This window comes from Stegodyphus dumicola, chromosome 7 (assembly GCF_044657685.1).
Source record: "Stegodyphus dumicola isolate Sdum_Otavi_A_Nest chromosome 7, ASM4465768v1".
Lineage (NCBI taxonomy): Eukaryota > Metazoa > Arthropoda > Arachnida > Araneae > Eresidae > Stegodyphus > Stegodyphus dumicola.
Window position 1 is genome coordinate 152,307,754 of NC_140774.1, and position 72,089 is coordinate 152,379,842.

General features: G+C 34.1%; 1 protein-coding gene across 2 annotated transcripts; it reads left to right on the plus strand.

Moving 5' to 3' along the window:
• The first annotated feature begins 30,487 nt into the window (after positions 1 to 30,487).
• LOC118201987 (uncharacterized) lies at positions 30,488 to 59,137 on the plus strand. Of its 2 annotated transcripts, none has more exons than XM_035374139.2 (4): positions 30,488 to 30,552; positions 38,025 to 38,289; positions 47,371 to 47,697; positions 57,366 to 59,137. In XM_035374139.2, exons 2-4 carry the CDS (start codon positions 38,058 to 38,060, stop codon positions 59,036 to 59,038), a joined length of 2,232 nt encoding a protein of 743 aa, XP_035230030.1. In that variant the 5' UTR covers positions 30,488 to 30,552; positions 38,025 to 38,057; the 3' UTR covers positions 59,039 to 59,137. The 2 variants fall into 2 exon arrangements, with proteins under 2 accessions (XP_035230030.1, XP_035230029.1); XM_035374138.2 differs by having other exon boundaries at positions 30,498 to 30,652.
• The last annotated feature ends 12,952 nt before the right edge of the window (positions 59,138 to 72,089 follow it).

Consider the following 72,089-nt stretch of genomic DNA (forward strand, 5'->3'; position numbering starts at 1 on the left):
AGAGTTCATCTCTTCCCAACACACTTTTCCTCGATGAATGGGGCATCTGCTGTGCAATTGTTTTCTGTAAAAACAGCTGCTGCTATTGAAAAAGCAGGTATTTTACACCAAGTTGCAAAAGAAGCATTAACTTCTGCATGGTGGCTGAGACTTGTAGCAGAATGGTTTACAATTATGACTACAAGGCATCCAAAAAAAGGCATCACTATCAAAAATCAAGATGAGAAATTTAATATTTTATTGAAATTCATTCATGTGACTGAAACTGTTCAGTTTGGGAAAGCATGGAAGCCATTTCAAACTGGCATTATTATGAGCACATTGAGTGTTGTGAAACTCTCAAAAGAATTATTTTCCGAGGGGTTTACATTTTTCTTACCAGGCAGGTTGACACAAGATGCGCTGGAAAATGCCTTTTCACAGATTAGACGAAAGTTGGGTGCAACGCCTACTGCTTTGCAAGCCAAGAGAGCACTGAAATTAGTGTGCCTGTCACAGTTCATTTCAGATATCAATAATCCAAATTATTGTTCTGAAAGTGACCACAGCCTCTTTGATGCTTCTGAATTAGAGGTTGCTATCAGAAAGGAGGTCTTGCATCCTATCTCCAATTCTGTAGTGCCATCTACCTCTTCTGCAGTGGCAGTGAAACGTCGCTTGCCCCCAGCTGTGGAAGAAAATGATATACATTACATCGCAGGAGCCATATATAATAAGTTGTTGAAAAAAAAAGCATATGTGAAAATTGTAAAACAGCTATGACCATTTCAGAGGACATGCTGGAACCTGACATACCCGAGCATCGCACAATTCTTACAAAACATAGCAATAAAGGTGGACTGAAGGTCATCTCTTCAGGAATGTATCAAATATGTAGGGAAGCTGAATGAGAATTTCAAAAATGTAAAGATGTACTCCTTCGTTTACAATCAGCCATCACAAAAGAATTAGTTGAAAGAATAATTGATAAATGTACGCATGTGGCCATGCCAGAATGCTGTAATCTTAAGAAAGTAATTATTGATAATTTTTTTATTACTAGATGCAAAGGCCTTACACAGCATCTTATCAACAAAAGAGCCCATAACGTTTCATATTCATCAGCATCGGCCAATAAGAAACAAAAAGTAAAATAATTTTAGAAGGTATGTATGTTTTATATTAAATAATTTATGTGTTTTATGTAATATGTATTACTTTTTCCTAGGCTACGAGTATATAAATTTCTGTGTTTGATGTTATATATGTTACTTTCTGCTAGGCTATGAGTATATTATTATGGTATTATTTTCTTGTTTCTAATATATAGAAATATAGCATATTTTCCAGTATAAAATTTCAGTTCAGTTTTACTTAAAAGTATGGGAAAGTAGATTTGTTTCATGCATGATCTTTATAATACTGGTATGAAATGAATGAATTTTAATCTGTAAACAATTTTTTGTTAATATTGAAATGTGTTTCCTTGGGTACATTTTTAGGCACTTGTGGATCATGTCAGACAACATGCAATAGAAAAAAGATGTCCGTGTGCATAAATTTTTCATTGTGTTACTTCATTTTATCTAAATTTCAAGGATAATTCTTTTCATTTTTATATGGCATGTTATTAGTATAAAGGCTAGTGAAAATAAATTGGTATGTGTATCTGTTTTTGAAGTGTAATGCTTAAATAAAAAGATGGTGTGTGTTTCGTCATTTAAATAAAATTTCAAAGATAGTATTTTTCAGCGTTGTACTGTTTGTTATTTCTCAATGTAAAGGGTAACAAGGGGAAAAAAACTGGTATGGTACATCTGTTTTTTAAGCATGATAATTTTATTTATTTCTTTAGTGATGCATATATATAGAGAGAGAGAAGGTATTTGGTCCAACTGAAGTTATAATAAATCTAATTTTACTAGATCTCTCCCTCCCCTCAGGTGTAGAAAATTTTCAAATGCAGAAAGTTTATTTGCAGAATTAATTCATTTCTGATAAACTTATTATCATTAATTTTTTATATACCATGTTATTAAGTTACACGTATGACTACTGTGTAATAAACTTGTATTTAGGGCAAAAAATTAACTGTTTTGCAGCTGGTGACTAATATCATATGCTTCTAAGAATATTACTTTAACTTTTTTCATAACTTTTGTATTTCAGGAACATGAAACTGTTATTTTGATATACTTAAATAATAAAAGTGTGTATCTGAATCAATTAATGGATACAAATATTTTACAGTTATTTTTAGAAGATATTTGCCATATCGCTTCTAATAATTCATAAAGTATATTAAAATATAGGTAAATAATTTGGTGCAGAATTCAAATTTAGGGTTTGAAATATAGTGAATCATGAGACTAAATGATTTTTATTGTCATGATTTGCCTGGGCTTAAGAATGTACTTTTCGCCCGGTGGAAATTGTCATCAAACTGTCCTGAACAGGCTTTTTGTTGATAATAACTTCCAGGCTTATCAGTACCTCCTTTTGAGTGGAGGGTATATAAATATAGTACCCAATTTAAATTACATTGTGATTGTAATAATATTGTGGTATTAAATAAGTGATTATAATTACAATTTAGATAATTGCTTTGTAATTATATTACATTGTATCTGTGAACTCTTAATTTCATTACTTTATGCAATTATGTTGTAAGTGCATAATCTAATTGCAATAATATAATCTATTCACAATTACAAAATAATTATAAATGCAGTTACATCTTAAATAGAGGCCATTTTAATACTTTTAAATTTTTGCAAGATAACTTCCCATTAAGGTTCATTTGGAGGAAACTATGCAAATACTAAAAAAGAAGTTATGTTAAATTTACATATTTTGTACAGTAGTTTCTTGTTATAATGCTGTTCAATATATCTTCAATACTTTTGTAAATTTAACGACATTCTTTGCAATTACTGTGGGGCTTTAAAAAGAAGTTTCTTAGTTATGCTTTCTAATAAGAATGTGTTAAAAATTAAGTATTATGTATAATAACTAACAATTAAAAAAACTTGACTGCATGAAAATGCTGTTGCTGTGTAAAATAAAAAATAAGCTTTCTTTTATGCTTTGAAATGAATTACATGTGGTTAAGTCGTCCTTTTACAATTTAAGAATGTGGTTAACACACATTCTTAAATTGGACAGGTTTTATCTAAATTATTAGTATAAAATATATAAACTATGAATTATTTTGTAACATAACTCAAATTACAAAATTCATTCTATATACGTTCAAATTTATTATCTTTTATGGAATAACTGTTTTTTAATTTAGGTAAAAATTGGATTTTTAGAAGTATTACAAATACAATGCAACACAAAGGTGATCTGATTGGAGAGGAAGGACTTTTTATTACGGTTTCTAGTTCGTATTTATATTACATTTGGTGAAAGTCATCCAAAACACAGAATGCTGTACTTTCTTCTTCCATATATGTTATGAAATATTTCACACATTTAAAAGAAAGTGTTTCTTCAGAGTCTTGCACAATTATTTCCATATACCTCAGACTAAAATGACAACATATTCTTAAGTTATTTTTTTAGTATGAATTTACAGTGTTTTTATGGAAATTTTTGTTAAAATGTCATTAAGATAAATTTATTTGCACACTCTACGCTTTAACTATTTCCCCATTTGACACTATTGAAAGTTTTTATTCATATCTTATTTATTTTAGTCTGCTAACGAAACTGAAACATCTAAAGAATAAGTTATTTTGAATATGTTTACAAAATATACGCGAAATTTTTATTTAAGTGAAAACGTCTATATACTATTCGAGAATTAATTAATTATCCGAAAAGTTTATGTGCGCTGAATGCCGCGCGTCTATAAAATAAATCTTTAAAAAAAAAACAGCAGACATTCAGCCAGCGTGTGCGATAAACGCGCCAAAATTGGTAGCGCGTTCCCTCCCTCGCCAAGAGAGAAAAGTTGGTGATTCAGCCTGGTTTAGAGGAGCCTTACAGTGCATGGATGTGTTCTTGTAATGTTTGTACAACTGCGGCCATAGACGCGTTTTGGTGGAGGATGGCAGTATCATCTGCGTAAAGTGCTAGTGTAGTGAGGAAGTTGTGTGGGATGTCGTTCGTATAAATTGAAAATAAAGTGGGTGAGAGTAAGCTTCCCTGTGGCAAGCCAGCAAGGGTTGCTTTACGTGTAGAGTGGGTATTGTTATAACGAACGACAAAGTGTTTATCGTAAAGATAGGAATTGATGATGTTTATTATGTAATCTGGGAAACCCAGAGTGATTAGTTTGTAAGTGAGGCCGTGTAACCATACACAATCAAAAGCTTTCGATATATCGAGGAAGAGAGCTCCGGTGATTAGTTTTTTTCGAAATTCATCAGCGATCAATTCCGTAACTATGTATAGCTGATGTGGGGTGAAGTGTTTCCGTCTAAATCCATACTGCTCTTGAATTAAGATGCTATTTTTCTGCAGAAAATCATGAATTCTTGCCAGGATAACAGCCTCTGCAATCTTGCTTAAAGTTGATAAGAGACGTATCGGTCTGTAGGAGGCAGCGCATGTTGGATCTTTACCCAGCTTCAGAATCGGGGCGATAATATCTGTGTTCCAATTGATCGGGAAGTGCTGTATTTTGATCATAATATTGATGATTTTCGTGAACTTGCAGAGCATCTTGAGTCCCATTTCTTTTATCATTTTATTGCTTATTTTATCCAATCCTGGACTTTAACGATTTTTTCTCTTCTCGATATAACTGCTAACTTCTGACGGCATAATTAAGGGTGTGTTGTTTGTGTGTGTTCTTGATTGGAATTGTGTGTTGAGGGAAGAAACTAAGTGTTCTGTTTGTGGGTGAGAGATGTTGCGAAGTTGAGAAAGCATAGTTCATTGCTATCAAGGGCGTAACTAGAGGGGGGCAAGGGGGGCATCTGTCCCCGGGTGCGGAATCTAAGGGGCACCAAACTGATGTTACGACATTTTAGAATTAAATGTTTTCCATCCTTGGCAACCAGTAGGGGGCGCGAAATCTTCAGTTGTCCCTGGGCGCTGAAAACCCTAGCTACGACTCTGATTGCTATTGAACTGAATTCTATGGTTTAAGTGCAAACATGATATTTAATAAATAAAGCTAACATACAAAAAATTAAAAAACGCCCTTTTGGACTTAGTGTATTTGGTATAATTAGACTATTGTTTCGTTTTGCGATTTTGCGTTGAATCACTATAAATATCCGTTTCACTTTTCAAACTGTTGCCACCAAATGTTAGAGTCTTACATTATATTTGAAGAAATTAAATAATGAAAAATCTGCATAAATGTATGTATATTTCTCGCATTGGGATAAGACAACGGTACATAGAGCCATCGAATTTTGAATGACGTAATCCTCCTACGAATATGGGCATGTGGAAGACCAAATTTGAAATTTGGAATTTGTTTTATTGTCGATTTAATATTCTGTAAACTTTAACGAATTTTCGATTAACAAATTCAAGGATTTCAAAGCGAGTAATGGCAACGTTGTACAGAAAAAACATTTTTATCTTCAGTGCGTGAGACTGCGTATTGGAAATTCTAAAGATATGCTCAATTTAAAACTATGTTTGGCTAAATTTGAATCAATACGTCTCAAGTGGTGAACAAATACATACAATACACACAAGATATAAATATACCTAAATAAAACAAAAGAATACCGAATATCATGTCAAAGTAAATATAAAAATCAGACTTTTCTGATTACATTTGGATACGAACCCGAATAAAAAATCTATTTGCACCTTTCCTTCGCACCTAAGCTTGATTTTTCGCTCTGCAATCAGAAACACTTAACGGATGCAAAACAAGACATCTGTTTGTCTGTAGTCCGTCACAATTATGTACAGACATACGCCAAAGGTGTACGGAAAAGTTTACTGTGACGTCACTGGCTTCTGGATGGGTTACAATATTTGGCTTTTTATCATGTTTCGCGATGAATTATGGCAAAGATTAACAATTTATCGTGCGATGTAAACAAACATCGAAGATTTCTTGTTAGGGTGCAAACGTTGTTGTAGTCAAAGAATATCTTAGATATTTGTTGTTGTAGTGTTCGCTTATTAATAAATTTCTTCTGGTGATAATTCAGTTAAAATCACTGACAAAAGTTTGATAGGACATGTGAGAACTTCCATTGCAGTGTTCTTTGAATTAACATTTATTTCCTGCTAAACGTATTATAAATAAAAGAACAAAACAATTTCAATTTTTAATATCTCTGTTAGCACTTCATATAATTTTTTTAGTGGTATGAATAAATTTTGTGCATATTGATTTAAAACTATTACCATCAGGGATACAAAACTGAGTTTTTTTTCCTCTTACGAAAGCACTGAAACTGTTTAATTATAAAAATACTATTTTAATACTGAATTTTGAACGCATTTTTTCTGTTGATAATTTAGTTAATCGTAAAATGACTGTGCTTTCGCATAATTTAACATCATTTGTGAAGTGAATGACACTAAATTTCAGATGTGATGATTTTTTAAATTGTTTCTGCCTCTGAAATAAAAATTTATTCTAATGTTTTGCGAGTTTTTAAGTGTATCAAAATGTCAATGTTCCATCGGCACTTGTGCAGAAACATGGGAAATTGACTCATCGTTTGTTGTAATTATTATGTCATTTAATGTGAGCAAATGTATTTGATTTTTTTCTTGATGAATTTGAAATTATGAAAAAATAACGTATGGTGTAGATGATGACAGAAATTTTTAATGAATGAATTTAGAAACTGTAAGATGAAAAGAATTTTACCTTTGATCTGATTCACAACTGCATGTCACAAAACATACTTCATAAAGTATGCCGAAGTTTTATTCCTTGCAGAAAACATGATATCTGTTATTCCAGTTTGCGATTAAGGAATTTTTATAGAGCGATGAAAGAATATGATCTTCGTGAGGTGAGCTGTATTCTTCATAATGTGGAAAATTTGGATGAAAGTGCAAATGAATTAATAAGGACTAACCTCCTTGGTGTATTTTCTGCATCTTCTAAATACATATTTTGAAACCATGTTTCAGAAAACACAATAATAAACTGTTTTAAGCAGGATAACTTTTACTGATGGCAAAATCAGTCACTTTCCCAAACAGATCCAAGTACAAAATATGAAAAAAAATGTCTTTGAATATGATGATGAGAAAACTTTCTTACTTATTATTTCTCAAAACTGTCTCACCCAGTGCTCATAAACTGTGTATGAATGAAATTTTTCATGACAACTGCATGCTCTCCACTATTATTGAATTTTTAGCTCTTATTTCTTAATAAAAGTCCTGTGGAAACATGCAATTTTATATTTTTATTATACAACCATTTATTTAGTTAAACTGTATTGCAATTTCCTTGGGCATATTTCTCATCATTTAATATTATGATTCAGTTTTTGCTATCAACACAGATATGGACGAATGTAATGATATGCAAAACAGTGTGTGCTTTTTTTGTAGAAAATGCAATCGAACTTTCCAAAGAGAATAACCTCTTACTTAAATAGATTTGTATTATGGGAGTGGTTATCTAAGGAAATGTGCTATTAGTGATGTTCTATTATCAGCCATTATTTTATTTTATATCAAGTATGCTAATCATTCGCAAAGGACCTCTTCACATAAATTTTCTCTCCATTATACATGTATAAATCAACTAGTTGAATGCTTTGGCATAATCAATAAGGTATTACTACTTGCACAGTGATGTTTTGGTAAAAGTATATTTACGAGTACCCATTGGTGATTTTTGGCGGCACATGTATACCTCGTTTGTGCACATTGACCTACATAAATGCGACACGAAAAATTACAAATTATGATCAGAACAAGAGAGTTATAATAAAACATTGGTATAACAAATACATTTGTTAATGGAAAAAAACATCACAGAATTGCACAAACTAGGCATTGTGCACTGCCTTGACTTTCTTTATCCATGAACACGTTGACCTATTTTCACTTAAAAAATCACCAGAGAATTGCAGAAACTTGGCATTGTTCACTCCCTTGACTTTATTTACTGACTGAGTATATTTACGGATGTACAGAACATTCAACTACTCAGCAATCAACATAAATGAAACAACATCTTCGCAATAATACAAGGGGTACCCTTCAGTCTACTCTAACCGATGCTTTATATAATTGCCTGTACTTCTGATGAAATGATATTGTAGCTTTTGCTTACAATATTTTATCAATAATTATTTTCTTTTCTATTAAGAGCATGTATAGTCCTCACTGTACCTTTATTTACCTCATCTTTATGATATGCATTGCTATGCTTAATTTGACATCTGCTTTCTATTTTAAATATTTTTCCTCCTCTTTTTTTTTTTTTTTTTTTTTTTTTTTCCCAACTCCTTAAAGGATGGGTCTGTGGGAGGAAAAATTAATGTCTCCTAAAGTGTCATGTGCTGTTCTCAAAGTGGGCCAATCTTTTTTTTTCCTGCTTTTTTATTTTCAGCTTTCTTGAAGATAATCTTTTTAGCTCAAAGGGGCAATTTGCCCAGAAAGGCTATTAATTTTGTTTTGGCATTTTGCGTTGATTCATTATAAATGGTGAATCACTTTTTCAATTGTTGCCACCAAATATTAGAGTATTATATTTAAAGAAGTTAAATAATGAAGAATCTGCATAAATGTATGTATGTTTCTCACGTTGTGATAAAACAACTGTGTTTAGGGCCATCAAATTTTGAATAATGTATGTCTCCATTAGAATATGGAAGCCCTAATTTGGAATTTGTTTTATTATCTATTTCATATCTTGTAACGCATTTATAAGTCTTTGATTAAGAAACTCAATGATTTCAAAGTGAGCAATAGCAACTCTGTATGGGAGGAGGGAACATTTTTATCTCCAATGTGCGAGACTGTGTACTGGGAATTCGAAAGACATGCTCTTTTAAATATTTGTGATATTGCTGTTGAATTGAATTTTATGATTTAAGTGGGAAGAACATGATATTTAATAAATAAAGATAACACAAAATGTTAAAAAAAAAAAAAAAAAAAACCTCAGGGCATAATATAAAATCTGAAAGCTTTCAGTTTATTTATTTATTTATTTTCAAAAAGTAGTCAATGGTTGATCATGTTCAGATAAATGACTTGGTGGTTTCACAAAATGAAATTTGCTGTCTGGTTCCAAAACGAAAAGTAAAACAGATCTGATGAATTGGAAACGAATGAGTAATTACACGAGATGTCAAATTCACTCAAAAAGTTGCACTAAATGTATTTAATATGATACATAATTTGCTATTTTTATTTTCTTTTATATGAATTGTTGATAAATTATGATTAGTCATGTATACTTCAGATTGAAACTACTTTGTGAAATCAGGTAAAGTATGAGGATTGAATATTAAAATTATCGTACACAAACTTAAGAACGTATTTCATTTCTTAAATGAGTTGAATGAAAAATTTAAATGGGTGAATTATCTGTTTTCTTGGTACATTCACTCTGCTAAAACAGATTACAATATTTGGATTTTATTTTTGCCTTGTGATTTGGTGCAGTTTTTTTAATCAAATCAATTAAATTACTACAAAAATTCAAGAGGGAGTCATACAGTGAGCTATAGTACAATGAAATTAATAAATATACAGATATTACATGATTTGTAAGTTTTAAAATGTTTTATTCTGTAACATATTACAGATAAAAAATTATTACTACATGAAATGAAATAAAAGTTCATCAAATTTGACATAATACCATAAAGGTCATTGTGTGTTCCTGTTGGTACAGGACACATATCGACCGCGTATCACAATTCTATTCACAAACATAGTAAAATTTCCCTGCTGATGGTCATCAAAGGAGCTATAATGCAGTCTTGGAGTTTTGATATTATTAGCAATAGGAGCATATAAATATAGTCTAAAGCACATTCCAAAAGCAAAAGATTGCGGAGTGTATGGTCAATGATCTCATGGTCATCTGAACAACATTGAGTCATCTTCTGATATTGATCAATCCAAAAAAAAGATAGAAATTTATTATTAGGTAATACAACAGTTTTCAGAGAGGAAATGTGTATTTTTCTGAATCATATTTCATTTAGAGAAATAACAACTATAACGTATTAAAATCTGACATACCTTTTACAGTGTTTCTGTAGAAAAAAAGGACCCATGTACCTTTATCAGTGAAATGGCATATAAAATGTTCAAGTAAATATAATTTCTATTCAGTAACAGCATGACAATTTTCCATGTCCAGTACACAAACGTACCTATCCAACAAATGCTTCACCACTAGATAGTGGAAGAATTGTCTTCCATGCATACGATTGCAAAATTTATATTGCAGCATCTGTAAATAATATGGTTTTAGTTGTAATCAACATTGCAAAATCTTCCCTATGTTTGGTTATAGAACACATATTTGCTACTAATGTAATTTGTAGACCTATCCTGTTTGTGGATTACATGCAGTGATGAGCTATGAAAAACTTGACAAAGAGTTTGCATTTTATTCTATATAAACAACTTATGCAATTCTAATGAACTGTTATATTTTTTACAAAAACAGAAAATACTAATAATTGTATATGAATGAGAAAAACGTAATATCTTTTACCAATAAATCACAAAATATCAATTTTTAAATATTTCAATACGTTTACCTTTACCAGTCTCAGGTTAATCTCATTGATTTTGGAGGGTTAATCTCATTGATTGGTGATAAAATGTATCAAGAAATATTTCAAAATGATTTCTTTAATGGTTTTGCTTACTGAATCTTGTGATACTACTGTAAATAAGAAGCTAAGCAGTATACAGTAATAAATTACAATATTAAGAAAAATATCTAAAAGTTTGATTACAGCTACTTTTTTTCCCTTCTTAATGTCACACCAGCTGTATGTGAACAAACTGCAATTAAATCTTTCTTCAAATAGTTTTAAAAAAATAGGTATGAATGTTAACCATTCATTATACATGCATGTGTAGATTCAGCAGCAGCATTTTCTGAGTCTAAACAAGAAGAATAAGTTGTATCTATTATAGCTTAGATATAAATTTAATAAGGGGCTAATGCAAGTTTCCTATAGCTCAGTTACTAATTTATATGTGAAACTAAATTTTTGCACTGTTTCATTGGAAATGACTGGCCATCTGGGGTTTTTGCCTTTATATAAGTAGCCAGTGTTCTTGAACTGTCAATACCATCATAGGATACTCTGCAGGCTTAGAGTCATAGGATGCTTTGTGTACACTGGTGTGCAAAAATTAAGGATGAAGTTGAAAAATTAGCATATCAGCTGAACGAAGAGGTAGAGCGGACAGAAAGACCAATCAGGAGATTAAGTAAGGTGATGTATGGTAGCACATGCGCAGATATGCAGGTAGACGTAATGGGGGAGTGTCTGAGTATTATACAGCATGTTGTCGGTGTAAGATCAGTATTTCTGGCAAAGAGATTGCACGCCGTATAGCAGTTAAAATCACACCGAGTTGCTGCCTCAGCGAGAAATGGCGAATAATCAATCTGTTAGACGACATCTGGATGCTTTTACCCGAGGTCGAATCATTGGGAAGTTGGAGGAAGGCCACAGTGTGACAAGTGTGGCTGCAGAGTTCGGAATTGCTCACAGCATCGTTTCACGACTTTGGAGACAATTTCAAACTACAGGAACAGCTATCCGGGGGTTTAGTAGTGGTCGTCCACGAGGAGCCACACCCGCAGATGACCAGTATATTGCCTTACAGGCCAGAAGAAACAAGCAGGAGACAGCGGGAGAAATCGCTAGACACACAACACAGGTGACTGGACGACCGATATCGCGTTTTACCATGGCCAGAAGACTGCACGGTGGTGGTCTGTTTGCACGACGCCCTGTACGGTGTGTACCTCTAATGCCTGCCCATCGGAGAAGGTGTTCTCTGTGGTGCCGGGAACACTGGAATTGGAAAGACAATGAATGCGGACGAGTACTATTTACAGATGAGAGCAGATTCAGTCTGAGTAGCGATTCTCATCGCATACTCATCTGGAGATAGCAGGGAAGCCGCAATCATCCCTCGAACATCATTGAAGGGGACAGGTATGGAGGTGGTGGTGTTCTCGTTTGGGGAGGCATCATGCTTGGTAGTCGTACAGACCTTCACATCTTCGATGCAGGTTCAGTCAACGGGACCCATTATTGTAACGAGATTCTTCTTCCATATGTGCGTCTGTTTAGAGGCACTATGGGACCGCAGTTCCTTTTCATGGACAACAATGCACCATGTCATCGCACAGTAGCTGCCAAACAGCTCTTAGAGAGTGAGGATATTGAACGTATGGATTGGCCGGCACGATCACCGGATCTCAATCCCATCGAGCATGTATGGGATTTTCTAGGCAGACGCTTGGCAGCTCGTATCTTACCACCAGTAACGATTCCGGAGCTTTGATTGGCGCTGCAAGACGAATGGGCAGCAATGCCTCAACAACTCATTGACACCCTCATTCTCAGCATGGGCAAACGCTGTGAAACCTGCCTAGCAGTCAGGGGAGATCATATCCCCTATTAAAGACCGGATGTTTCTTGCTGGACACCCATCAAAGGGATGTTTCAGCCTTCAGTTGCATTGCGCTCCATGCTACTTTTTCAATAAAGCTTCTTTTTATCCCTCTGATTTCTCTTTTAGTAAGTGTTGTGTACATTACTCCTGTCCTTACGTATTGGGGATCTTACGGTATTAAATGTGTTGATTTGGAAAGCTTTTGTACAAAGTTATATTGAAAAAACCATCTTGTCCTTAATTTTTGCACATCAGTGTATATCAATCATGCTTGTCTTTGACATATGTGTTGCGTAGTAAAAATTTATAATTATTTTGCTTTTACTAAAACAAAAGCTTTTCTCTACTGTAACTTCACATTTTCAAAATAGAGCATATATTTTTGCTACATATCACAAGCAAGTTTCCATGCACAAATTTTGAAGTTTAAGACTTTTTTTCATTACTTGAATATCAAGAATGTATGAGTCATCGATCACATATTCTTGATTACTTACAGAATCTTACAACCTAATGAACCATTTGTATTTTCTCCCTCCTTCCAGCATGCCTTTGTGGTGTAACAGTTAGCACAGTCGGTGCATTGAAAAGTCCAGATTCGAGTCCCCGGTGAGAGCAGTGCTTATTTCTCACGTCTCCTGCTTGAAAATATCCTAATGACTCTACATTAAGACTGTACGATGATAGATAGAACTGAAAATTTCTAGATCAATAGTTCCCCCCCCCCAAAAAAAGAGCATATGATTGATAACACTTTTCGCAGGCGTTGTAGAGACATTAGGATTTTGTTTGGAAGCAGGCAAGATGAAAAATGAGCAAACGCCTTAGCCGGGAATCGAACCGCGGACCTCTGGAATACCGGGCCAGCGTGCAGAACCACGAAGGCGGGAGAAATACCTTATATACTCCCCCCCTTTTAAAGGGTGACTGGGGTTTTTAGCGGACAATCGTCAAATCCTGGGTATGGAGAGTCATCATCCACAACCCTTTTAGTTTGGGCACCACTGTAAAGACAGACATTGGGATTTTTTTTGGAGGCTGGAGAAATGAAAAAGTAGCAACCGCCTTCGCCGGGAATCGAACCGCGGACCTCTGGAACACCGGCCCAGCGTGAAGAAACACTACACCACGAAGGCACGCTAGGAAGGCGGAAGAAATACCTTATGGTGTAACTTAATTTTGAGATTCTACATATATGACGTGCTAGGAAGCAAGGACGGCGGGAGAAATACCTTATAGTGTAACTTAATTTTGAGATTCTACATATATGACGTGTAGAACTCTCTAAAGGCATTTCTTTGAGAAAAGCAGAGATATGCCTATTTTAGGCAAGAAAATCATCAATGAGTAAACGTTTTTACCTTTTTTATCTTGGAGATAGAAGCTTGAACAATATAAGTCATCCTGTGTTGTGCTCGGAATCATTTGATACAATAAGAAATTCACAGTGAACGAGCTATGAACAGCAGTTGACACCCACCAATGGCTGGATGGATAGGACCACTGAATACCAGTAGTTTGACCTGGTTTGGATGTTTATAATTTTCGTGTTTTCCCATGTCTCACCAGAATCCCTTTTAAAGTCCTCTACAAAGTTAAATCTTTTGGAGAAATAGCCTCTTGTGCTTTGTCTTAATCAATTTGTAGAGACATTAGGTATTTTCTGGAGGCCAGAGAGATGAAAAATTAGCAACCGTCTCCGCCTAGAATCGAACCACGGACCTCTGGAATACCAGCCCAGCGTGCAGAACCACTACACCACGAAGGCACGCTAGGAAAGCGGGAGAAATACCTTATAAATTTAACAATGATAACAGCTGAACAGCACCCTCAGAGCTTGTTGTGAGTCTGGCAATCCCGAAGTATCCTAATCCTTCAGAAGATCACCCTCTTGGTGAAATGGGATTCGCGATCCTGGAGCCCTAGTGATCTTTCTTCCTTTCTTTTTCGTCTCTGCTTTTCTGTTCTATTTTCGTTTCTTGCACCTTAGTGGGTTTCCTTTTCGGTTGTTGGGACTGAATGTGTGATTCTGTTACATTACTTTCTTTCCAGTTTCTCATGAACAGGAAACCGCTTACGCGTTTGCCGTGCCTTGTCACCCATAAAGCTGGAAAGGAGGATCCTGATAGTTGAGGGGTGGGGTACTGTCCCCAACACACTACTTTGCCCTCTGCTTCAGATTAAAACAGGAGGCTCTTAGCTGTCCCCTGTAGTGTCAGTCGGTTGGTTACTAGTCCTTGGTATCAGTGGTTTCGAGTGTTTCCGCTTTTTGGAAAGCTTACTGTGGGGCTTCAGATTGCGTATAAAGTCAGTTCACCCTGTCGCAGGAATTTGCATCCCTATGTTGGACTCTGTGGTGGGCTGGGCTGCTGCCGGGGCTGAATCTTTTATTTCACTAAATATGGCTTCTAATACACAAACAAATGAACAAAATGAAAATTGTCCTATTTCTATAAAAGTTAAGACAAATGCAAATTCTGACAAGAATAAAAAATAAACTGCAGTTTCTGATAATTAGTAATACATCAGGAAATCTTCAGAAAGTGACACCGTTTTTAATGTGTGTGTGTGTGTGTGTGTGTGTAAGAACGCTAAGTTCTGCAGCCAACAACCTGATAGGCAGATCATCGCCTGCGTACCTGAGACAGACAAGGATAGACACTATGCGAAGGTGGAGGCTATCGACTTCCGATTTTGTTCTGATTCCGTGAGGGCAAGAAGTGACTGTATAAAAAAATGAAAAATTTCCTTGTGTTTATCTAGCGCGAGGAACCGCTAAACAACTGTTATATCTCTATTTAGTCTGTTAACTTTTATCCGTAATTAAATAAATGCTCTGTGACGTGGAAAACATTCCAATTTTCACTCAAAATTTTTTTAAGGCTAGAAGTTTTCAAGTTAGAATTGGCTCTGTTTTTTTTTTTTTTTTTTTTTTTTTTTTTTTTTTTTTGTATAACTTTGAACGAGACGAGGTTTGCTCATGGGTGTGTTTTGAGTGTTATCTTAATCACGCTAAAAATAAACCGTATCTTAAAGGAACTTCCTCTTACTGTTTCAGGATAATTGTACATTGACAATCTTCAAGTTACCAAGGGGCAGATATGAGATATGTGGAGAGGCAATTACGGATCACTATTAATAAGATCCAGATATAGTCAAAGAAAAATGGATTTGCGTCTTCAGAACGGAAGGCTGTCACAAGCACTTTTGCAGAAAGGGAAATCTGCATCCTGAGATTTAACTTGAAGGGTCATTAATTCCAACTACGCCCGAAGGGAAATTCCTAGGAGTGATTGTTCAATCGGAAACTTACTTTCCTTCCACGAATGATGTACCTGAGGAAGAAACGTTTCAGAACTTTTACCTTCTCAAAGGTCCTGGCGAACACCTTTTGGGGTGCAGAGGATGGGATCATTGTCCCGCAAATATAGGCCATTCATCCGCTCTAGACTGGACTCCCGATAAAACGTGATTAGGTCTTTGTTTGTACCTTACTTCAACCCATATTATTACTCTCAACACATTTTATTATTCTAGTGTTAGCGCATTTATATACTTTGCATATAATTTTCAATCCTCATCGCTAGAATACAGTGTCTTAATCTAGATACTAATCTAAGTCGCGCAAAAGCGTTTATCCTTCTATTTCTAGCCAAAGGCCTCAGAGCACAACGCCAACTAGAGGTCAAAACTCCTAGTGGTTGATGCCTCAAGAGCCACCAGCGATGTCTAGACTGGCTCAGAAGTTAATGATTCGGTAGAGACTTCTGTATTATTGAAACTTGATTCGATTCCTCATTGAGCTCTGCGGATTTGCCCTAGAGCCTTTAGAATATCTCCTGTATAAAAACAGTACATTTATTGCTTAGAATCATCGTTTAAATTAAAACGTGAACAATTGACCCTTCATCACTAGTTTCGTATAATGTCGCAACCTAAACATCCTTGTCTGAGTATTCTTGATGACTGCTATAGCTTATTATTTGCAGCACGGCCTCTCTGCATTCCTACGTTCCCTGCAAGAGCTGAGCCTTTGATAGAAAAATATTCAGTGCTTGATGTGAATAACCGTGCCCCGAGCAGAATGACGTGATATCCTACCGTGAGATGGTCCAGAAATTCGGCTCATAGAAACTTTTACGATTATGATAACAGAAACACGAACGAGTTAGCTTACAAATAGCTTTTCTATGAACAAGGAACGAACACTGCAATTACATTCCAATATACATTAATGGCTCAAAAACAGCAGGTCATGTGGAAGCATCATTTGCGTTTCGACGTCACGTAGAGAAAAGAAGGCTGCAATGTGCTTGCTGACTATTTAAAGCTGAAGTAACTTGAATGTATCGGTATTACAATACATTCAAGTTACTTCGTATATTTACTTTGATACTTACGTATCGGTATTACGAACTTAAATAATTCGGTGTATGACGCTGTTAAATATTCATCTAAGCCAAAAAAAGTTTATAAAGTTATTTCTCTGGCCTTTCTATCATTCCTTGGTTTGAGTCCCGGCTAGAGCATTGCTCATTTTTCTTGTCTCTTGCTTCGAAATAACCTAATGTCTGTACAACTTACACCGATTTGTTAAGTGCACAAAAAGCTTTTCAAAGTTTCTCTAGACCCAGAAACCGATGGTGACAGAAGTGTTATTGACTACCTTAAAACTTAATAAGCCGTGAGTACGAGATCCTTTACTGCTGGGTTCTTGGACACATACAGATAACGGGTAACGAACTGGCAGATATCACAGCAAAATCTGCCGTGGGACTGTTTAAATCAGCTTGTTACTTTGAGAAATATTAAAGTGATTATCAAGGGTAAAATCCTGAGTCTATGGCAAGGACCTGCAAGTGAATAATAAAATTAGAAGCATAATGCCTAGAATTAAATATTGGGAATCAGAGTAGGAGGAAGTCATTTGAACCTGTCTGACAAACGTCACTTCCAAATTACGCACAATTATCTCTTAAAAGCGGATAGTGAACCAGTATATTCCAGTTGTAATATTAATCTGTCCTATATGACTGGCGGGTGGCGATTGGCCTCCCGAGGACAAATGTCCAAAACCGGCTGGAAACCACTGTAGGCGGTGTGAACCGTGCGCTTGAGATCGTCGTAGGCAGTGGCGGAAGGCAGGAGACCTGGCGTTTGATCAATGGGCGGGGACTGTGGGAATGGCTTTAGGCTTGCCTGCTTGCGTCTCCCACAGCTTAGCGTCAGCCTCCTCGTGGTCCCGCTGGAAACTATGCTGTGCCTTGGTCCAAGCCTTTGCTCGTATAGGCTAATGACGCTAAACAACCAATCCCAGGGGATCGACTGGTGGGAATTTCCGGAACCGACCATTTATGGGAGGAGACCCGGGGTTCTCCCAGACCACTGGCTGGACTTGTGTCCTGCCAGCTTCGATTTGTTGGGTAAATAATCAGACTTCACAGGACTAGAACCACAGGTCGATCCTATGGTAGGCGCGGGCTTGGCAGGGACCGTACTGGTACTGTCGTATCCGTTGCCTTTGCTGTGAGGGCGCTCTCATGTAGATTTTGAGTGCTGTGCCGAGGGGGGGGGGACGGCTCCCCGCGTAGCCCTCAGTGTGATGGATTATGGCGATGAACATGAGAAGTCCCTGCGGGCTGTTCGGTGGGTTGGCGCCCCGCCAGCGCAGTCAACTGAGGAAGGCCTCTGTATCATGTTAAGGCGCTCTAGAAGCAGCCAGGTAATGTTGCCCGAATCGGAGTTAATGTTCTGTATGACAGATTTTGTTAGAAATGCTCACGTTTTGATAGACTTCAGGAAATACTATTTCACTTTTTCAGGTACTTCTCTCGACTTTTAATTGGAAAACCAATCGGGTCTCACGAAAATTTCCTGCCACCGCAAATATCGTTTGAGCAAATAGTTCGCGTTGACGTGTTGAATCATATTTTGTCAAACAATTTTTGGCGTTTGAAAGGAAGAGACTTGCTTTAGAACACTATATTGTGAAATTTGTAAAAAAAAAAATATCATTATTATTATGTACAAGATGTCTGAAATGGAACTATCACGCTACGAGATTTAAACTATCATTTACTTCCAGTTTTATTGCAAAAAGTCAGCTACAGAATGTCACCAAATCGTGTGTATAGCTTTAGGTGTGTGTGTGACTATGGCAAAGCCTCGAGGGCTATCTGCCTAAGGGGAGGAATGCCTTCGTGGAGGACTTTCTAAGGAAAACTGTCTCGTAAACATGTTACACATGGGGAAAACCACGAAAACACCCATGCAGCCAGCCCATTCACGGGATTCGAACCTCGTATAGCTTTATGTACTACTAATGTTTGACATTGTTAAGGTCAGTGCCGGATTTATGTATAAGGTGAACATAGCTTAGGGCCCTCCGAAATATTGTAGCATATCCCATATAAAAAAAATTGACTGATATCCCTCATAAAGGGCCCCATATTTCAAATAGCTTAGGCTCTCGTCAAATCTAAATCTGGTGCTGGTGAAGGTTTGGTATCGAAATTTCAAAAACAAGCATTACGACATTCAAGAGGCAGAGCATTCGAGTCGGCCTACTGATGTTGACGAGGTCCGCCTGCGAGAGTATGTGGAAGAAGTGCAGTATGCAACCAATTGAGAGCTTGTTAATGAGTTAGTGCCATGTCCATTGGTCGCAGTATGCATCTCATACACTTGACGTTAAAGTTGAATCGCTGGGTGATACATGAGATGATTAAAGCAGATAAGGACGGACGTGTTTGGGCCTGCACTAATCTGCTCGAATATCAACGCAAGGATAAAATTCTGTACCGGATCATCACTTGTCATGAAAAGTGGACTTCAACAACACAGGCCAAAAAGAGGGGTTGGTCTGCACCCGACGAGCCCATCGGCAGCATCGCAAAGGCCAATTTGGCTAACAAAAAGATAATGTTTTGTATCTGATGGGATTGCCGGGGTATTATCTGCAATATGTATCTGGAAAAAGATAAAGAGCGAGATGCTAGTCTGTGTTGACGCTGCTATTAAGGGCAAACGTTGAATTGAGTTCCGGAGCAAAGAGGTAATGTTCCATCAAGATAATACAAGACCACATGTGTTTGTTTTCACTGACTGGACTCTGTAAGGACTCGAATGGAATCTTTTGTCACACCCCCCCCCCCCATATAGCCCTGACATTGCTGCTTCGGATTTCTACCTTTTTTCACATCTGCAGTTACATCTTGCTGGTGCTATCTTCCATTCGGCACAGGACGTCTGAAATGAGGGTGATGTTTTTTGGATTCTTGGCCAACAAGTTTCTATGCCGAAAAACTACCAAAACTTTGGCAGAAAATCATAGATTTGGGAAGTGATTACTGCCCGCACTAAAGGTACTGGTTTCATGTTTTCTCCCTAACTTTAATGAAAACATTAACCAGATATTAATCCATTTAAGTTTTTAAGGGAGACTGGGTTTTATTCCTTAATCTGAAGTGGTTGTAAAGCATTTTAACGTACTTTAATAATTAGAGATTTTACTTGGCTTTATATTTTATTTGATCTTGTGAATTTTATGCATCCCTTCACATCACGGTTTTACTACGAGGCGTTTCATTATTTTGTTGCTTTTATGTTGTTTTGCATTTTTCTCATTACATAATGCATTTTCAACATGTGTTAGCTGATTTTTATAATTTCATACCATTTCTAAAGGAGAGAATAGATTATCATGCTTTTGACCCATTATAGTCATGTGCCAAAATATCCACCAACTAACCAACAGTATATAGTCATAAACAGACCTAAAATTGTATAAGCTTGGTTTTTTGAGATGAATCATAATTCTAGACGGAGCGCACCGGAGTCCTAAATAAGAACGCTCCGGCACTTCTATGTAACTGAACAATAATTTCAGTAGAAATATGGTCTCGAAAATTTTATTTTTAGCAATAAAATTATATTAAAAATTGCTTATTAAATTTTAATTTATCTCTGTACATTTCAGTGCTGGTTTAAGCTCATTTCCGGCGCTGTGCGCAGAGGATCTAGGGGGCCCCTTGGCACTGGCAGATCCAAGGAGGAGCGATAACAAATGAAACAAAATTTTAATTTTTATTGTAGAAATATATATAAAAATAAACAGTATTCTTAAAAAAAAAAAAAAAAATAATTATACCAGCATTTGCTATGACTACACATAAAGCACAAGGACAATCATTCAAAAAAGTGTAGGTATACACTTAGCTGAACCTTTTGTCACATTAAGTAGAGTAAGAAATAGATACAATTTAAAAATCGCATTGCCCGTAGATTCAAAAGAACATATTACAAATGTAGTTTACAAGGAGTTATTGTAACCAGATTAAAAGAAGCAATACTTTTATGAAATATATATACTTAAAAAAAACTTTTAAAGATGAATACTATAAAATCCATTCTCAGAACGGGTAGCTCTGCTAGTACTACTACTAATAATTTACCTTATTCACTACTATCTGCTATCTTGCAAACCAGTACAGTAATCTATCGTTTTGTTTTTCTGGCAGTCCACACTCCATTATTTATTTATAATGTTTGTGTCGTGTTACATATTTGGTAAGGTACTGTCTGTAGTCTAATTCATCTGCCTGCTTCCTGATGTAAGACTCATTATAGTTGTCATCCCACTCTTACCACCCGGAGCCGCAAATTTGATATAGACAAATAATATGGACATGGATGTGCAGGTGAGAGGCGTAGATTATTTCCACAAAACTATTTATAGTTTTTCTATCGAAATTTATAACCAAAAATTCTGGTTGGGTCCAGCTTATCCGGGCTATTTTATATTATTATTATAACTACTTAGGTTTTTAAATTATTAAAGTTTCTCATAGCCATTTTATTTATTTATTTACTTTTGTTCCTCTTTCCTGATGGTCTTGCATAGGGCTTCGGCATTTTAGAAACTAAACCCTGGTCATAAAAGACAAAAAACAAAAACATAGCACCAAAATGTATCAGATTTTGCAGATGAATTAAGGCTGTTTTCCCCAATATTTCAATAAATTATCAGCAGCTGTCTAACTATACTACATTACAAATATGAAAATAATTTGGGAAACTTTTCCTCCGGTGCGTATCAGTGCATCCCAATATATAAAGCCTCAGAAGAATGCAGTTTTGTGAAGCCAATAAAAAAATATTCACGATTTTCAACAAATGATGGAAAACTAACAGTTCTTTCAAAAAATAATAGCATAGGAAAATGAGTAGTTAGTTAAGGCATTTTCTGCTCTAAAAACAAGAAAATTAATTAATTTAGGAGGAAAATTATTCAAAGAGAAAGGAAAGAAATAAAAGGAAAAATTATGTAGCATTTGTGAATGAACAAGACAGATTTTAATGCAAATTGATCAAAAGCATGTATTGTGATTTGCTAGATTATACAGAAAGTATGCCAGACATTTTGAGATTTATTAATTCCTACAAATATTTTCCATTAGATGCTATTTCACTACCTTGTTGTAGAACAGCAATTTGCAACTGGAAAGCAGGGAAATGTGATTAGTTGCAGCTTTTCAGCCACATACCAGCAAGCCATCATTGTACCTTTTACACGAATTAGATGACTGGCTATTAATATCATATTGATCACCAATACGACATTCGACAGTTGCAACAGGATTCACTTTTTCTTCATAACTAGACTCTGACATTGCGACTCTTGTTTAGTACAACAAAAATTATTCCTTACTTAATAATGTCCTGAGCCATTCATTTCATTACACCAAGAATCTTAGCACCTTCACATCAATCCAATCTCTCTTGTCAGAACAGCTGTTACCAAAGGGTTTTCAAAGATCTACAGCAAATCACATCCAAGCAATCTTAAAAAAACTGTCTTCACTTAAAATGGAATATCTGCAATTCCTTGTCAGAATGTCAAAAAAAAAAAAAAAAAAAAAAAAAACATTATGTAATTTTCAAAACATATTATAATTATGAAATAAATCTTACCATTTCTTTTATGTCTTGAAATGTAGTGTTTCCCTTGTGCTACTTTAATTGAAAGTAGTGATTACACATTTCCATTTTTTGTTTTCACCCCATGCAAAAACTAACATATTTTTTTGTCTATCATTTGTTAAAATCAATTCCTTCAAAAATTTCAGTACTGTTCTGTTATCAGGATCAGATTCAGAAATGTATGTGTTCATGTACGCATATATATATATATATGTACACATGAATGTATGTACATTTCTGAATCCAGTCCCGGTAACAAAACAGTACCAAAATTTCATTATAAAACACAGTTGTTACTAATAAATGCACATGTGTAACTGATGTTTGACAAATATCATTATATTAAAGAAATATTTTTATTTCATATAATAATCAACAGATGATAAAATAACAATCAAGAAAAACTATAATAAAGCAAAACCGAGCATAGGTGAACTTGCTATCCTAAGGAGGGTCCAGACACCAGACATAGAACTAAGATGTCCTAATTTTCACAAAAGGGAAATCTGAAAATATCCTAAAAGCACTTATTTTTTGAAAGCTATCCAAATGTACTACATAGACAATCATAAAAACAAGTGCCATTGGGATTTCATGAAATATGGTCAAAACTATATTGAAATCTACGTAAATTAATTTACATTTATATCTTTAAACAGACACAAAAACATCATGTAAGCTCTTATTTCAATATTAACAATAAAAAAATGTCAGCAGAGATTTTAATGGCTAACAGAGAAAAAGAAATTGATTATAAAAAAAATCCCTCCTGAAACAAAAATTTAAACTAGTTTTAGGAGACTATTTAAAATTATTAACATTAGAAACAGTCCCAACACTGACAGACATCAAGGCCTAAATATGAAATCGAAACAAGATTCATCACAGCAATTTAATTATTAAATTTCAATATATAAAATTTTGAATGTATCAAATTGTATGGTTTTTCTTAATTTGCATAACATATTTATTTTAAGTTTTCCTGTTCTCAACTTCTCAAATTTCCCTTCACATTCTCTCCAGGACATAAATTTAAAATTAAGTGAAGTGCTATTTAAATGTGTGATTATATCAGTTTATTCAGAGCGTGTTTCGCTAGCCTAGCACACGTTTCGTAATTTCGCGGTCACTCGAGTAAGCCTTTTGGCCTCATCCGTTTAGTATCACACCGATTAGAATTCTGTGATTTATAATAACAAAATTATCGAAAAAAAAGCAGATTTAAAGTTGTTATGTAAAGCTTTATTATTGCTGTAAGTTCATCTCAAAATCTAATTGTATTGAATCTCATTCTAATCGTCTAATGGTAATAAATATTATTATTATTATTTCATTAAATTAGTCATTACCATTATTTTGTTAATGAAAATATGTTATTAAAAATCACATTCCAGCCTGCAGACTTACAAAGCTAGTTTGTATTTATTATGTTTTGTTAAATTTTTCTCTTGTTTTCTTATTTCTAATACGAAAATACGCGAATATAAATGAAGAGTGAAAACAAAGTTAAAAAATTCACAAATTATTTACGAGATTGATCAGAAATAGTGAGTGAAATATAAACATTGCATACATTTTGTTCTAAATAAATAGTGCACTAGATATGCATCCAGTACTGCATATTTATTCAGAACTTCATTTAAATGAAAGCAAAATAAATATTGAAAAAATCACAAATCTAGCAACTCATCTACTATGGGACAGCGTCTGACAAACATGTAAATTTTACTGTATCCATGGGGGGGGGGACTAACGACTTTTCTCATTAGGAAATTTTAAAGAGGAGGCAAAACTGTTTTGGATTACGCCGGTCTGAAGGCTATATTATGAGAATTTCGGCCCAGTTTTAGAAGGTGAATAAAGGGTTATTTTGCACGCCTCTACTGTGCTGGTATTTATTTCACACCTGTGACAATTTGCCAGGTTCATTGTAGGATCTAAGTCAGTGTATGTAGAAAAGTAGATAGATCTTACAAAATTTAATATTTAGAAATAGCATAGCATAAAAATACACAGGTTTCCATGCCACCCAGGAGGTACTGTGTCAGCTCGTTACCATAATGGTTCCCCAAAACTTGCATTTTTACATTCAGTTCTACATAATTACTATAATTTAGGTTTTAAAAGTAAAGTTTGTAGCTAGCCAAAGTAAAAATGTTTGTTAAAGGCCTATAATAAACTAACTTCATGAGAAATGAAAGTTTCAGAAAAAAAAATTAAGCTGTTTAAATTTTTTAAAAAGTGTTTACTTATATGATATAAAATACTAATAAAAAAAATAAGTTTAGGACATATTAATTATTTTGAATATGAAAAACAGGATAAAATACATCACTTACATAAATTTAATACTACAAGAGAATTAAAATTTTTAAAAAACAAATATACTAAATATATCATTCAAAACCAGACTAGTTAAAACTTTAGCTCTCATTATCTCAGACACATCCATTTACTTGAGTTTTCAATCTTTAAATTTTTTTTTTTTATCATTTCCAATGGCTTGGCAAAAAATTACAAAAAATTAAAATTTTATAAACAAAGGTTACAAACAATAGAACTATGGTTAAACAGATTCATGGTTTTTTTATACAGACACAGTATTTTTATACAAATAAAGCAAAAATAAATTTTCTTAAAACAAACTTTATTACATGAATATTAAATTGTACTAAAAAAAATCATTAAACATTTTAAATCATGACCTGCAGAAGATTTTGGCAAGCTTCAGAAAGCCACTGTTATTTCAACATAATGAAGGTATTAAAAAATGAAACAGATTAAAACTGTGTAAGATGAAACCATATAACCTGACTAATGTACTTTGGTGTAGGAATAAAAACTCAAAAATCTTGGTCTTCTGTTTCTTATCATTAAAACATGCAAAATTATTTCCTGAACTTACTTTCCTTCATTTATCTTCCCACCTAAACTAGTATAAATAAACTTTCTGAAATCATATGTATTAAAAGGCTGATATCCAAATGTCGGCTAAGTTGATGCACAAAATAGCATATAAATACACCACAACTCATACCATCATTTTGAACAGTGTGACTTGGAAATGAAACACACCAACTATCACTAATGTTTAAAATACTATTTATGACTTTTTGCCACAGCTGAATTAATGAAGATACTGAATTTTGAACCGAGTTAAAACCAAGCGGATCATAAAATTGAAACATTTTATCTTTAATTCTTGCTACCAGTAAAACCCAATGATTATTTTTTACAAGAACTGGAATAAAAAAGAAATCAACAGAAGCTAAATCCTCTTTTTGCCATACAGTTTGATCTTTACTACCTGATTGAAAGAAAGGTGTATGATAACACTTGGCTGCTACTGAAGAAGAACCACAAAGACTAATAAAAAGGAAAGCATCAATAACATTGTCACTGAGCCAACCAGGCTGAAAATTTAAAGATGCAGATTTTAATGTTTGAATTTCCTCACATGGAATGTATGGATCCAGAGATTTTACATCCAAAAATGTTAGCGGTGTTTCTCCAACATATAAAATGCATTTCGAAATATCCTCATCAATAAGCTTGGCAGTAAAAGTACTTTTATTAATTGTGCACGCTAAATTAATGCCTAATAAATCTTCTTTAACAGTTTTTTTATTCTGAATATTCAGGTAAGTTGAAATTTTAAGCTTTGCACTTTTTGAAGCAGTTGTACGAAACAAAGTCTGACGGGCTAATTTTAAATTTGGGGGAACACTGACAAATGGCATTTTGTCAGGAAATTCTTTCAGATAGTTCGACTCTATTACACCTTTACAATTAGAAACAATTTCTTTCAAATTTTTTGTTATAGTAGGCAACAATATTTTTTTAACTGTTGGATTAGGCAGCATAACCTGTAATTCAGATATTAAAGTCTTACAATTATCAATTTTATGTTCTAAGTTACATGCTACTGCATTCGAAATAACAGACTTTGTACCTGTTTGTATGGCTGATGAACAGCTTTCGCTTTTAGAAGTATCTGTTAAGAAGAAGGATGGATCTCTTTGTCTGACTGAATGTACTTTATGAATGTGTTTACATAATGGACTGAAATCTGGACAATTACAATTATATAAATGACTACACAAATTAAGGCAAGATAAGCTAATACATTTAGAGTAACAGTGATCAGTTTGAGGACATAACTCATATAAGCATTTAACTGTATACTGAATATTAGAAGTCTGTGATTTTACAATCCACAACAAAAAACCAGCCCCTGTTACATCACTATCTAAAATTTTTATTCCCGAATCATGTCGCTTATTATATGTTGGTGGACAAGTACTCTGCTTGTAATTAGTTTTAATTTTATAGCTGTGAGCCATGTATGTATCCTCTTCAATTTTTAAAAGTACTTCAATTAATTTATCTAAACGCCTGTTAAATTTTCGTCTAAAATATGTAGTTTTTAATTTATTATGAAACGATTCACAATACATATTGGTATCTGTGAACGCATGAGGGAAGTTTCTATGGGCCACTGACCAAAGAATAGCACGGCTATAGTAATGTTCTTCAAAATATTGTATAAAAGATGGTGCAATAGTTCGAAACTTCTGAAGGAAATTATGCATCATCGCTATGAATCGAGCAGAATTGCTTTCTTCAAGTAATACTACCATATTAAAATAGATTTCATCTTTAAGTTTTTGATTAGAAACCATTCGGCACAAATTACGTTGCCAAGCACGATGCACATGCCATTTACATAACAAATGTGTAATACCAGGACCAAATACTTTATCAAATGCAGGATGGGTAGTCTTATCATCATCTGTCATAAGACAATTGACATAAAGTTCCAGTATTACACATTTGATACTAAGGAATAAATTATACATTGTATCCTGGTCTAACTGATTTGTAATGAAATGCACTACAGGATAACCACTACCAAACTCATCAGGAACGATTAAATTTAATAAATAAAAATCATATTGATTTGTTTTGTGAGTAGAATGAATACATAAAATCCTGGAGCAACCTTTAATCATCATATCTTTCTGCTGTTTAGTCTGCAATCCTAATGCAAAAGACTCATTTGTAGAAGAAAGTTCATCAAGCCCTTTTGGACCGTACAATGTTGGCTTTCCTTGTGGTTTATAAATAAGTACTGGATCATATGATTCTTGCCTGAGTTTTTCAACTATTGTGGCAACTGAAAGTGAATCATCACCAGGAAAGGAACATACTAACCGCTTTTTGTAAGTGTTTATCACTCTTCGTGTTACAAATACATCTTTATCATATATGCCCTCCCTATTATCCCGCAGTCCACTTCCATCTCTGATAAATTCTTGAATTTGATCCGTGGATACACCTAACTGTGCATAAGCTTTAATTTTGTTACGGAAACTCTGACTAAGTTGGTGGAACCTGCTATTTTCAAAAGACAATTCATGATTATGATTCGAATAAAATATGGCTGTGACAAGGTGCGATTCTTCACAAACTAAAATTTTTGACGGACACTTAAAGTTGGAAGGTAAAGTATCTTTTAGATTTTTTCTACTGGAAACAGGAACTTTCTTTTTATGCATTACATTAAATTGACAACAGTAATAATGAAAAGTTTTATCATTCCTACATCTACTTCCAGCAGACTTTTTATAAGAACTGAATGTCTGCTTACTATGCGATTCTAACCAAAATTGAAATTCTCCTATTGATGAAAATGTAAGTTCTTGCATAGCCATCTCATAATCATGATATTCAGCCAAATGTTTATTACATTCATTATCAGAACAAAATATTTCCTTACAATCAGGAATAACACATGGCTTAGAATTATTAGATGTAGGATTTTTAATACTACAGATCTTTTTATGATGAAAAAGGTTACTGCAGCTTTTACAATCTCTCTCACACCGGTCACAAATATATGCCTTTGGAATACATTCAGCTGATGGTGCTTTGCAACATTTTTTATGATTGGAAAATGATTGTCTAGTGGAGTACGACTTCATGCAAACTTCACACACTCTGGGATATTTCATTTCTACAATACCTTTACAGTTACGTTTATGATTAGATAAGGACTGTTTAGAAGAAAAAGGTTTCTTACATTTAGGGCAAATCTTAGATTTTCCATTAGAAGCACAATTTTCTTTATCATAATTACTCACGAGTTCAATTTTATTGTTATTTTCAGATTTATTTGGACTCTTAGCACCCCCAAACTTAAAGTTTGAACATTCATTATCATCTTCAAAAAGTGAAATCGATGAAATGGTTGAAAAACAGCCGAGAGATCGAAGATCAACAACTGTAAGATCTGATGAGATGAAAGAAGCCGAGTCTGAAACAGGAGAACTAGAATAGGTGAGAACCTGAAAAGCAGAAGATTCAGAATTGAGCACAGAAGCAACAGAAAACTGAGGAACAGATGCAATGGCATCAACATTATTTGGACCAATGTTAACAGCACTTTCAAGAAATGGAAAATCTGATAAAGCAGATGAAATGGAATTAATTGCAAGCTCAGAAGCAACTGTAACAGGATACAAAGAACCAGAAAGCTGAGAAACAGATACACTTGGATCAGCAGAAAAATGAGAAACAGATGGAGTACTGGAATTCTGAGAAACTGGTGCAGTGATGTCGAGAATACTCGAAACAGTGTCGGCTATAGGCTCAAGAACTGGAAAATCCGATAACAAGAAACCACTGGGATGATTATCCAAAGACGTATTGGTAGAACCATATTTTAAAACATCTGAATAAAGAGGTTTAGAAAGAACATCAGGAGAATCCAACAATACTGAAATACTGGGATGGTTATCCAAATCAGTCAAAACACCAGGTAATGCTAAAGCATTAGGGCGACTATCCAATGTAGTACAGACATGCGAAAGTTTCAAAACACTTGAATAAAGTGGTTTCGAAGGAATACTTGAAGGAGCACACAAAACTGAAACACTAGAATCTGATAAGCCTAAAGTATCAGGATGACTATCCAAAGTGCTGCAAACAGAAGAAACCCGTTTCAAAACACTTGAATAAAGAGGTTTAGAGTGAGTACTTGAAGTATCTGAAATGACAGAAGCACGAGGATAATTATCCAAAATCGTGATAGGTACAGAAGGATGTTTTCCTGAAACAGTGGATAAAGCTAGAAACTCAATAGCAGATACAGAGGAAAAAGATGTAGCACTTACCTTTGGAAGGGATTTCACACTCAAAACGCTCTTTATGTCCTTCACAAAAATTCTCCCAAGCTGTGCATTACCCTTACGGTTCAGATGCAATCCGTCTCTTGACAGACAAGTACTCCAATAGTACTCACCAGATCTGCAAAAAGAAAAAGCTTCTCGGCCTTTGAATGCTTCGAAAAGATTAGTGTTTATCCGAGCTAATTTTCTGTTTAGCTTCTTTAAACTGTACGGGTTGAAACCATTCTCGAATAAATTTCGTTCACGCGGGAGGACACCTGAAAAGAGAATGATGTTCGGGTTTAAACGCTCAATAACCTTATACAGACAATCATATTTATGATGAATATCATCCAAAGTGTCACAAGAGTTATTGGTACCAACGTGAACCAAAACTAACTCAAATTGATTGTCTATCAAGGTTATCTTGCGTGTCAACCTTTCAATCGTAGCACCCGGAAAACAATGAAAATGAACTTCATAATCCAGTAAATTCAGCAATAAATATTCTTTTAAATATTTTATCATCGAATCTCCGATTATAAGTATTTTCATTTTTCCTGTTTGCTTAGACAAAGACATAATAAAAATAATACAAATAACAAAATCAAATTAAGAATTAGCACGTGCAGAAAAAACACTCACCGACGAAAATGGCGGAATACGATTTCTATTTTTACTAGATTTACGTATTTGGCGCCAGGTCCAGTTTGGCGTGAAAAAGATAACCCTCCAACCAATCACAGCAAAGTACATTTTTCCGTAAACATTTGGCGTTTGGCTGTACATAATTGTTCAAACTCCGTTTGTCTGTCTGTCCACAAAAGGAGCTCTGAGAATAGCAACGCAGTGAAATGTGTGTTGTTTACTGTCACGTTGTTTCTTGTTATTGAGTGTAATATTTTGTCTTGTCAGTTTGTTTTCTGAAGGTCATGATGTACTCTGACTTATATTAGGTATTCATCTAATTAAGTCTGCACTTTAGTTCTTATCTTTTAATAATTCTATTGAAAACCCAAACGAGTTAAAACGGAGAATTTTTTTAATAACGTTAACGCGCGGGAATTAATGCAAATCATAAATATATCTTGTTTCAATGTAAAGATTTCATATGTTTTAATCATGTTCAGAAGGAGGAAAATAGCTTTGTAAAAACGGCCATTCTTTCTGAGTAATCAAGAACTACAATTTGAAAAATACATGCTTTCCATAAACATTTGTTTTATTTATTTTTTATACAATTTTAAATAACTCAACTGCATTGAAAAGGGGTTGTTGAACTATAGACATTTGATTTAAAATGTTTTCATGGCGTAATTTAAGAATGATTATTTATATAAAGCATAACAAAGGGTTTGCCAACGTACAAGACGCACCCTCTTTTTTTATACACATATTTGAACGATAAAACTTTATTACTGAATTTACAGTATTTTAAGCACAAAGTAATATGTTCTGCAAATACCTAATTTATCTGGGAAAGAACATCTTTCAATCTTCGTCAAAACCCAGACACTCATCTCCAGAGCTAAGTGAAACCTCCTCTAAGCATCTGAGTCCTCATACAACAAATTGTCCTCTGTACCATCCAGAGCGTTACTAATGCCACACTTCTTAAATGATTTAACCATTTTCTTTGTTTTCACAGCATCCCATGAAGCTTTGACCCATTCACAAACATGCAAAATGCTAACTCCGGATAAATTGAGTTATTGATATATAAGACACTCCCCATGTTTTCAGACTAATTTTCAAAGAAAAAAAGTGTGTCTTATACGCCATTAAATATTCTATATCTCGGTTTTATCTGTTTAAATTTTCAGTACCTTTTTAAAAAATAAATTTCATTTAAGTAAATGTATTAAATTTCAATGTATTAAAATTCATATGTATTAAAAAGCTAATTGTTTATGCGTATCTTAATTTACAAATTAATAAGGTGCAATAAATTAAGATTCACTTATTGTAAGATCTAATTTGCTATAGTATTGCAACAGCGATATATGCATTTCTAATTTTGATAATCTTAATTTTCCGAAAGTTCTTATAATTTTCATTATTTAACAATCTTATCCTGGAAACTGTGTCATAACTATATCCCTTAAAGTTACTTTGTTTTTACTTTATTATTGTACTGTGGCGTAATTTGTTTAACTGTACCAATGAAGCAATTTTTCCTCCTCAGAATCATAATATTACGTTAATTAATAAAAGCAATAAGTTTCTCTTTTAAACTTTGATTTTTAAAATTTATATTCTGTATTGGATTAAGAATAGTGAAAGAAAACCACTTTGACAGGAGATGTAAATTAAATGCAAATATATGAAAGATCAGCTGAATTAAATCTTATCAAATTAGACTTTAAAAAAAATTATCCTGTTTCAGAAGACTTTTTTCTTTTCCTTTTCGTTTTTATGTATACATTAGTGTATTTGGTATACTGTACAAATTTTCTGTCTTCATAAAATTTCATATTTTATTTCATATATGTAATTTTGTGCAATTCTTAATCCTAAATGACACTGAAATATATTTTTGAAAATTATTTTAAAATGAAAGTGACATATGTATCCAGATATTGCTATTAAAATGTAAAAACTGGACCTTGCATCTGTTTGAATGTAATTCATAGATGAAAGCAATAAGAATAGCTATCTATACTGGATGGTTTATTTAGTTTATTACTTAATTATTTTATTAATGATGAATTGTTTAACTTTATTATTTAGTTTATAAAATTTGTTTTTAGTTCAAAGGGGCTTTGTCCGTGAAGGACTCTTTTCTTTTTGAGATTTTGCATTGAATCACTCTGAATGTCTGTTTCACTTTTCAAACTGTTGCCACCAAATATTATCACCCTGTATTATATTTAAAGTAATCAAATAATGAAGAATCTGCATAAATGTATGTGTGTTTCTCGCATTGTGATAAAACAATGGCAGCCCAAATTTGAAATCTGGAATTTGTTTTATTATCGATTTCATATTTTATAAAATTTTAACAAATTTTTTAATAACAAACTCAAGGATTTCAAGGCCAATTTCAAAGTGAGCAACCGACAATGTTGTACAGAAAAAACATTTTTATCTTTAGCGCGTGAGACTGTGTATTGGAAATGCTAAAGATATGCTCACTTTAAAATTATTTTACAATATTGCTGTTGACCTGAATTTTATGGTTTAAGTGTGAAGAACATGATATTTAATAAATAAAGGAAACACACCAAATGTTAAAAAAAAAATGTCCTTTGGACGTAATTTAAAATCTGAAACTTTTCAGATTTTCTTTTTTTAGTTAGTTATAAAATTATTTTAGTCATCAGCATTGTCTCTTCAGAGTCTGTCTGGAGGGGAGCCTCTCCCTCCAATCTATTCGCGGGGACTTTGCATGTTGCCATCATCCATCGCCGAGCCTTGACGGGGGGAGGGGGGCAATGCCCCTCCAGACAGCCCTTAATATCTACATGCAACATCCCCGCAACCAAGGTCACAGACAAGACAGTATCAGTACGATTCCTACCGAGCCTGAACCTGCCACCTGCCTAAGGTTCTAATTTATGTGAAGACTGATTATATAACCAAGGAACCGAAGCTGTCTAGACGCAAGTCCAGCCAGTGATCTGGAGGAACCCCGGGTCCCTTCCCAAAAATGGTTGGTTCCGAAAATTACCATCAGTCGATCTCAAGGGATGGGTTGTCCAGCATCGTTAGCCTATGCCAGCCGAAGTGAAGCCTAAGCCGACATAGTTTCCGGTGGGCGCAATGAGGAGGCTTATGCTGAACTGAGGGAGATGAGAGCAAGTCTCCATTTCCTTAACTCCTGCCCTTCAGACGAACACCGGGTCTCCTACCGCAAGCGGTCTGTTCCAGATATTCATCCTCAGGGTCAGGTGCCGGTGTCCGCTCTTAAGATCAAACACCAGGTCTCCTCCCACAAGCGGTCGCTTCTGGATGTTTGTCCTCGGGTATGACCGCCACCCACCAATTTCAGCATTGCCCCTGTTTGCTCAGAGTCTATTTTGTGCGAGAGACCATCAAAGCATATCTGTGATACTTCTCAGTTTTTTAAGATAAATTGTAATTATAGCCAAAATACACCAGAACTCTAAATAAGAGGGGCTGTGGAACTCCTTTTATGAAACAACCACAATTTCAACAGAAAATTCTTTTCAGCTCATAAAGCTTCATTTCAGATTTATTTAAAGATTTCATAAAACTTTATTAATAAATCAATCTTGAAAACTGGTTGTAACTTTTGAATGCATGGCTGTCTTTGTTTCGTTTTAGAATCTTCTCTCTTTGTTTTCATGTAGACAGATTTTCATTAGAAATTTCCTTCCACACTCTTATACTATTTTTAGCATTCTCTGTAATCATATTAATGATGCTTTAACCATTTTACTTTTTTCATTGATGTGCTGCAGAAACAAAAAGAAATCCGAAAAAGGTTGAGATTTTAATTACTTTAAAGGGCTGTTTTATGTAATGAAGTTTAATATGGTTTATTTGTCAATAGAGATAGCCTCAGATGGAATAGCAAAACATAATTATAGGATACTAAGTGAATTTCCATGTAGATGTACTTAGGAGAGTTGTATATCTTACATATATTTAAAAAAAGATAATTCTTTAAGAAAATTTAATGTTGTTAGCTAGATATATCATGAATTAAATGCATTTTTACTTAACTCAATGTGATTAAAAATTTTTAAAAAATAATATTTTTAAAACTTCATTTATTACTTTTAAATAGTTTAGTTTGTTGATTAATAACAGACAGATTAAATGTGAAAGAATAGTAGCTCATGTTTTTCTGAATGGCAGCTGACTTAAAATTCAAATAATGCATTAAAATGAAACAACGCAAAATTGTGTATCGAGATTAATAGCACTTTTGGGCCAAAAACCTTGTATCTATCATTGCTTGAAACAGTAAGTTACAATTTGTATAATTTTTATTCAGAGCTTAAAAGTTTAGCCAGAACCTGATGCCTCTGTTTTTTAGTTCCCGAGTAAAATTATAATTCCAGCTCAAAGAAGTTAGAATTTGAACCTCCTTGTTCCAGCTGGAGACTCAAATAAAACAGCATCTGGTTTTCTGTTTTATAACTTAACTGTTTGTTATTTATTGAACTTAATTTATTAAATTTTTTATTTTTGTACATTTTTATTGAATTTTAATTACAATCATTTTATTATTAATTATAATTATTTAATCATTAGTTATTAATTTATTTCTTATTTATCTATCCTGATGATTTCCACCTTTTTAAATTTAGAAATTATACTCTGGTATTGATTATTAATGGGTGATATATTGCTTTTACAGTAGACAGTATGGGTTTTTGTATACCATTACAGTCTTTTTCTCCTCTTATTCAGTATATTTAAGATATTATTAACAAATTTTTAATATATTTTGAAATACATACTACATCATTATTTATCAAATCTCTTTCATAGTTTTCTGAAGAGAGGACTAAGAAAGTTTTAGTTTTTTTAATTTTCACTTATAAAAGATGCTATAATGTCGAAGGAAATTAAAAGATTCAGTAATCAGCTTAAATTAAATTCTATTTGGAAGGGGGGAAATAAGTATTTTCTGTTATTGTATATGTATGTCTGAAGGATAGTAGATCCTTTTTCAGCAGATTTTATGGAAATTGAACTAATTTGTCAAGAAATAATAGGCTTAAATATGATGACCGACAATATAATTTTGAAGAAGGTGAATTTAAAAAATGAGGAAAAGCAAAAAAAAAAAAAAAAAAAAAAAAAAATGTACATGTTATACCAAAATATATGGAGAATGAAATTAAATTTATTCACACCATTCTTTATGTCTTGTCTTGCTGATTCCAGATCCAGAGCTGGTAATCATAGAGTACAAAGTCTTTAATCCGGACTTGTCGGGACTTCGGCAATTCCGAATTAGGGTTTTTTCCAGATTATAGATCATCAATTTAAATCTGGTAAGATGGCATGCAGAAATAAAAAATATGAAACTGTAATTTATGAAATAAAGAGCAATTATGATCTAAAGGTATCAAAATTTACAAAAAAAAGCTTACTATTTATTGTTTACTTTATTAAACATTTCATTCAATGTAAGTTGTTTAAGTTGCTTCGTTTTATGTGCTAATACCTTCTCTTTAATTCTATAAACAGACATAATTTCTTGTTCAGTTACAAAGTTCTACTGTTCAAGTCCTGTAATTGCTGTGCCGAGAATACCGACTAACTTGTCAATCGAAATTTTTTCATTTTCAGTAACCTATCTGTCACTTTCCTCACTATCAGAAACAGTATTTTCTGGATCTAGGACCATATTACAGATTTCGCCGTAGGTTAATTGATTGATGATTGGGGCATTGTCGTTGCAATAAAAAACTTCTGTTATAAAATCTTCATTTATTATCGCTTCTCCACATTTCTTTGCAAAATCCAGTAACTGGAAAATTTCACCTTTAGTTTGCAATATCCGAAAAACCTTCAAATTTTATGGCTATCATCTTCATCGTGCTCGCCATGAAATATGGTAGCTGGCCATAAATTATGCCAAGCACTTTTTAATGTATCTGGAGACACATCCTCCAATGCGCATTGCACACACGCGTAAAGCATACAAAAAAAAAAAAAAAAAAAAAGAGTTTTCACAAACCTCTCTGTCACTTTCTTCATGCCTTTATCCAATTTTTGCAGCAATTCCACTTTTTGTTTGATGGACATCGAAAAATGCTTTTCGCTTTGTTGATCCTTTGGCAGCTCCACAATCTGAAACTCTTTTTTTGTCATAATCGAAATTTCTAGCTTACTTTTTATAAAATTACTCTAACAGTCTGCAAAAAATAATAAGCTGGATCCAATTAGAAGATTAAGGAACAACACAATGTGCAACATTAACTGAAATAGATAATTAGATAATTTTAGCCTAGCTTATACTGTCCGTGATACATTAAACGCACATGCATAAACATATTATGTGCATGCGTAAACGCTATGCATGCGCAGAAAGTTTGTAGCTTTGAGGTTCAGATTAAAGACTTTGTACTGTATAATCATCTAACAAAGAAAGTGTGATTATCATTTCTATATGTTCATTATAAAATCAAACCAGATATTAGATATTTATCTTTGTAACATTACCTTCAAATATCTCATTATATTTTTAATGAAGATAATTTGGTACTTTCTGATTATCGTCATCCTCATCAAAAAGTTGTGGAAACATATTCGTGAGGCATTAGGTGAAGGGAAGTGTTTGTACCAGTGTTTCTTGCTGTTTCAATTTATGACCAATTCCTTACGTATGGAATTCTTAGTATGCTGCCATTTGGAAAATGGCTGTATCCTTTCGTGTATTAGCTTGGCATAAAACTAGTCGCGAGTCTGTGAATGTTTTCCAAAATGTCGGCATCAAGTGCACTACTTTTTTGGGGGGTATAGATAATTAGAAAGTACTAATAACTTTATTTTTTTCAAATTTAATTTTTCTTTGATTTAACTAGCTTCTACTACACTGCATTGTTAGATATGCAAAATCTCATTAAACTTCAATTTAAGAATTGAAATAATGATAATAAGATAGGCTGAGTAATCGGGGCACACTGGTTAGGAAGAAAATTTTAACTATCAACAAAGATACAAGAGTGAGTGATAAGTATTCAAAGATTGAGGAACCATGTAATAGCTTATATGAATAATTTAAAAATTTAATGTAATAACCTCTAGATATTTTAAAAGGAACCATGTAACAGCCTTTAGGAATATTTTAAAAATTAATTTTACATGGATAAGTTTTTATTTTTTATGCTAATTTGCATCATTTCTTTTTATGTGTAATATTGATATATTTTTGTAATATTTTAAAATATATGATGTATAGTTTGAATTTAATTGTTCGTAAATGATCATTTTTGAATTTCCTTTTTATTTGCCCTGTGCAGAATACCAGTTAGCAGAGGCTTTCTGCTAGTCCAAAACTGAAGATGTGGGTTCAACTCTCGTACAAAGCCTTGTTATGTGGTCTTATCCTATTTCTTTATAGATGTGTAATATAATTTGTCTCAGTGATGGTATTTGGGCATTGCTGTTTGTGATGAGATAATAAAGCAATTGATGGGGTCAACCATTCCCAACAAAAGCATTAAATTGAAAGTGTCCTACCATTTGAGGGATTTTTTTTTTTTTTTTTTTTTTTATGTTGAACTTAATTTCATTATCTATTTAATATATGAATAACAGTTTTTAGTGACTTTTAACATATATTTAAATGCAAATAGTTTTCCCATAATATTGTTATTTATAGTAATATTTATTTTGATTTAGGTGGTGAATAACTTATGATAAAAAAGGAGATTAATGGATGATAAAAAATGCTGCTCATTATGCGGAAAAGAATTTACTTTCATGCAAAATCTGAGGAGGCATATGCATAAATTACATAATGTTGTCCAAAAAAATAATTCTGGAAAGCTGCATTGCCCAAAATGTGATATTGTCGTTCCTACCCATAAACATCTGCGGGAACACTTGGCAGGAGTGCATATAATTGAAATCGAAAAGGAAGAAAAATTCTTTGAAAGTGTGGAAGGTAAATACTATTTACATTAAATAGCTAATGTATCATTAATTTTTCTACATCCATAGAGATATTTAAATATGTCGTACTTTATGGTTAACGGAGCACTCTTTCTTCCAGAAGCTTAACTTGAAATGGTAATGGCAACCACAATAATACATACAGCTTTGTTAAAAGTATAAATATTTAATTAAATCCAAAAATTTACAAATAAAAAATGAGTGGATTGTACCACATTAATTTCAGATTTGATAAGAGGTATGAAGTTGCCAGTTTCATTTTTAACATTGCTAAAAAAACTTGCATTATTTCATGCAGTCCATGCCATATGAATTCATACAATTGAAATCTAATTTGTGGTGGCCACTGCTGCACTAATGTTTGTTTATCTTTCCATTTTGCTTTGTGAATTCATGTAATCCATATTGATTCTTTCCTGTAATAAAAAAAAAAAAAAAAAAAGTAATCGAAAATCTCAGAGTGAAAACCTATCAGACTAATGTTCATTCTTCCCTCTTATTTGCAAAGATGTCATTGTAAATAAGTCTTAGGCCTTATAGAAATAGAAATAGAAATGGGTTTTCTCCCTCATCTGATGCATTCCCGGCTGTCACCTTGATCATATCCGGAGGAGTAGGGACGACTTGCAGAAATTTAACAGTGGTTGTCTATTGCAGCATGTATGATTGTCAAGAAAAAGCTAGTTGTAGCGCCTCATTTCTCAAATTAGAATTTCTCCATATTTTTATTTTTGAAACTGAGATTGATTTTAAAAAATTTAAAACCATGAATGAAAAGTTAATTTAGTTTTCATCTTTGCTCATTAGGGGCTTGGAAAAAAAGACAAAATGAGCAAGAGACGATGCCAGATTTCATGAAGACTTATAGAACTGTATAAAAAGTTTAAGCTATTTGCTACATGCAAAATGGAAGCCATATTTAATTAACCTTTCATGACACTAAGGCAACATCCTGTGAACATCCTCTATGTTAGGCGGGAGGGCTGGTCACTGTCCAGAGAGAAAGGAAAGAGAGAGAGATACTACTCTGATTTACCTGATCCGAAATCAGATAGCAACTTAAAGACACAAATTGTCGCCAGATCAGGAAGACATGTGTACTTTCCTAAGAAACTTGCTTCTTACATTACAATTTTAAAAAAATGTTTGAAATTTAATTTTTTCACATGTTTATATATATTTTACTTTTTATATGTGTGCATTATTACCTGTTCATAAAGTTGAATCACATTTTGATTTTTCTAATTTTATATCCTATTTTTGTGTTTAAAAAAGTACTCAACAATACGGATCCCCTTAAATCTTCATCCGATGTCGTTCCTTTGAATTGCCATCAAATGGAACTTGGGGGGGGGGGATCTGGTGGTGATAAGGAGCATGCCTTGCACCCCTGAGTGTGTGCTAAAAAAATACGGCAACCTGAAGTAGAAGTGCACAGAGAAAGGAAAGAGAGACCTGCTGTTCGAGGAGGAAAAACACGTATATTCAAAGTCTAAAAGTAAAGATTGATTTTGCTGTGTAATATGTCTTCTGAAAGTTCTGGATTTTAATACAGTGACAGCATTTAATGTAATATACACAAGAACTCCTTGGGACCCACAACAATTACTACAAAAGTGACTTCGGGACTTCGTTAAATCAGGCCATGCAAATAGCTCACAGGTACTTTCGCTTTTGACAAATCGCCATCTCATGAACCCCAAACCAGAACTTAAGGATTAAATTGATTTTTATCCTCCGGATAGATGGTTAGTTATTATAGTTCATTTTACTATTTTGTTTTCTACTTATTATTGGTATTTTGTTTTCTGTAATAGAATTTTTACTTTTTTTTAAACTTTTTTTTTGGTTTAAACCTTGCACAATGAATGTCTGAGGTATATGCTGCCCAAATTCCGGTTTATAACCAATCAGACCCAGCTTTATGGTTTATTATGTGTGAAAGTACGTTTGCTCTTGCCATCCCCCCCAAACCTATCACAGAATCAGTTAATATAATTATACAGTTTTCATCTTCCTCCAGATATTGCATCATTAGTTTAGGATTTATTTATGAAACCAGACCCAACCAATCCTTATATAAAGCTTAAAACTGAGTTAATAAACCGATCAGGAGAATTATCTCAGCAAGAAATTCATCAGTTATAATCTGAAGAGGAATTAGGCTCTCGTAAACCTTCGTATTTGCTTAGGAATAAGAAATGACGAGCAGAAACCTTAAATGTTCCCGATAATTTAATGTTAGAATTATTCCTTCAGCGTTTGCCTTCGGTAATCTATTTTGGCAGCTGTTTCCTATTTAACTTTAGACAAAGCTGCAGAAATTGCCGACATAATCTTAGAAGTAAATCCAACCCCAGGGACATCTGCAGTTTCTCATACAGTCTATCAATCTATTGAGGATAAATTGTTTAAAGAAATAGAAAAATTAAAGAGACATATTGATCATATTTTCCTTTCTCGGGGTCGCTTGCCAAATTGCAGAAATCGCAATAAAGAAAGGAGCAGTTCTCAAAGGAGAGATTATTTTGTTTGCTGGTATCATAGACGTTTTAGAAAACAATATGGAGAAGACAAGTGTATCAAACCTTCTTCATGGAAGAGAAACGAAACCAGCAAAGAACAGGGGCAACTTATTCTTTGCCTCAAATTTCACGTCGCCTGTTCATTCATGACCAGAGAACAAACGTTTTATTCTTGGTGATTACTGGCTCTGACGTGTCCTTATTTCCGGAAAACAATTCACAAAAACGAAATTCTCCTCAACAAATAGTTCTCACTGCTAATTCTTCAACTGTCCATGTTTATGGTCAAAAAACACTTTCTTTGGATTTCAGATTAAGAGGACAGTTTACTTGGACTTTTTTTATAGCAAATGTTAGTACACCCATTCTTAGAGCAGATTTCCTCCATTTCTTTGAATTGGTGCCGGATCTTAGAAACAAATCTCTCAAAGATTTAAAAACAAAGTTTCAGACTGTAGGCTGCGTGAAAAATGCAGCTGTCTTCAGTAATACATTTTATCACAAAATTTTAAAAGAATTTCCTTTCATTACTAAATTACCAGATCTTAACCAACCTATTAAACACAACACTGTTCATCATATCATAACTAAAGGTCCACCTGTGGTTACAAAACCTCGTTGATTAGTCCCAGATCGCTTAAAAATAGCAAAGCAAGAATTTCAAACTATGATGCAATTAGGGCATTTAAGAACACCGAGAAGCAATTATGCATCCCCACTTCACATGGTTCCAAAAAAAAAAAAGGGGAACTTTAGAATGGAGACCTGTAGGAAATGATCGTACATTGAATGCACAACTAATAAAAGATAAGTACCCTATTCCATGCTTAGGTGATTTTACTGCCTCATTGCAATGTACTAAAATTTTTAGTCATATTGACTTAATCAAGGCATATCATCAGATACCAATCAACCCCGCTGACATTCACAAAACTGCCATATGTACACCATTTGGTTTATTCGAAAGTACCTCTATGCAATTTGACTTATCTAACGCATCCATGACTTTTCAGCGTTTTATAAACAAAGTCACGCGAGGTTTAGAAGGTGTTTATGCTTTCGTCGATGATTGCTCATAGCCTCTAAAGATTCTGAGGAACGCTGCAGGCATTTGAAAGCATTATTTTGAAAACTTTAGGAATATGGACTTTGTATAAATGTTCCAAAATGCACTTTTGGTCAAACATCAATTGATTTCTTAGATTTTCACCCGTGAAAACGGAATTGAACCTCTTCTTGATAAAGTCAAATATATTTTAGATTTCCCTTGACATACCACCCTCACTCAGCTTCACTGATTTTTAGGCATGCTTAACTTTTACAGATGTTTCACAACTAAAGCAGTACACATTCTTTCTCCTGTAATAAAACTGTTAGAAGGGCATATCAATAAAAAAAAATCTCATTCTCATGTTAAGGATTCATCCTTACCATTAAATTGGAACAAAAATGCTCAACAAGCTTTTATTGCTGCCAAAAATGCCATTGTTCATGCTACCCTTTTGAGACACCTTATTCCTGGAGGCCAGTTAAGCATCTGAGTAGATGCTTCAGACGTCAGAATAGGTGACACTCTTATGCAGTTGTCTCAACAAACATGGGAACCTGTAGCATTTTTCTCTATGAAACTCAGCAAAAGTCAACAGAAATGGTCTGTGTATGATAGGGAATTATTTTCAATTTATTCTGCGATTAAGAAATTCCGACGCATGTTAGAGGGCAGAAATTTTCAAATTTATACGGATCAGAAACCGTTAATATATACTTTTAAGCAGAATCCTCACAAATGTTCACCTCGGTAATTACGCCATTTAGATTTCGTTTCTCAGTATTCTGCTGATATTAGGCATGTGCAAGGTTCTAAAAACATTGTTGCTGATGCGCTTTCGAGAATCGAAATTGATTGTATAACAAAATCTCCATTTTTAGATTTAAAAAATTTTTTCATAGAACAACAGCCTGATTTGGAGGTACAAAAACCTTCTCAAAAGCATCATCTTTGAAGCTGGAATTCAAGCCCTGCCAGTACTCCGATCGTAACATTCTTTATGACATATCTACTTATGTTCCTCGTCCATTTGTGCCAAACTCCTTTTGCATACTCATCTTTAATCATCTGCATAATCTATCATATCTAGAAATTGCAGCTACTATGAAACTCATCTGTTCTCATTATGTATGGCCCTATATGAATCCTCATATAATAAATTGGGTGAAATCCTGTGATTCTTGCCAGCGATCGATAATAACCAGACACACTTAAACCACCATTGGGTACATTCTCTCTTCCTGATGCATGTTTTTCACAAATGCATATGGATATTGTTGGCCCGTTACCGCCATCAGAAGGCAATATATATCTTTTGACTTAAATAGATAGATTTTCCAGATGACCTGAAGCCATACCTATCCCCAATATGAAAACGGAAACTAGTTGCAGAACTATTTTCTACTCCTGGATATCTTGTTTTGGCTGCTCATCGGTTATAACAACTGACCATGGTTCTCAGATGAGATCCACAATGTTTGCTGAGTTTACTCGCATTTTGGGAACAAACAGAAAATCAATGACAGCCCATCATCCAATGTCAAATGACATTGGTGAGCAATTTCACCGGCACCTAAAATTGTCTCTCGAGGCTCAAGAGAACAATAACTGGACAGAAACACTTCTAGTTGTTTTGCTTGGCATCCGGATGGCAATTAAGGAAGATATACCAACATCTTGTGCAGAACTTATGTGTGGCACAACACTCGGGCTGCCTAAAACATTGATAACATCATCTACGATATCTTCATGCAACACTCGATTCATCACCAATCTTTGACATAGAATGCAGCAATTAAACCCTATAGTGGCATCTGCACATTAAGATAGGTATTTTGTAAGTCTGCACCTAAAATCGTGCACACATGTATACTTACGTATTAATCGAGTCCTGCCATTGTGCCAGCCGTATTCAGGTCCGCACAAAGTCATCAAGAGAACTAACAAAACTGTCACAATTGACATAAACAGTGTTAAATCAATGGTGTCCATAAACCATGTGAAACCGGCCTATTTGTTCTCAGATTGATTTACCTGAGCCGAAATCAGATAGCGACTTGAAGACACAAACTGTCGCCAGATCAGGAAGACGTGCACTTTCCTAAGAAACTTGCTTCTTACATTACAATTTAAAAAAATGTTTGAAATTTAATTTTTTCACATATTTATTAATATTTTACTTTTTATATGTGTGCATTATTAACTGTTCATAATGTTGAATCACATTTTGATTTTTCTAATTTGATATCCTATTTTTGAATAAAAAAAATACTCGACAGCACGAATCCTCTTAAATCTTCATCCGATGTCGTTCCTTTGAACTGCCATCAAAGGAACTGGGGGTAACTCTGTGGGGGTGATAAGTAGCGCGTCTTGTGTTCCTGAGTGTGTGCCGAAAAAATACGGCAACCTGAGGTAGAAGCGCACAGAGAAAGGAAAGAAAGAGAGAGCTGCTGTTTGAGTAGGAAAAACACCCATATTCAAAGTCTAGAAGTAAAAATTGATTTTTGCTGTGTAATGTGTCTTTTGAAAGTTCTTAATTAATACAGTGAGAACATTTAATGTAATATGTACAACAAGAACTCCTTGGGATCCACAACAAACACTACAGGACCTTATAAGAGGGATTTAAGAACATTCACTTGCTGCACCACAGGGGCCTCAGTCCTGCAATGCAGACTTTTTATATGGGAATTCTCTCTTTAAATCTCCAATGCTGAACCAGGCACTCATCCTCATGTCAGGTCTCAGAGATCACTAATGGGATGCAAACTATAGACTCTGTGCTAACCTGGAGACATGACTAGATGTCATAAAGCTACCTGCCAGTACTACAGGGTCTGGTCATCACCAACATTACTCAGTACATCCAACTAGGCCACTAGTATCTCCGATTCTAGGACTTGACCAATCCCCCTTGGTCCTCCCATGAGTTCTGGAACCACCAAGCTCATGTTTTTATTCCCCGGTACCAAGACAGTCAGGCTATAGATCCTAGCCAGTACAATAAATAACTACCAGGGGGGAAGGCAAAGCAGAAGCAATATGACTGAACTGTTTAAATCTAAAAAAGTTTGTATTTTCAGTCTAAACAGATTTCAGCCATGAAGCAATGTGCAATGACAGTTTTTTTTGTTCAGAAATAGACTAGTATATTTATACTGAAAATAATAAATGCCATTTTTTATTTACAAAATTTTACTTATTTAGTCAGAATATGTTATTTCCTAGTATTGTTCATGTCTATTTATTAGTATGCAACTAATTTTAAAATTATTAGCATAGTTTAACAACCATCACTTATGCAACCTTGGCTGGCATTCTGCCAGTACGCTCATTTACCAAGAGGAGTGTTGACTATAGAACTGTGTGCAGTGGCATAGCTAGGATTCCAGCGTCCAGGGACAGCTGATGAATTTGCACCTCTTTCTGTGTGTTAAGAATGGAAACATTTCATTAAAATATTTCATAGCATCTATTTGGCACCTCCTGGATGCTGCGCCCGGGGACAGATGTCCCCCCTTGCCCTACCCTAGTTACGCCACTGACTATGTTGGTTAAGGATCATATGGAAGTCCTGCATTCTCTGGAAAGATTGAATCCTTTAATAGTGGAAAAAGTATTCCTGTTATCCTGCCGTCATATATCTTTGTGCTTTTTACTTGCATTCACTGAAATAAATGCCAAAATTTTCATTCATTCACTGCTCAGGAATCAAGAAACAATATTTATGTAAATTTTATATGTGTATATATTTTATCAAGATCATTCAAAATGATGGAAGTGTTTTCTTTAGTGGAAATTCTGTTTTATTATAATAGTAATGATTTATTATCATACAATTATATTTTTATTAATTATAATGATAATGGAATAATAATATAAAGATAAATGATTATAACAATTTTAGTATAATTATTACAATTCCTATTACATAATAGAATAATATAATAAGAAGCTGTCTTATTATCCATTGTCTTTCCCCAAAAAAGTATTCATGAGGTGCTGTGTCTCCAAAATATGCAACGCATTTATGTTGCATCCCAGGTCTGTGCACACTTACAGCAGATGAGCACCAGTTTTCATCAAAGGTCACATTTTCACCTTCAGAACTGACTGTCATTAGAGTTTATTTCTGTTGCATTGCTGTAATTGGACTGGGGTTTTTCTGGCTGATGAAAAAGAAAGTGTTGCATTTCTTTAGAAATATTTGCTTTGTCTAAAACAATAGAAAATGCAAAAATCTGCATTCTGTGAAGTTGTACTTATGAACTTTCAAATTTTATGGATGAAAATTTCTGCACCGATGCTGAATTTGTGAAAATCTCCAATTTTGTTTAAGCGAAAGAAAATCATTCTGTACATGGGAAAACAAAAGTATGTGCAATTCTGTGATGTTTTATTAAGCAAAAACTGATTGTTGTGTATATATAGCAACATTGTGCACAGTGCCAAATTGTACATGATGCCAAGTTTCAGCAATTTTTTGTAGTTTTTAAGCTAAAACACGTTACTGTGTACATGGAGAGAAGAGCCAAACAAATAGGTTTAGTGTTTTTATTTTGTATGCTTGTTCCATTTTTAATTTGCTAATTGGTAATGCCAATGTAATTTATGTATTTCTTATTTTTGAAAATGGCATGTTGTCTTTTGCGTCTTAGCTTGGCAAAAAATTAGTTACCAACAGTTAGTGACTTTTGAGGATAGAGATGCAGATAATCAGAAAGTACCTACAATAATTATGATGGTAATTTATTATATTATAACAGCTGATTATTTTGCTTTACCATAAAGTTTGATTGCATATATATATATGTAATTTGAATAATAATACTTATATCAACATTAAATTTCGAGGTCTCTCATATTTTTACTAATAAATAAATAAATGTACAAAATTAAGCACAATGTAATCAAACAGTTAATTACAACTTATGATTCACATAATCTTCATATCAACTGAGTTAAATAAGTAATTTTAGATAAATCTGGGCTTTTTAAATCTTGTGTGAATTAAACAAAGGAAAAAACAACAGAAAAAATCCCTATTGCATATCTATCTGTCCTACATACCACTATCTGTTGAAGGTCAAATTGTATACAGTACAAGGTCTGTAATCCGTACTTGTTGGGAATTCGGCGATTCCGGATTAGGGGTTTTTCCAGATTATAGATCGTTAATTTAAATCTGATAAGATGGCATGCAGAAATTATACAATTAAAAATATGAAACCATAATTTATGAAATAAAGAGCAATTATGATTTAAAGGGTATCAAATTATACAAAAAAAAAGCTTAATATTAATTTGTTTACTTTATTAAACATTTCTTTCAACGCGTGCATGCGTAAAGTTTGTGGCTTTGAGGTCCGGATTATAGATCATTCCGGATAATGGACGTTTGGATTACGAACTTTGTACTGTATAACTATTTTCTGAATTTATTAATATTTATTAGTTTGTAATTTTATATCTAACGAGTTTTAATTCTTTAATCTAGAATTCAAAGCATGGAAAACATTTGTGGAAAAATGCAACAGTAACAGATATATTCGATTATCTTCATCTAAAAGAATAAAATCAGGTAGCAAAGCATACTATTATTGTCATAGATCTGGTGTGCATGAATCAAAAGCAACTGGTAAGAAAATGATAAAAATTCAAGGAAGTAATAAAGTGGGTACCACTTGCCCAGCTTCAATGGTTGTGACAGAATATGATGCAAATCCAGGACAAGTATGGGTAACCTATTGGAAGACACATGTAGGCCATGATCATAAACGAAGTCGAGCTTTCCTGGCTGAAAATGAGAGAGATTTTATTGCCAGTATGTATATTTTCTTTTTACATTTCTGCATTTAATATGTTTATGTTTAATATTAGCAATGTGTATTTGGCTGTGTTCAGTTCTATAAATTTTGACATTGCGACAGTTTATGATGTCCACTGCAGTTGTTTTACAATAAAAGCATTATTCTTTGTTGTTTGTACAAGAGAACTTTTGGTTATCATGTGATATGCGATCTGCTTTTAATTAGTTATTTATTTGTTAGATTGTGCCTCTGAAACACATTCTTAAATTTGGACATGCGATAAAAAAAGGCAAGAAAAAGAAATGACAAAACAACTACCAATTTTAGTGCCAGCAGTAGATCACATACTATGGGATATATGTTAGTTCCATAAGTAGATAATAATTTCATAATAATAATTTTTTGATGAAGCTTTAGAGTTTTAATTATATACCTAGTTCACAAAAGTCCTTATGAAACCATTATTTTCACAATCATCAGTGCAGATATATCCTTCCAGTTACAGAAATATTTTAAGCAATACAAACATTTATGTTTTGCATTTTAAAATTTAAAATGAAGTCAGTCTTGTAAAAATAGTGAACTTTTTATATGATCCATTGTTCTGTGAGGTCCATTTGTGGAAAACTGAACTTTGAGGGCACATTGATTATAAGTTGTAAGAGTTCCAATAATTTGATGGCATTTTATGATGAAAATTATTTCTATTTTGTAAAGGCAATTCATAATGATCCTGATCTCACCTTTTTCCATGTAAGTACAACTCTGAAGTAGTGAAATTCTCTTGAAAAGAAATGTGAAGGAAATAGACAATGAACTGCAGTTAATTCATTTAAGTAATTCTTGCAGAATAGACATTTATTATCAGTTTCTACTAGAAAACTAAAGAATTTTGGGGCTTGGAATGCTTTCTCTTTGCCTCTTTGAAAATCATTCATGGTGAATTGAAGTAGCATATGATTTGGGCCATAAAATCTGAGTAGACTGAGCATCCTTTTTATCAGCTGCTGCTTTAGCAAGTTTGTCAGCTGTGTCATTTCCTGTTGGCCAGTATGAGCATTAAACCCAGTAAGTTTGATATAAAGTTGTTGATATGATTTGCTTAAGTAAATTATGCTTCCAAGGATAAGCAAGAAGTGATTCAGGTTTTGAATGAAATGGATATCATATCCATTTAATGCAGCAGTTCCAAACCTTTTATCTTTCACTTATCCCTTGATAAGATTTTGTTTATAGCATATCTATAACTTTCGTGTTCAAAAGCTATAACCCTCATCCCCTCTAGTATTCCCACAATGTAACTTTTTATTGTGTTATTTTATTGCTATAGAAATTTAATAGATTTCAGTGACAGAGGCTGGAAAAATGTAATCAGACAAAGACTGATTATTGCAATATTTATTCCAAATAATGTTGCAATAACTCATTTTAATGTACTGCCGTTATTTTTAATGTAATGTCATCTGTCATAAAAAGGAAAGGAGTGAGTTGATGAATTTATTGACTCGTGATGAGATGTAAGCCTAAACTGAAAACTCTTAAATATTTTTGGAATTGTACTGTACTGCCATAAAATGCTAGGAATTATAATGTAACATGTTTCAAGATTTGATTTGTAAGAAAAAGTGGTACTAATGCAACTACCTTGACACAATCTGGTGAATTTTAATAGATGAAAAGGTAGAAGTTTTCTTATCAGGTTTCGATTTTCACAACTGTTTTTTAAAAACATTTCTGAACAATTGAAATTAATTACCCACATTATCAACATATAAAAAAAAGTTTAAAAATTTAAATTCCAAATTTTAATTATTAAATCATGGTTATCTGATAGGTTTTATAGATTAAAAATATAAAATGCGTTTTTCGTGAAATCTTTAATTTCTTTATTGCTGTTCTTCTCCACCATGCACACACTGATCTGTTTTCATTAGGAAAAAAAAGGGGGGAATTGCACAGACTGGTCATCTCGCACCAGTTATCTACTAAACACATCTCATCATTATTGTACTCTTCAATTTTGTGATGCTGCATTCCTCCAGAAATTTTAATGCAATTTCTTCCATTGCTGACAAATTCCACAAGTGATACTTTAAAATTGAGTTGAAGGCTAGAAATATCATGATTTGTCTATAAAAGTCTGTGGAGATTACACAATACAACAAAAAGAATGCATACAAAATTAGTAGTGTTGCTTAACTGAAGGATTGTTATAAGCATGATTGCCAGAGTATAGAACATTTTGAAAATTTGTCCAACTTCTACTAAGATGGTTGTGATAATACACAAGTACCAAAAAAGCTCATTGACTTTTCAGTTAAACACAAAATGAATATTACAGCATAGTTTTGCATATCTAAAAATTAAATAAAACTACTAAATGACAACCTTTGAAAGAGAGTCTTGAACTGTTGTTCAAGCTTCATTATTTATGTGACCTTTTAATGTGCGTTCAGACCTAGGCATAAAGCGCATAGAGGCATAGTCATAAGGGCATAAAATACAGGAGACCCATTCACACCTGCGAGAACGATGTGTAAGCCGTGGCCAATGAGAGAAGCTAAATTTGTGCATGCGTGGAATGTCTACAACTTTCTCGCGCTGTTCTCCCGCTCGATTGATTTCCCGCGTTCGCTCTGTTTGTTTTTTTCGTTGTGTCATGGCTTTTTCAGCTCGCCACAAAGTTTTACTGACTCAACAGAATGATCTTTTATCTGCCCTTCTCATTAGCCAAGAGGCAACGAAAGAAGGTAAAAAACGAAAAAGAATGAAATGGTCGAGAGATATTTTTTTGAAAGACCAATATTTGGTTGGCACATATATTTCTGTGCAAAGCAGTATGGAATATTTCTGCATTGTACTGTAGTACTCTCTATACTATAAACATGCACATGCATATTTATATATAAAAAAACCTTCTTCAATTTTTATATATAATTTCTCTTAGGAGAAATATGATATTCTAAATATGCCTAATTAAAAAAAATCTTGAGGATAACTAACAGATAGCCTGTATATAATATTTTTCCATTTTGCAGGTGTGAAAGCAGTTAAGCTAAAAACAGTACTTACCATACATTATTATTATTATTATTTTAATTTTCAATCAAAAGGAACATGTTTCTATGACAGTGAAACATGTGTGCTTAGCACTCCTTATTCACTGTCCCTGTCGATCACTATAGTAGTTTGCTGCACTACCAGTATCAATTATCACTAGTACTAGTATCCCACAACTGGTCACAATGACCAGTAACCACAACTAGTACAATGCTAGGAAACGTTCACCCAACAATGTATTTTATGCTCAATCATTAAATACGTTTTGCTGTGTTGCCAGCTGTTTGTATACACCTATTTCTAATAATTTCCATGTATAAGCCGCACCCCTGAATTTAATTTCAACATATGCTGTCACTTCTATTCACGACCAAATCTCAAAAGTAATTTCACATTGACAAATTTTAGGTACCCAAGTCTTCAAATACATCAAAATTATAAACATTCATACCTTATCTAGGAATATCTACCAGAGAAATAGCATGAATTTAATGATCAAAATCCCATTCAAATGATAGTAATAAAGAGTGGATAATAATAATAAATAGTATTCATTAAATTATAGTCCATGTTATGAATTATGTGTGCTATTCAGTTTCATTAAAAGTAAATTCCTTTCATGGAGAACCTAATTAAAAAACAGAACAGAACTTCAACAGGAGACAAAACTGTCTAGACTCTTGACTGTTTTAAGGATATTTCACTACATTTTTTCCTTCTTGGAATTCATAAGAGCATTTTCTCAAAAGATTAATCTTTTATTACTTATACAAAGCTTACACCATTGAATTGACTATTGTGACTATTCTTAAATAAGTGAAAATAATTTTTTCTTTAAAGTAATATTTTTACTGTTAAAAAAAACAGCAGATTCTTGATATTGATTTGATGTTTTAGTAAAATTAATTCATAAAGTTTGTTTGGAAAGAAAATCAGCATTTGAAGCAAATAGCAATACAATATTTCCAGCTTTTGAATAAATTTATTCTTAAATACAAAAATAATTAAACAGGAAAAAAAATTATAGTAGTAATTTTAAAAAAAAAATTCTATACAGAAAGAAAGTAATAATAATAATTTACACAGAAAAAATAAAATTTTTGCAATCATGCATTTTTTAAAGAATTTTCACAATAAAATGAAAAATATTGGATGGGATCAATCATCTACAGGATCATACACAGCATGCATAATCCTGAGCTTAACTTTTGCTTTACGAGTTTCGTCCATATTTTTCAATATAAATTGAAAAACTCATTAAGAATGCATTAAAAACTCATTAAAAAATGCATGTCATCATTGTAGATTTCTTGCGAGATCAACTCTTTATTTCGTTCGGATACGATTCCAACTCATTATTTCGTTCAGATACGATTACAACTCATTCGGATACGATGTGTTCCATATTTAAAAAAATGTCGGCTTCAATGTGACAGCGAAATCGTCTAAAGAAAGCCGCTTCGTTTTGTCTTCGCTCTGATTGGTCGACGCTTATCCCAAACTCGGCGTAAAGTTAAAAACTTTGAACCCTATGCCACGAGCCCTAAACCAGATTCTGTGACGTAGCAGAGCTGATTGCCTTGGCAACGGAGCTCAGCTTTAACCACTTATGCCCCTTACGCCCTCGTCTGAATGGGGCCTTAGTCTGCTTTATTGAGCTCAACATTTTGAAATCAGAATCAGATTTGGAGATGTAAAATCTTAAAACAGAAGCAACAAATTTTAAGATGAGAATGTTCTTTTACAAGTTCATTGTTTGTAAATGGCAATAAATATTTCAATGCCTAGTCACTTATTTCTTATTTTTTCTAAAATTAGGGTGTTAGGTTTTTAAATGATGCAGCAGATGATTTCATTCTTTCTCTTCATAAAAGCCTGCTCATATAGTATATAAAGAGGATTAGGCTTGTCCTCATCTTCTGCAAACAAAAATCTATAATTTAAATGTTCATAAGAGTATTTTCTTTTCTTTTGAGGAAGATCACTATTTGGTATTTTTCTATTACTGGTTGGCCTGTCTCTTAACAGTAACAGCTTTATACCAACTCTTGATCAAAAGACCCACTGATTCCTTAAAAAAGCTTCACACATTTACAAAATCAGATTTATTATCCATATTAGTTACAATGGTGTGCAAAAATTTGATTTTTAACTTCTTATCCATTTTTATGTAAACATTACTTTAGCAACCCTAAAAGAGAAAATTTTAAAACAAAACTCCACACTCAAATTTGTGTCTCACAATTGTAAAGAAAGAAAGCAGTATTGAAGTTATGGATGGTTGCAAGTTGTCTTACCATATTTATTCGTATATCCCCCCCTTTGCGCTAATTTTATCACACAAAAGTAATGCAAATTATTTGATTTCTGAAGGATAAAAAAATAATAAATTAAAAATACTCAGGGATAAACTATTGTTAACAATATTATTTATTTAAAAGAAACTTATATTGTAATAAGAATGCATAGTAATATTAATATTACAATATGTAATTTCTTCTTTCTACTTCTCCTGTATATTGAATCTTGCCTTGCTCTTATTGCATTCACTGCATCTGCATGGGCTTCAAATCTTTTAATGATGCTCGAACTGTTGTTTGTGCAATCTGCTATGACTTGCAAGTTGCCATCGTCTTTGCCACCATTCTGTCTTCCCTACATGCAGTGATATTTCGAACCATCAAGAACATTAGATATCACCATTGTCTTGAAGCTCTTTGCTATTATTACTCCATCAATCAGAACCCATGTACTAAATCAATGAGCAAATCTATTAGTAAGACAAAAACAATCAAAACGGTGATTCCATTTTAAAATTTAGGGGAGTTTGCTTTTTGAACACCTCGAGGAAGGGGAAAACTACATTAGTATTTAAAAAATTTCATAAACTAGTCAGAAAAGTATGGGAGTAAATATTGTATGCAATGGGGATTGGCAGAGAGAAAAAGAGAATAGCATGGGATGTATAAAAAATCGAGCAATATGATTGGTGGGGACAAAGCTTGTTACAAGAAATTTCATTTCTTTTGTATACATTTCAGTCAGTACACATTATTAGTCAGTATTACATTTCAGTTATAAATCCTAATATCGAAAACCTTGGCAACTGCTTTCCCTTTTATTCCATCATGTAGACTTCTGAACATATTGCTTTTTTTTTTTATGAGCATTTATTACAAATCTTTGTTGTCTTCCACCATACTGATAATTTTTTCATGTACCTGTAACTAACCTATAGCATACCACAGCATTGGAACCACTAATTTAATGCTTTGTTTTTGTAGGTTATATACTTTTCTACTGATATTGATATTAAATTATGTTTAAGTTTAAAAATACTATTGTTTTTATGAAGATGGTTATGCTATTCCTCAGATGAATATCATTCAACATAAAATAAGTACAACCTACATAATCCTCAATTTTTGATCTATCTATATTAAGCTGCAGAGAATCTAGGTTATTGATTTTTCATTCAGAGGTGAATATAGTTTGCAGTTAATTCAGGATGCGAAGAAAAATACCAGAGGTGCACCTCATATTTTTGTCCGTATCACTTTTCAAATAAAAGGAAGTTGCCACCAAATGTTTAAATGCTGTGTTTCTAAAGAAACAGTGTCTCAGTGTACTCCTTTGATCTTGCCAAAAGACCGACACATCAAAATAAATCCATTTTCTCTTGGCACATTTCTTCGGCTGCCACAAACATACATAATTTAAATCACCATCAGTAAATGGTTTTCTTATTGTTCCTAATAAATGAGCAGTTTTTAAGCTGACTTTAATTACTGTTTGATAATAAGTTTTCATTTTTGCGAATAAATTGTGTTATGTTGGAGCATTCATTTTTCGTGAGTTTTAACTGTTGTGTTGCTTGCTTAGTTTGGTAATTATGACATATATTATACTCTTTTCTCACAGCTTTTATGTCTGTATGTAACAAATATAATATTTTGTTTAATTCTGTGACGAAATAATTTACTCTTCATCTTGCTTTAAAAGCATGACATTTGAAGTCCACGTTACATTACCGTGTAATCTTCTTTTCTGTCTCAAGAGTGACATGACAACAGATGTAATAAATATAATTAAAAGAACAAAATATCGCTAGGTGACCTGATTGACAATACCATGTATGCCACTAAAGAAAACTGATAGAACTAGCAATACATGTTCTCCAGCAACAGCAGATAACCAAATATGAATATGCAATGCCAGTAGCATTTGACTTTTGCAAATATTTTTGCTAGTGTTACTGCAGATTTTATGATCCCTTCCATGGGAATTTCAGTGTTCAGTGTTTTTTAATGTTTCCCAGAGATGAGGAAAAGTGCGTACTGCAGTTTTCCTCATCTTCGTTGAACATAGAAAAGCACTGGATTCCCAGAGAAGGTATGCAGCCATTGTCATCTTCGGTGACTAATCTTTTTTATTAAAAACAGTTCACTGTGTAAATGGAAAGAACAACAGTACAGAAAGATGAAAAAGTGTAAGTGTGTTTTGTATAGAAGAAGAATATAAAATGGTAAGTGGCAGTATATGCATCTTTAAAATAGAAATAAAGATTCTCAAACATATCTATCCAAATTTGGCATCTAATTGGCGATTCTTCAGTTGGGGTGTGGATAATCAGAATACAAAAAATGGTAAATTTAGCAGCTTATCTCCCAAAATGTAGTAAATAATCTAGATCAAAGCTAGTATAGGATAAAGCATAAATGGTTCTGATTGCAGTGTCTTTTCAGAACTCATGTTCCTTGTTTTAAAATCGTCTTTTTTTTTTTTTTTTTTTTTTTTTTTAAGAAAAGAAGATGTTTTTATTTTACTAGCTGTTTTGCTGTATTTTAATATATTTTATACTAATATAATTTACATGAATAATTTTTGATACATTGTCATAACATATTTATATATGAGGGTTGGGGCAAAAGTCATGGCAACTATTTTCTTCTTGAAGATATGTGAACGGATCACAAAACGTATATGTGTCGTGTGGAAGTTCTGTAGGCATAGTGTATATGTAGAACAACGGATGGCTCTGTGGTAGCGAGGGCTCTGAAATCAGTCGGTGTGTGCTGTGCGAGATGGAAGTAACCTTTGTTAAGCAGCGCACTTACATCAAAATAGCCGTTCTCCGAGAGAGAAATGCGATGGAATGTCACAGTGAGTTAGTAGAAGCCCTTGAGAATAATGGCATACCATATCCTACAGTAGCACGGTGGATAGGACAGTTTCAGCAAGGACGTGTGTCAACCAGTGATAAGCAACGTTCGGGATGACCGGTGAGTGTGCGGACCGACTTGGGACGTGCTGTCATAGAGCACCTCATGGATAAAGACAGACAATGGACGTTACTGGAGTTAGAGAGGGCAAGTGGCATCGAGAAACGCACCATCCACAGGATATTGCGTAATGAACAGCTACACAAAATCGCTTCCACATGCACTGATGGGAGTTCAAAGGTGGGTGCGCTATGCAATATACTCCGACCACTTTGCATGCTGGCAACAGGACGGCGATCAGTTCTTGTCACGAATAATCACCATCGATGGATTTTGGGCCAGGGCATACGAACCAGAACTGAAACGTCTGTCCGCAGAGTGGCGACATCCTGGATCACCAAGGCAGCAGAAGGTCCATCAGAATCCTTCCCCAGTTAAATTGATGGTCATCGTCACATATGACGTCAAAGGTGTCATTGTTTGTCACTTTGTTCCTCATGGCAGAACAGTGACCACACAGTACTACAGGGACTTCCTGGTGCGATAGGTACGATGTGGCGTTCGGGGTAAATGTCCGGATCTTGTGGACAGTGCAATAATTCTGCATGACAATGCAAGACCACATAAAGCAGAGTGTGTATGGCAGCTACTCCGACGTTGGGGATGGGAAAAATGGAGCATCCACCGTACTCTCATGACCTTTCGCCCTGTGCCTTTGATCTCATTCCCAAGATTAAGGAACCAATACATGGTAGGCTATTTGCAACACGAGAGGACATTGCTAATGCTATGCACCAACAGATGACTTGATTCACACATGGTGCGGCAAATGATGAGGCTGATGGTATTCAGTGCCTCCCACATCATTGGTAGCGTGTGGTGACAGTAGCAGGGGACTACATTGAGGGTCTTTAGGCCCAGGTTTGTCATGTCAACTTTATGTGTATTGTGTTGCACAGTGAAGGCCATATTGCCCTGTATACTACAGTAATAAATTCGTGTGTTATGATATTTCAGTGCTATTCATTGTCCACACATGTAGTTAAGACCTTGTCCTTTCATCTGTATATGTCACATTTTCCAATCGGATTGGTATCTTCAAGAAAAAAAATAGTTGCCATGACTTTTGCCCCAACCTACGTATATATGTGTTTTAATTTGGTCATATAATCATTTGTTCATATAATCATTAATTCCTTGTCATGCTTTTATAATTTCCTCTGCATCTTTTAACTATGTGAAATATGGGTAATGCAAACACATGATATGTGAGATCTATTATTTTATAGTTTAAATAAACTGTTTTCTTTTTTCACTAGTGTTGATGCAATTTATGTTCAAAGTTAGAATTCAGTTATCTGATCCAATCTTCATATTATTTTTTTCCTTTTCTTCCCTAGAAAAACTTGCCATGGGAGTTTCATTCGATAATGTTTTGGATGAGATGATAAATGGTGAAGCAGAAGTGAATTCAGAAGCTCTTCATCCTATCGATAATCCAGATTTGCACAGCATGAAGAGATTTTTGTCAAACTGTTCTAACTATCATCCCGATGACATAGCAAGCGTAGAATTTTTAATCCAAGAACTAGAATTAAGCAGTGAAATGGCCACACTTTATTACAAGCCTCAGGGTGAAGTAGATGAAACCGGACATTTTGAAATTGATGATTTTATGATTATACTTATTTCCTCTTTTCAATTTAAGATGGTGGCAACATTTTATTCAGAAACATTTTGTATTGATGCTGTTATTGGGAAAAATAGATATGATTACCAAGCAGTGATAGTTCTAACTGTTGATGAAAATGCAATTGGTTACCCATTTGCAACTTGTATTACAAACCGTACAGATGTTAAAGCAATGGCTCGTTTTTTTGAGAAAGTTAGGGATAGTCTTAGCGAAGATCTGGAATGCAGTATTTTACTTACTGCTGATATACCTGCAATTATCAATGCTTGGTCAGCGGTTATGGGTGAACCTAAACATCACTTACTTAGCTCATGGCATCTAATTAAAGCGTTACAGAAACATCTTAGAAAAATTAAAATTCCACAATATCGAACACCTGTGTTTCAGTATCTTCAGGTCCTAATTCATGAACCTAATATTGAATGTTTTGAAAAGTTATTAATATGCTTTGAGAGTGACTTAAAAGAAAATCCAAGCACTAGTTTATATTATGATTACTTTCAGAGGAATTATTTCAAACGTGTTAAGCAATGGGCCTTATGCCATCGAGCAGAACTGGGCATAAAAACTAATAAACATTTTGAGGCTTTTCATGAAATTCTTAGGTATATTTATATAGATGGCAAAAAAAATCATCGATTAGACAATTATCTTAAAGCTTTGTTAAAATTAACCAGAGATAAGCTTCTTGACAGAAGGAGTATGTCTTTAAAGAATAAGCCTACTCAAATAAAGCATGAAATGCAGGAAAATCATGCAAAAGGTAGATTAATATCAAAAAGTAAAGTGACAAATGTTTCTGAAGGATCTTACAGAGTAGCATCTGAGCAACAGCTAAATTATTCCTATATTGTTACAAAAGAGAATGTTGATCATTTGACTTGTGATTTGACCTGTACAGCATGCAAAATATGCATTCATATGTATAGTTGTACATGTGTAGATTATTTAGTGAAATTTACTATCTGTAAACACATACATGCATGTATAATATCCACTTGGCCAGATGTTATTGTTCCTGAGAGTTGTGATGAAACATTTTGTGAAGTTAATGATGTTTCTGATGTAGTAACACTCCAGTTAAATGAGAAAGATATTTCCACAATGTCCCCTATTATAAATTTAGCTGGAGAAATAATAGTATCTTCTAATGCTGTAGCTGAAATAACAGAAGATTCCTATAATAAAGTAATTGAACATTTGAAAATAGCAAACAATATTCTAAAAACTGCAATAAGTGGAACACAACAAATTCAATCTTTAGTAGTGCCTAGTGTGTCTGAAATTCCAGACTCTACAGGAGAAATAGAAGTTGCCTCCAAAAGTATTCTAATGTATGATCACACGTATGTTGTTCTTAATGAAAATCTTGGATGTTAATGTAATAAAAGATATTTATGTAATATTTTGTGCCTACGAAGTAGAACTCGGCATTAAAAAATTTAAAATTTCTGTATAATTAAATCATCTTTCTTCATATCTATTTTTCCTGCTTTAACCCCTTGAAGAGCAGTATATAAAATAATTTAAATTGTGGTGAAATTTTGCAAGAACCATAACTTATGGGCCCTAAGGACACAAAATTGAGACTTAAAAAAAATCTACACCGAAATCCTAAATTTTGAGAGCAGGTATATATTTTATACCGGCTGGTATATATATTATACTATATATAACTGGTATATATTTTATACCGGCCAGTATACATATTAGGCTATATATAACTGGTATATATTTTATACCGGCGGCCCTCTAAGACATTTTTTTCAGGTAGCTGCCAATTGTTAATTTTTGTTTTTTAAATTAATTTTGCATTCTTTTGACATGCATCTATAGAGATACCCATCTCTACAGATGCTTGAATATGGTTGTGTAAGTCTGAAGAGAAAAACTTTTAAAATTTCGGTAAAATTGAACAATGAAACCGTACGCCTCGGATGAGAAAGTATGTTGCATTTTTGAAGTCATATTTTATGCTTTAGATAATATGTAAAAAAACCATGGTTCATGTTATAATACCAAGAATCGTCCCCCCCAGACACACACACTTTAGATTATCGAGGAACGTAAGGGCCCCTTTTTTTATTTTTTGTAAATATAGGTTGTAATATATCTTTTTGTACAGGAAGAAATGCCATTAAACAACTTTTAGATAAATTCTAGTTTGCCAATAAGAATAAAAGCATGCTTTCAAATCAGCAGTTTTTATGATTACAGTAAGAGATGGATCTTAAGTGCACTTCCATTTCCAAGTGAGCTTTGTCTTTGTGTAATCTTATCACACCACACAAAGGGAAGAAGGCATGACTCTGGAATGACAAATGAGTTGTCAGTCGTCTCCTTTCATTTTCGTTCGATTCTAGGATTTTGGAAAACATGAAGCAACGGATGTCTTTTGGGAGCTAGCTTGCCACATTTAGTCCCTACAACTGTGTAAAATTTTGTCCCTAGACGGCAATTTTGAAATCGATGATCTTTCTGCTGTGAAAAGAGGAAGTGCTGAAGTTAAAATTTTAACTAAATAGAGACGAATGAAACTCGAGCAGAGTAAAAAAAGAATAAAAAGAAACAGATATACTTGTATTCAGTCCTATTGCAGGGTCAACAAACTCCCGATCCCTTCATGAACATAATACTGAGTGCTAAACAACTTGTAAGTTAATCATAAACAAATTATTACATCATAAACTATTATAATGTAAACAAATGCTGTCATTTCACAGAGTAGAGAAGGAGAAGCCTGGGGCTGCCATCTATTGGCAAGGTACCCTCAGTAGAGGCGCCGGTATATATTATATACCAATATTAAAAACGTATATGTAATCTTCTTTTATTTATCTGTTTTGATTGAAATACAGTAAATTTAGAAGGTTCAGCATGTGTACATCATACATTTACAGATTTTAAATTTTTTCTTTCCCTCCAATAGAATTTATCAATCTTCAAACATGATACCTTGGAACGATGTATAATACGAGTAATTTCATAATTGCAAAATATTGAGCATTCATTGGGTAGCATTTAGAATCAAAAGGAAACACTAGAAACTTACGATTACAGCTTTTGGTGTAGAGAAATTAGCATTTTTTTTTTTTGGAGGTTAAAAATTGACAAACAACCGTGCCCTTCAAAGGGTTAAAAAATAGATATGCGACAATGTCAATACTCCTGTTTAGATGTAAAACTAATGATTTTCAACCACACTGCCACCAGTATGATTTATAATAGGTATTTGACTTAAAAGGCTTAATTCTTGGTCTTAAAATCCTTAATAATCATTACGAAGCTAAGTTTAATATTTCATAAGGTGCACTCAACAATAGGATTTTTTAGCATCTAAAATAATTTAGTTCTCCTCCCCCCAGGGTTATCCCTTAAAGATAAACTTGGGTCATTTTGTCGGTGAAATATTGTGGTTTGCTACTTCATTGATGGAATAACAAAGCAAGGTAAATCTGAAAAGTCAAGCAATATTAACCATTGACCTGTTGTAGTATATATATTAACCAATGAGCACGAAGCAAGAGCGGCTAGCTCAGCGTCTTGCACTTAACACTCCCTCAAGACAGCCCGCTATAACCCTCCTGGTTAAATGAGAATTTAGCTGTTTTCCCCCAAATCAGATTGGCGAGATTTTAGAGTTTCTTATTTTCTGGGTGACATTTTTTCCGTTCCTTATTTTCCGGGGACATTCTTTCCGTTTCCCTTTTATCCGGGTGACATTTTTTCCACACACTGTACGGTATCCTTGGAACGAAAACGAAAAAGGTAAAAAGAAAGGCCTTTGTTTGAAAAATACCGGAATAGTAAGACGCATCATGCGACGAGAAAGCCTCGCTCCTTTCCCCTTTATGTAATTGAGCTGTATATTTATCCTTTAGTTAACCAAGAAAACTAGTGTTAAGTTTCAAAATAAATATTTAAAAAGACAATTGGTCGCAGTATTCCCATGATGGAAGTTCGGCACCATTACAATACCTTTAAATAGTGAATTATAACTTTAATCAGTTTTTGTACAACAAATATTCCTTGTGTTTTTGTGAGTGCATATCTTTAAGAATTTCAAGCCTTCTGTCAAATAACACCAAAATATTTCCCTGCAAATGTGCTACATTTCCTTGATGATATAATTTTAAAAAAGTCTATGCACAATTTTTGAAAAATGCATGAATATTTTACTTTTTTCATATATGACTTAAAAAAAACTCCCAGTAGTGTCCTGCTTCAGCATATGGTTAATGCTTCATGCATGTACAGTAAACATTTTTTCATATTAAAGCATGGCAAACTTTATCACTTAGCAGTAAATACAGACTACAACCATGAATAGTCAACTGTGCAGCAATGCACTGATGATGATGAATTCAACAAATTTCTTTTCACATGGAAAATTAAAAATTTTAATTGATAATCATAGGCCAAAAAAATAACATTTAATATTGCTTGAATGTATTTGTTTTTCCAATTGCTTTAAATTCATGCAGTAGGTTTCTATTAGGACAACAGTAAATCAATTTAACCTCCTTTCACATTTAACTCCCAATGTAATTTTGTTAGATATTTTTTTCCCCCAATCACAGACATTATAAGCATTGGCCACTTCTAAGGCCAGAAGCGGTGGTCACTTTATCATGGAAACACCTAGTAGGTGGGTCACCATTGCCTCTTATAAAGGGGACAGACAATTTACATTCATGCTTTCTCTGGAATTCAAACCTGTGCCTTTCAGTATGGCAGTCAGTAACCACTTTCCTGTCTGGGTGGTGCTTTGTTTGATATTTCATATCATATTCACTTTTATCTTAAAAGTTCCATGTTTCTAAACAACAAACTTTTGAAAAGAAGGAAATTACAAATCTTCAGTTATGATAATACATATATCATGAAAGTTTTCAAAATGTTTTTGTAATTTTGCCTTTGAAGAATTAAAATCACATAACAGCCACTTCTTATTGCAACCACAATTTTTACCATGTTTCTCTGCATTTGTGTGTACAAAGCAGGTTTTGTTTTGAGAAGAGGGGGTGAAATTTCTCAATCATCACATGTAAATCTGCAAATAGTTCTTAATGTACAAAATAATTCCATTGACTTCGAAGAATGATAATTAAATCAATAATACTTGTTTTGTCAGAATGAATAGGACTTCGAACATTTCAAACATTTTTTTTCAATGGCATTCATTCACTTGCCTATTCAGCACTGGCCAATCTTAAGGCCAGAAGTTGTAGCAACCTAACAGGCAGTCATCATTGCCTCTTATGAAGGAACGTAAAAAAGGAACTCTAAAATCTTGCCAATCTGATTTGGGAAAAACAGCTAAATTCTCATTTAACCAGGAGGGTTATAGCGGGCCGTCTTGAGGGAGTGTTAAGTGTAAGACACTGAGCTAGCTGCACCTTGCCAAGGTCACTTAGAAAATAGGTTTTTTTCAAGATGCCTCTGGGAAGATCTCATTTCTCCCACACTTTGTTTCGCACCGTTCTGGAAAGAGATCCAGTTTCAGTTTCAGAGTAGGTCCCCCGGAAGAACTGCATGAAAAGAATCAATGGGAAAACAATTTTTCTGCTCTAACATATTAATGATTACCGTCTGTGGAACTAAACGATTTCATCTGTCCCTGACTGTAACAGTTTGGTCACAGCACGATTTAGTCCCTTATTTATCTTGCCGTTAAAGCCTGGAATTCGCTGTTTTCATAAAATAACTATATTTCATGAATGAATCAGTTAAAGTATACACTGACTACCAATAATTATTTGGACACCTATGCAAATGACGATATCTGCGGTCCTAAGGTACGTCACGGACTCCGCCGGTATATATCGTGTAGGAAACAGCATCGGCTTTGGTCGCATGCAATATGCCTCGCAGTTCGGAGCTCTCTGATTTCGAGAAAGGTATAATTATCGGGTATCACACATATGGCCGATCCTTAAGGGACATATCTAGCGATCTGAAGTACCCAAAATCGACAGTGGCCTATGTGATTAAGAAGTGGAAGGCGAGCGGTGATTGTCAGAATGTGCCCCGAGTCGGCATACCAACGAAACTGGGAGAGAGAGACCGACGAGTGCTGTCCAGAGAAATTCGGAAGAACCGCACCCAACCGATGGCCCTCATCCGCGAGGAGTTTCAACTAGCATCCGGGAGTATTGGTTCAATGAATACCATCCGTAAGGAAGCACATCTGCTTGGTTTTAATGGTCGTGCTGCTGCCTATAAGCCTTTAATCACAAAGTCCAACCGCGCTGCTCGGTTAATGTGGTGCAAAGCACATCGAAATTGGACTGTAGATCAGTGGAAACGGGTTCTTTGGAGTGACGAATCAAGGTTCACCCTTTACCGTTCGGATGGCAGGGTCTGGGTCTGGCGTCTACCTAGAGAACGTCTCCTGCCAGAATGCATTGTGCCAACAGTCAAGTTCGACGGAGGTGGAATTATGGTCTGGGGGTGTTTCTCCTGGTATGGGCTGTGACCCTTGGTCCCCATTCATGGTAAGCTCAACTCCGATGCCTACTGCACTATTTTGGATGACAATGTGCTTCCTACGTTGTGGCTGTTTTACGGGTTGGACCCCTGTTACTTTCAGAACTACAATGTCAGTTGTCATGTTTCGACGTTAACTAAGGCTTGGTATGGTGCCAATGGAGTTTATCGAATGGACTGGCCTGCCCAGAGTCCAGACCTGAACCCTATCGAGAACCTCTGGGACGAGTTGCATCGCCGAATTCAGGTGTGCACTACCCGTGCAAAATCGGTGAAGGAACTTCTATGTCTTCTCCAAGTCGAGTGGAAGAAAATACCACTAGCTGTCATACAAAGACTTGTGGAAAGTATGCCAAGGAGGGTCCACGCTGTAATTACCTCTCGTGGAGGCTCTACCAACTATTGATTTTGAATAAAGTTAGTTTTTCTTTTCTATCACAGGTGTCCAAATACTTATTGGTAGTCAGTGTATAAATTTATTGGATTCTGCGATATAGCTAGTTATTTTATAGAATAATGATGGCCTAATCGTTATGAATTATTAGTAAATACCTTTCGTTATTGTATTAGGAAATGCCTGATCGTTTTTATAAGTTGTAAAAATATAAATAGAACTATTGATGCAGTATAGTCTGTTATTTTTTATTGCTGTTTAATTAATATAGCAACAATATGTATTATCAATCCAAAGGGGCTTTGTTCCTGAGGGACTATTGTTTTCGTTTTGCGATTTTGCGGCGAATCGCTCTGAATGTCCGTTTCACTTTTCAAACTGTTGCCACAAAATATTATCGTCCTATATTATATTTAAAGAAATTAAATAATAAAGAATCTGCATAAATGTATGTAGGTTCCTAGCATTGTGATAAAACAACGATACCTAGAGCCATCAAATTTTGAATAATGTAATCCTCCACCGAATATGGGCATCTGGAAGCTCTAATTTTGAATCTGTAATTTGTTTTATTATCTGTATTTTGTCAGACATTAAAGAATTTTTGATTAACAAACTTAACGAACTTAATTATTGAAAAAACATCTTCCATTGGAGAACTGGATTTTCTAGAGGCATTTCACATTCATAAAAATCTTTCTGTTCTAGTTAACGATCCTAATTCCAATCCAAATTTGCCTTCGGCCTTTAAAGAAATTATGTTTTAGTTCTGCTTTCACCAACTGATGGCGCCACTTGCTTATTCTTGTCCAGGCTTTCTTATCTTATCTAATCATTATTTCTTATCTTGTTCATTTGCGGTTTTGCAGCTGAGGATGGTGGTTCGGTAAAACCATCGAAACTAGTCTGTGAAAATTTTGTAAATATAACGCTGATTTTTGTTGTTTGACTTCTGAATTAGTAAACTTAACGACTTCAAAGAGAGGAATGGCAACACTGTACGGGGGGGGATTTGTCTCCTGCGCTGTGTATCGGAAATTCTAAAGGATATGCTCATTTTTTAAATATTTTGAGATATGAATCATGAGAATCTGTTGAATTGAATTTTATGGTTTAAGTACGAACAGCATGATATTTAATAAATAAAGGTAACAAACAAAATGTTAAAAAAACGCTCCTTTGGACGTAATTTAAAATCTGAAATCTTTCAGATTTTAAATAGATTCAGAATACATAAAAGTATTCTGTTTTATTTTATTATTTATTAGTTAATCTGTCCGCAATATAAAACGTATTTTTCGAGAAAATAGAGATTGCATCAGTTGTTTTATAAAACAAAGAATTTGTTTTAAGGCCAAATTGTTTATTTTTTACTTTAACAATCTATCTTTAGTTAATCTACAGAATAACTAGTTATTTTACAGAACAATTAGTAAAGTGTGAAATTATTAATCCATTGTTGTTGTTATTTTTGTCGTGACTTATCTCCCTTGTCTGACAGTAACATCAAAGCAAGCCCACGAAATTCATTGTGGTATGGAGTGCAAGATTTCGCCTGTCGTTGGCAAGAGCCTTGCGCACTCTACTGTTGAAAGTACGACTTTGCTGAGTTGTGCCCTAAATTTGAAGGAGGGCGTCCTGAAGGGAAATAGGTCCAAGGGTCTCCCACCGCTTTTCCCCTCTGCAACCAACCTCTCAAGAGGCCTTTCGACGCGCCGCAAATTTAGAATGCTCCTATGCTGCACAGACACTATACATTTACAAACATCCATGCCTTCTCCGGGATTCGAACACGGGCTCTTCGATACGGCAGTCAGCTTCATTAACCACTATCCCGGTTGGGGGACTTATTAATCTATTATACACTTTAATCGACTTTACTAGTTAATTCATGAAATACCTAGTTATTCTATGAAATAATTGAATTATATGCTTTAGTGATAACATATATTGCATCACTAATAACGTCAACTGGTAAGTCAGGATTCATGATGCGAAACTTAGCTGAAAATATCCTAGTCATATTTCATGCTTTAAAATTTTACCCATTTATGGTGGAATATTTTCAGTTATGAAGCATTATTCGTGTCAATTCTTAATGATCGATGGAACAAATCCCAACAAGTAGATTTCGTAGCACTGACCTCATTTTTATACAAAGCGAATCAAATACGAATGTGTCGCTTTGTAGAGTCATTAGGTTTTTGTGAAGCAAGAGACATGAAAAATGAGCAATACTCTCGCCGGGACTCTAACATGGGGTGTCCGCCGATAACATCGCGGCAAAAACACCGCGGACGAAAACGTCGCGGAGAAAACAACGCAAGGCGAAAACGTCGTGCTACAAAAGATCGTGGGAGAAAACTTCGCAAAGAGAAAACATCGCAGTTCTAAAACATCGTAGTACAAAATATCGTCGTCGAAAATAACGCGGTTCAAAAACTTCGCAGTTTAAAAACATCGCGGTCGAAAATATCGTGGTAAAAAATAAAGTATCTACAAATCATCGCATGACCATAACATCGCAGACACACTTTTTTCAAGCTTTAATAATTGTAAATGGCTATTCTCATGATGATTTGTGGGCGCAAGATGGAAAGAAGAATAATTTTTACTTCCATATTTTTTATTCACTAATAATTTTTTGCTGGTAAAGTAAGAAGGAAACTTAAGCATAGAAAATTAATGCAACTTATAGCACTTAATAGAATTTTAAACCCACATAGTTAACTAACAAAGATCATTAATAAATCATTTTTTAGAAAGTTTTTACTGGTAATTTTTCATGAAAAGTATAATCTAAGAAAGATTAGAAAAAGGAAAGTAACTGCAGGATCTTAGATATAAGAAAATCGCTAACTTAATTATGAGATTATATTCTTCACTTTTGTTTTAATCTAATATTCTTATTGTAAAAAATATTTCTTGTTTTGTTTTACTTTGTAACGTTGCGCGCTTCCAACTTGCACGCAACCAAGGGGTGACTGTGAAAACTGGATAAAACACAGAGTCTTGTGAAGGGTTTAAGTCCCTTTTTATTCAACGTAAAAATTACAATTGCGTGCTCTTGACGCTCACAGACTGCGCCAACTCGGCGGTCAAATAAAAATAATAACCTGAAAAGAAACTAAAGACAAGACTCTAACTACGAGGCTCTCTAAAATAACTAACTCACCGCGTTTTACAATACCGCTGCTAATTCAGCAGACTTGAAGCTCACTTGAACGATTAACACTACTTCCCGCCAAGCACATAGGCCGAAACGCGGGGTTCTTTAATTTCTCGCTAACTACCTCCGCGCTCGTGAAGTAAGAATATCACACACCGAACTCGTTTCCTTCCTATTTAAATCATAATACTTCCGCTGATAATTTGAATCCTTGCGCGTTCTACTAAAATTTACATATTCTGGCATTGGCAGTTCCAGGGGAAAGTAAGGCTTGACAGGAAAGATAGTTTAAACTTAAAATAAATGTTAGTTAAAATAAATATAAACCCTACATTTGCCGCTGCCAGAATTTGGAAAACTTGGAAGCAGGTCCTACAAACGACCTGTTGTAAGTTTCTCTAATTCTGAACTAACTGGCGAGAACCTCGTTTACACAAAAAAAATCTTATGTAACAATTTGTATACTAAAATTCTGTTGCTCGTTTTAACTCTCTCTTCTTACAGCAACTTTTCCTGGACTTCATCAATCAATCTTGGTCTTTCCTTCCAGCATCTGGAAGGAATAAGTATCAGTATCTTTCTACATACATTATAATTTACACTTTCTTGACACAATAAATTTTTGTTTTTAACGATTCGTTTTTCTTAGTTATTGCTTACTTCACATTCATTCAATTTTTCAAGCATTAATTTAACTTTACCCTGGCTCTCCACCGTGTGTGGTGTCAAACGGGAATATTCGTGTTTTAGTCTTACAACACTTCCCCTAACCACCATGATTTGTTAGAATTCAACGACCAAATAGACACACCTTACTCGACATTCTACAACTCAATGAGCTACATTAATATTCTTAAAAATTCAAATGTAGGTGGAGAATCCTACAAAACACATTCATTCTAACTTCCCCCTCATTCATCTTTAAACATGCAGGCTTTCGCTCTAAAGCATGACTTTATCTACAATTTAATACTTAAATTTTGACTTCATTGCTTTTAAGCATTCACTTTTAGCATCTACAATTTTATGCTTCTAGACTAAATTCTACTTTTACATAACATTCAAGTATTTACGTACATTTACAAAATTTTAATACATATGATTTTTACAATTTACCATAAAATGAATAAGAGAAAATAAATTTTTACTTTACTCATTCTTCGCCAAGCTGGCGGCACTGAAACTAAAATTCTTATTAATACAAGAATACGAAGTTATTTTTATCTTCGGCCAAATTTTTGCTTTAACATAACAGAATTAGTCTTTCGACCAACAGAAAATGCTTGTTTTTAGCTTTTACACTTAAAGAAAATAATACTTTTGCCTTAGCTAAATAAAGAAAACAAAACTAAGTCTCAACCGAGACATATTGACTTTCGTCAAAACATAGAACTTCGTACTTATGCATAACATTTCGGAACAAAAGAGAAAAAAAATTTATAGAAGGTTTTAACTTATCTTTGAGTTTTCGATGCTTGAAACTCCGTCATTCGTTTTTGGCAATATTGTTCCCAAGTTAGAGGTTTCATGGATGTTAATCTTCTCCTTACTGCCCTCCGAGTGTCGTCCACATTACTTTTTCTTTTGCGTCCTCTACATGCTGGCCTCTTGGCGGAGTAATCGTCTGGTGGTTGGCATTTCCGTTTTTCCCTGTGACGGCTAGTCTTGACGTCCTCCGGTCTGGAGTCCTTCTTGAATTTCTTCTGTTCGTCGTATTTTTGTGCCTCCTGTTGCCGTTTCAGTTTCCGGAACGGCGGCTTTGCTGGCACCTGACTCTGTGGCCGTGTGCGCGTTCTCCTTGATGTATAATTTTTCCTGCAATCCTTTGTAGGTGGTGTTTTTCTCTTTACCACGGTTTCTTTACCCGGTGCATCTGTATTTTTGTTTTTCTTAAACGCTGGAGTTTGAAAATTATTTTTTCTTTTTGATACCGACGTCCGGGTTGTAGAAGGGCTAGGTCTCTCTTCAGTTCTCTGTTTCTTGGGTGGTGGAATAGTTGTTGTTATCTCTGGACCTTCTATTTCGTTTAGACTTGAGTCCTGCAAGAAACTTTTAAGGATTTCAAAATCATTTGGATTATAGTATTTTTTCACCTGGTCGGGACTTGCTTTACAGATTTCCCCTCTCTCGTTCTTAAGATATAATACTACTCCTTTGATTTCCTGAATTACATAGGGGCCTTCAAACTTTGGAGCTAGCTTTGCCGTAAAATTGTCTGGGGCACTTGATAAAGAAAATTTCCGCTTCAATACTTTATCCCCAACTTTAAAATCTGCTTCACGGCGTTTTCTATCATAATATATTTTCTGCCTATTTCTTGCCGTATCCGAGCTTTTAAGCGCCTGATCAATCAGCTTTTGCACATCTTTTTGTTTAAACTCCTGCTCTCTTTGTTGCACAAAGAATAATTTATCTAAAGGCGTAATTAATTTTCGGCCTAAGAATAATTCTGCTGGAGTTTTTCCCGTAGTATCATGATGTGCCGTTCTTAAAGCATAAGCTAATTCATTTATGTAGCCATCCCAGCGCTTGTGATGTGTGCTCACGTAACTGCGAATTATTTTTACTATATTTTTATTAACTCTTTCTGCTATGTTAGCTTGTGGTCTATACGGAACCATTTTGATATGGCGTATGCCAAGTCCATTGCATATGTTTTCAAATATTTGACTAATGAATTGTTTTCCGTTATCGCTAATGACTTTTATCGGTGCACCGTATTTTAAAATGTATCTGTGTAAGAATGCATCTGCGACTGTTTTGGCTGACGCGCGTTTAAGTGGAACAATTTCTGTCCATTTTGAAAAATGATCTACTATTACTAAAAGAAAACGATTTTTATTTAACTCGCTCTGGGGGAAGGGACCAAGAAGATCTATGCCTAAAATTTCATTCGGAAATGTAGCGCGAATGCTATTTAAGTACCCGGCCGGGCTGTAATTAATATCATTTATTAACTGACATTGATTGCAGGACCTGACATACGCCGTTACTATTTTGTATAATTGCGGGAAATATACCGCCTCGCGTACCCTTTTTAAAGTCTTTCTGACCCCTAGATGGCCCGCTGTTTTTGCTTCGTGCAACTCCTTCAAAATGCTTAATCGAAGCGCGGCTGGAATGACTGGTTTATACTCAAGATTTTCGTTTGTTGTTTTCGTATAGAATAATAAATTATCTATTATTTCATAGTTTTTTTGCTCTATTTCTTATCGCATTGATATCTGTGTGCTCGAAGCTTTCGGGGTCTTTCAAATAAGCATAGATATTTCCAAATTCAGGATCAGCTTTCAGTTCAGTAATGACCGTATCTCTAGAATCTAAAATTTTTGAAGTCAACACAGCGCATTTAAGTTCATTTCCTTCATCGTCCAGTTTTATACGAGAAAGTGCGTCAGCTACATTGTTTTCCTTACCCGGTTTATATTTTATTGTGATATTATATTCTTGGAGTTTTAAAGCCCATCTTATTAACCTAGGCGTTAGGTTTTTCCCCGAGTAAAGTCTACCAACAGCCGCATGATCCGAAAAGACTGTTACTGGCGATTTGCCGAAATAAACTCGAAATTTGTGTACAGCCATTAATACGGCTAATGTTTCTCTTTCTGTAGCTGTATAATTCCTTTGTGTCTGATTCAATGTTTTACTAAAAAATGCCAGAGGATGGTTATTTTGCATAAGAACCGCACCCACCGCATAGTCTGACGCATCTGCTGCAATTTCCAGGTTTTCGTCCCCCTCCGGGAATTTTAAAACAGGGGCATTAATTAGCGCTTCTTTTAATCTTTCAAAAGCTGTGTTAGCTTCCGCTGTCCACGTAAATTTACCCCTTTTTCTTTTGATTACTAAGAGTGGTTCAACAATATTAGCGAAATCTTTTATGAAAGATCGATAGTAAGAACATAACCCAAGGAAAGAAGAAAGTTTCTTGGCGGTGTTGGGCGGTGGGAAATTCTTAATAGCTTTTATTTTTGAATCTTGCGTTTCTATACCCTTTTGCGAAATTTTATAACCGAGATATTTAAGTTCTTTAGTTGCGAACTTGCATTTTGAGGCGTTAATTGTAAGACCGGCCTCTTTTAATAATTTAAAAACTTGTTCTAGATCATTAATGTGTTGTTCCAACGTACTACTCGTTATAATTATATCATCTAGATAAATTAAAGTTGACTTTCCTAGGACAGGCTTTAGAACAATGTCCATAGCTCTCTGGAATGTTGATGGGGCCCCACACAACCCAAAGGGCATGCGTAAAAATGCATAAGTGCCCGATTTTGTTATAAACGCGGTTTTATGTATATCTTCGGGTCTCATAGCTATTTGATAGTAGCCAGACGTTAAGTCCAAAGTAGACATATATCTTGTCGATTTGATCTGTC

Coding starts and splice junctions, on each gene's coding strand:
- LOC118201987 (XM_035374139.2), top strand. CDS start 38,058: ATGGATGATAAAAAATGCTGCTCATTATGCGGAAAAGAATTTACTTTC. Junction 38,290..47,370: donor ATTCTTTGAAAGTGTGGAAG/GTAAATACTATT, acceptor TCTTTAATCTAG/AATTCAAAGCATGGAAAACA. Junction 47,698..57,365: donor TGAGAGAGATTTTATTGCCA/GTATGTATATTT, acceptor TTTCTTCCCTAG/AAAAACTTGCCATGGGAGTT.